This window comes from Arachis hypogaea, chromosome 19 (genome assembly GCF_003086295.3).
Source record: "Arachis hypogaea cultivar Tifrunner chromosome 19, arahy.Tifrunner.gnm2.J5K5, whole genome shotgun sequence".
In the NCBI taxonomy this organism is placed as follows: domain Eukaryota; kingdom Viridiplantae; phylum Streptophyta; class Magnoliopsida; order Fabales; family Fabaceae; genus Arachis; species Arachis hypogaea.
In genome coordinates this window covers 134,648,978-134,720,263 of record NC_092054.1, presented here as the reverse complement: position 1 = coordinate 134,720,263, position 71,286 = coordinate 134,648,978, and the positions used below count along the sequence as shown (strand labels likewise).

The 71,286-nt window shown below is 33.8% G+C and overlaps 6 protein-coding genes across 10 annotated transcripts; 4 read left to right on the top strand and 2 right to left on the bottom strand.

Annotated features, from left to right (window-relative positions):
• The first annotated feature begins 313 nt into the window (after positions 1–313).
• Positions 314–6,282, top strand: LOC112777288 (uncharacterized). The gene is made up of 9 exons (XM_025821624.2): positions 314–472; positions 651–3,335; positions 3,421–3,720; positions 4,071–4,226; positions 4,470–4,633; positions 4,712–4,859; positions 5,121–5,240; positions 5,371–5,458; positions 5,951–6,282. Exons 2-9 carry the CDS (start codon positions 1,056–1,058, stop codon positions 6,127–6,129), a joined length of 3,435 nt encoding a protein of 1,144 aa, XP_025677409.1. The 5' UTR covers positions 314–472; positions 651–1,055; the 3' UTR covers positions 6,130–6,282.
• Positions 6,283–7,003: 721 nt separating this feature from the next.
• Positions 7,004–9,829, top strand: LOC112779819 (uncharacterized). Of its 2 annotated transcripts, none has more exons than XM_072228930.1 (5): positions 7,004–7,196; positions 7,304–7,442; positions 8,045–8,285; positions 9,235–9,369; positions 9,465–9,829. In XM_072228930.1, the coding sequence occupies exons 1-5, from the start codon at positions 7,102–7,104 to the stop codon at positions 9,587–9,589; spliced, it is 735 nt and encodes a 244-aa protein (XP_072085031.1). In that variant the 5' UTR covers positions 7,004–7,101; the 3' UTR covers positions 9,590–9,829. The 2 variants fall into 2 exon arrangements, with proteins under 2 accessions (XP_072085031.1, XP_025679955.1); XM_025824170.3 differs by having other exon boundaries at positions 7,005–7,196; positions 7,310–7,442.
• Positions 9,830–16,655: 6,826 nt separating this feature from the next.
• LOC112778810 (protein FAR1-RELATED SEQUENCE 5-like) lies at positions 16,656–19,013 on the bottom strand. Its single transcript, XM_025823093.1, has one exon. It carries the CDS (start codon positions 19,011–19,013, stop codon positions 16,656–16,658), a length of 2,358 nt encoding a protein of 785 aa, XP_025678878.1.
• A 5,643-nt stretch (positions 19,014–24,656) lies between these two features.
• Positions 24,657–48,653, top strand: LOC112775750 (uncharacterized). 3 transcript variants are annotated; one of them, XM_072228929.1, is made up of 19 exons: positions 24,657–24,819; positions 40,649–40,753; positions 41,097–41,207; positions 41,352–41,408; positions 41,590–41,666; positions 42,044–42,143; positions 42,233–42,306; positions 42,657–42,766; positions 42,860–42,963; positions 43,211–43,264; positions 43,348–43,403; positions 43,507–43,545; positions 44,833–44,974; positions 45,081–45,265; positions 45,387–45,454; positions 45,648–45,720; positions 46,055–46,116; positions 46,239–47,526; positions 48,067–48,653. In XM_072228929.1, exons 2-19 carry the CDS (start codon positions 40,673–40,675, stop codon positions 48,326–48,328), a joined length of 2,943 nt encoding a protein of 980 aa, XP_072085030.1. In that variant the 5' UTR covers positions 24,657–24,819; positions 40,649–40,672; the 3' UTR covers positions 48,329–48,653. The 3 variants fall into 3 exon arrangements, with proteins under 3 accessions (XP_072085030.1, XP_072085029.1, XP_029151429.1); XM_072228928.1 differs by lacking the exon at positions 24,657–24,819 and adding an exon at positions 40,089–40,495; XM_029295596.2 differs by lacking the exon at positions 24,657–24,819 and adding an exon at positions 40,110–40,231.
• A 2,689-nt stretch (positions 48,654–51,342) lies between these two features.
• LOC112775749 (glutathione reductase, cytosolic) lies at positions 51,343–58,728 on the top strand. Its single transcript, XM_025819582.3, has 17 exons — positions 51,343–51,848; positions 52,181–52,358; positions 52,914–52,978; positions 53,234–53,303; positions 53,960–54,031; positions 54,699–54,902; positions 55,290–55,363; positions 55,444–55,527; positions 55,743–55,830; positions 55,950–56,031; positions 56,242–56,315; positions 56,954–57,061; positions 57,195–57,259; positions 57,358–57,471; positions 57,984–58,083; positions 58,217–58,270; positions 58,449–58,728. Exons 2-17 carry the CDS (start codon positions 52,215–52,217, stop codon positions 58,542–58,544), a joined length of 1,494 nt encoding a protein of 497 aa, XP_025675367.1. The 5' UTR covers positions 51,343–51,848; positions 52,181–52,214; the 3' UTR covers positions 58,545–58,728.
• Positions 58,729–62,511: 3,783 nt separating this feature from the next.
• Positions 62,512–66,175, bottom strand: LOC112777106 (protein disulfide isomerase pTAC5, chloroplastic). Of its 2 annotated transcripts, none has more exons than XM_072228927.1 (7): positions 65,393–66,175; positions 65,153–65,248; positions 64,657–64,785; positions 64,216–64,456; positions 63,566–63,603; positions 63,376–63,471; positions 62,512–62,726 (listed from the first exon to the last, which is right to left on the bottom strand). In XM_072228927.1, the coding sequence occupies exons 1-6, from the start codon at positions 65,996–65,998 to the stop codon at positions 63,376–63,378; spliced, it is 1,206 nt and encodes a 401-aa protein (XP_072085028.1). In that variant the 5' UTR covers positions 65,999–66,175; the 3' UTR covers positions 62,512–62,726. The 2 variants fall into 2 exon arrangements, with proteins under 2 accessions (XP_072085028.1, XP_025677174.1); XM_025821389.2 differs by lacking the exon at positions 62,512–62,726 and adding an exon at positions 62,749–63,281.
• Between the last annotated feature and the right edge of the window lie 5,111 nt (positions 66,176–71,286).

Genomic DNA, 71,286 nt, shown 5'->3' with positions numbered 1-71,286 from the left:
CTTATACACTGTATAGTATAAATAATTTACCTGGTCTCACTCTAGTAACAATTAAAATTGACAAAGGTATAAATAATTTATCCATACAAAATAGGTAAATTGTGTGTGTGTACTAAATTTGTAAATGCAATAGATGATGTGGATTGTGGAGTTAAGATTAATAGTAATTAGAAATGGGTTATTTAGAGTTATTCCTCGTTTTTCTGTGTGTAACTCTCTCTCTCTTTCCATACTACAGTGTGCCATTTTAAGCAAATGCTGCGTCCTCCAACATATCCCTTTGAAATTCCGACCCTCATGGAACAACCCTTTCAACCATTGCCTCACAAACCAATCTCTTTCTTCCCAACAAAAACCCACTTTCAACTCCTTTTATCTCTTTTCATTTTTCTCCAATCCTCAAAAACCTTCCATTTTCCCCCATTGCACCAATCTTCCGAGCTCCAATTTCACTTTTTCGGTACATCAACGGGTACATTGTTAACATACATTCTTGCTTTTATTTGTAGATTTGGACACTAGCTTCCTTTTTTCTTTAAAAAAGAAGAATTGTGATTCTATATTGGTTTGATGTTCATGCATTTGCGATTTATAAAAAAAAAAGGTTTATTTTTTATTCCTATTTGTGTTGTGTAATCATGTTGTTGCAGAGGTGAAGGGGCAAAGTTGCAGGTTCATTTTAAGCGTAGAGTGCCTTGGGAATTTGTTGGTTCTTTGTCTTGAATTAATCGTGGGCGAATGCAATTATCTATGTGTCAATGGTGAATTTAATTTTTTTAAGAAGGACTTTTGTGGTTGTATCACCTTATGAATTTGCGTATTAAGACGGTAAATGATGTGTGAGAAATTGCTTTTGGTTCAAGGTTTGAAATTCCTTGTATAGGATAAGTTGCTATCCAAGGATTTTGCTTTGGGGTGACAAGAGCATAAGGATTTATCCGTGTGAATATGTGACTTGGCGATGAATAACTTTGTTTAATGTGAAGAAGGCGTTGAGGGCTCAATGCACTGCTGTAACTGGTGGTTTTGTGGAGTTTATTATTGGATCTTCCACCATGAGTAATGAGGCTCATGGCAATTCAGGTGCAGGACACAAAGAAACGGTATTTGTTGGTTCAGGTGAAAGAATCCCTTCTGATATTGATGTGGATAATGTGTGTATACTAACTGGTGAAGAATTTTCTGCTGACTTCTTGCGCGATCGGGTTGGTTTTAGGAGACTTCCTATCATAACAGATGCAGACCAGCGCCTTCCGAATAGAACAGATTTCAATATCAATAATAATTATCAGATGGTTCATGAGGATCTAAATCATGGTTTTGGATTAATAAGATCAGAGTCTGATTGTAACTCAGATATGTCAGAGTATTATGTACCAAGGGGATATGTTGCTGAGGTTGACAACAGGACTTATCCGAATAATTTTAACGTGCTCCATTTTGACCCTGGCGGTAGCAGACAAGTATCAGGTCAACTTTCCAGACAAGGTTCTGGTCACTTTTCTAGGCAAGGATCTGGTCATTTTTCTCGACAAGTCTCAGGCAAATTTACAAGACAACTCTCAGGTAAAGTTTTGGAGGGAGGTTGTTGTGATCGAGTTTATGTTGTAGATTCTCCTCAGTCAAGCCATGCATATGGAACAGCATTCTCAGAAGGTTTTTTCAATAAGATAAAATTTCTCTGTAGTTTCGGGGGAAGAATTCTTCCAAGGCCAAATGATGGGAAGCTCAGATATATGGGCGGTGAGACACGGATCATATCCATCAGGAAGAACATTACTTGGGAGGAACTTATGAGCAAGACTTCTGCAATTTGCAATCAAACTCACACTATCAGGTACCAGCTTCCTGGAGAGGACCTTGATGCTCTCATTTCCGTTTGTTCTGATGAGGATCTTCATCATATGATTGAGGAGTATGAAGAGTTAGAAAGAGCTGGAGGCTCTAACCGACTACGGATCTTTCTCATACCATTAACAGAAGCTGAGACTCCAGGCTCTAATGAAGCAAGGGTCAATCAGGCAAGTGATACTGATTATCATTATGTTGTTGCTGTAAATGGTATGCACAATCCAAGTCCACGAAGGAACCCTAGCGGGCAGAATTTGGCAAGCCCATTTGGAAACAACTCTGATTACAATAGTCCAGGTTTCCATAGGGACTCACACCCAGCTGCATTTACTTTAGAGGCCAAGGATTGCAACCCAACCACCACAAATATGCCAGGCCAGTCCCCAAAGCCTTCTCAGTTTCTAACTGCAATGCAGGTAGCAAGCAAATTTAATCAAATGCCTTCTTTATCTCCCAGCTTCCTACAACCTAAAGATCCCAAAATTTCTGATGTTCAGCATTTTATGGATCATCCATGTATTGCTGTTAATGAAAGCATTCTCCCCTTTGTCATGGAAAAAGCTCCACATGACAATTCTTTGTATACCGAAAATACCAATTATGTTGATCCAATTGCATACTATAACAATCATGGTCAAGGGCCTCCGTATGTGAATTACCATCCCATTAATCAATACACAGTGGATGCTGACCAATTCAGGAAGCCTAGTGATAATTTTCATTTTCACAGACGAACTCACAGTAATGAGTTGTTATATTCTGCAATAAGTGGTCAAAATGATATGATATTCGAGAGACCTTCGGTTACCAATGAAGGTTCATATCATTTTGACAAGATTGTCTCCCATCCGCATAAGTCAAGTTTATTGCCTGTGTGTGATGATAGAGCGGGACCTCATTATAGAATGTTACATGTTAATTCTGAATCATCACTTCTGGAAAGTGAAGAGAACCTTAAAGTCCACTTGCAGTTCCCACCCAGTGTAGAGAGAGATAAATTGATATCACCAGAAACTTCAAGTCATTTGGAAGAATGTCCATCACAGCCACGAGTTGATTGGCAGGAACATGAACCTAAGTATCATAATTTACCCATTTCAGGAATGAGTCATTGTAGAAAAGGCTTGACACATATTGGTAAAGAGAACCTGCAACATGTCGGTAAAAACAATGCTCAGTTTGATGAACAGTGCATCAACTACCAACATGGATTTTGCTCATCTTCGCCCGATCTGCAAAGCAGTGAATGCAATGTATCTGTGGCACCATTTAGCTCTTTAGAATCTCCACGCAACTGGAGGGATCAACCACATGGTGCACCATTAGACAGAACTGCTTCTGAGTTTTCCATTAGGAGCCAAGATTCGTCATTGCACAACCAATATGCAACACCAGAGGCAGACAATCGACCACTTTCCCTTGTCTCTTTTGAGTTACAGCCAATTGACTCCCATGCTAGCCAAGAGTCTGTACTGCCTATCTCTGTAAGTATCTATCTCTGTTGAAACTTTGAACTCTTAACAATAGCATGCAGATAAGAATTGTATCATTTACAAAATTGTAATTCAGTATCCGGTCATGAGTGCTTCTTCCATGAAAGAGGTTGCTATACCTCACGAGGATCCTGACTACAAAGAAGGAAGCACAGACATTAACAAAGAATCTTCCAGAAGCATCAATGATTGTAGTTCTACAGGTTTTCGGTCATGCACCCAAGTTGCTTCAAATTTAGACAAAGAGGATGAAGTTGCATCAGCATCTCCTACACAGGAAAGGGTAGATGGCCTTGTAAATACTGACAGCGAAAACATCAATAAGCCTCCTGGTGATACAACTCCTGAAACAGAAGCTGAACAGTTTGGTTTACAGGTATGGAGCTACTTATTGATGCTTGCTGTCTTTCCATCTTCAATACTATCATGATTTCATGAGTATTCAAACTTCATCTAACATAATTAGGTAAAGTATTATTTCAAATAAAAAATAAAAATATAAGTTCTTGCTTCTATTTTTGATGAAATGGTATATTGAATTTGCTTACAAATTCTTTTAGCATGAGCTTGACAATTATAAGTAGGGACTTGTTCCACCCTTAATCCAATAGTTGTCACAATTTGTTTTATCCTAATTTTCTTACTTTTACCAGCTTCAGTTGTTATTGGTGGATTAGAGCCAACTTCTTTCTTTGTGTAACCTATTTTTCAGTTGCAAAAATGCAGATTATTGAGAATATTGATCTTGAAGAATTGCAAGAGCTAGGATCTGGAACCTTTGGAACTGTTTATCTTGGAAAGTGGAGGGGAACTGATGTTGCAATTAAGAGGATTAAAAAAAGTAGTTGTTTCTCTGGTAGATTATCCGAGCAAGAACGGATGGTAAGTCTCTATAAATTATAAGAAAGTTGAATTTTTCTGGTATCCTTTCTTCATGCTACTCTTCTTATGCTTATCTTTTGAATAGTTACTTGCAAAAGTTATGGAAGGAAATATGCTGCCAAGTTTAATGAAGAATTAGATTTCATTAGCTTGAAAAATATCCATCTTACTGGCCATTAAGCTATTCACATAACCTCTTTTTTCTGATATTTATATGTTTATTGCTTTTTTTTCTCCCTGCAGACAAAAGATTTCTGGAGAGAGGCACAGATTCTATCTACTCTTCATCATCCAAACGTGGTAGCATTTTATGGGGTAGTTCCAAATGGCCCAGATGGAACATTGGCAACAGTAACAGAATACATGGTGCATGGATCGCTAAGAAATGTTCTCGTGAAGAAGGAGAGGTAAGCTAACACACATATCTGTGTCGTAAAACACTTCACACGAATTTAGAGCTTATCACTCATATATGCTTCTTGCAGAGTGCTTGATCGTCGCAAAAGGATCATGATTGCAATGGATGCAGCCTTTGGCATGGAATATTTGCATTTGAAAAATATTGTTCATTTTGACTTGAAGTGTGATAATCTACTTGTTAATCTGGGGGATCCTGAGCGACCAGTATGTAAGGTATTTTGTAACAGAAACAAGAATCTGTTTATTTATTTATTTTTGACTCCGTGGCTTTGAATGGAAAGATGTCCAAAACATTTGGTTTGTAACTGCACGTTTTATTTATAATTTTCGAAGACATTATTAGGCTTTCTTATTCTTTTTTCATTTTCATCTGTTTTGTAGTTTACGTTTTCCTAGATATACGTTCTTCATTTTCATATAGGAACAAATGTGTTCTGTTGAACTGAACTCCTTGGTGGTTTTTCCAATCAATAGGTTTCAGATTTTGGCCTATCAAGAATTAAACGCAACACACTTATTTCGGGTGGTGTCAGAGGAACCCTTCCTTGGATGGCACCGGAATTGCTAGATGGTAACAATCGGGTATCTGAAAAGGTTTGAAACTTCGTCTTGGTGTTTCTATCTCCTTTTTTGGTTGACAAAAATATGACCAATCACATACTGGTGAAGAGATTGCTTGTAAGTGCACTCTTGAAGATTACTTTTCCCTTCTTGCTTTCTGCAGGTTGATGTTTTCTCATTTGGCATTGCAATGTGGGAGATCTTAACTGGGGAAGAGCCATATGCTAACATGCACTGTGGTGCTATAATTGGTAAGAATTTCATGTTTAACTTGAGATCCATCTTTCGTTGGAGTTTTTATTACCGAATTCCTCTGGAGTCTGGAGCCTTGTCTATTTTGTCACACCTATCAAATTATCATTGTTAGCAATGTTTGAAGTAGAAATGCCAATATAATCTGCCAAAATTAGCCAATAGCACAATACTATTCTTATTTTAGATGTCACCACATCATTCTCTTTCTAGCGTAAACCATTAGTATACAAAATCTATTTTATCTACCAGTGTTGGATTAGTGGAGTAGTAGACATACTTCCCCCTCCCAGTAGTTTCAAGTTCAAGTTATATATACACCTATGTGCATGTTACATGTGATTTTCTAGCTGCATGTGGTGTGATCAATCAGCATGTTGCTTCATCATTGAACCATTCTGTCACTTAGAAAATAAATAAAAAAAAAGTTTTGCAAAGCCTTGTTTGAATTCTGATGGAGAGTTTTGTTTATTACAAATCATTTAATGAAGGAGGAATTGTCAATAATACGCTCAGGCCTTCTATTCCGAAACGCTGCGATTCCGAGTGGAAGAAGCTTATGGAAGAGTGCTGGAATCCTGACCCTGAAGTCAGGCCATCCTTTACAGAAATAAAAAATAGGCTTCGAAGCATGTCAGTTGCACTTCAAAATAAGCGGCATATCCGATGAAAACTCGAATTTCGTTCTTGATGATGATTGTAGCTGTGACAGAAAAGATGGGAAAAAAAAAAAAAACTGTTTATATCAGTTAGCATTGTTTGTATAGCAATCATAGTGTATATATTTAATATGAAAATGAGCAAAAAAAGACCATTTACATGGCAAGCATTTTTGTGATAAATAGCTTCACGTTATGCAATCAAAGCTTTTGTTAAAAAAAAAAAAAGAGTGAGTGTAGATATTGAACAGACACATTTAGTGTCAGCGGCCAATATCATGCAAAGTGGCTGGAATTTCTATATGACAAAATTTGATGGATATGTATAGTATTACATTGGTTCCTATATCAACAGTGACAATCTCATCATTTAAAAAAATTAAATAAATCACAATCTCATTCATTTTATGAAATAACGTTCTTATTGCATACTCTTTTCCTTTTTTTTTTTCCTTTCTTAGTAATAACTTGGAGTTGTGAGAATATTAGTAATACTATTTGACTATTTGTCTTTAATTGTATATCATTTTTTCAAAATAAAATATTATAGGTAAAATTCAGATATAGTTAACTTCATGATGATTGAGAGTCGTTAAATAATAATTTAGTCAAATCTGTCAAATCATTTAATGACTTTCAACTATTAACTTCGTATAAAGTTAACTGTATTTGAGTTTTCACCATTTTTATATCTTGTCAATTTCATTTGTTTACAAGTTTAAAAGTTTTACTTAATTAATTTTGTCAAAATATACTTTTCTTTTCCCGCGAAGAAAGAAACGAAGGGTAGCATAGTAAAACCACTTCATATTTTTTTTTTGGCGCGAAATAAAATTTTCGAATCATAGAAAACGATATATCCATTCCTTTCCCCGGGAAAAAAAATTTCACCACTTCCACAGTAAACAAAAGGTCAAAAAACAAATTCCGTTGATGCATTTCACATATTCACTGATTCAAATTCTGAAGCTGCGAAAGAAAGAATGAACTCGAAGTCGAAGAAACCCGCATCCACATCGATTAGGGTTTTCGGACAGCGATCCATAGATTCAACTTTCCATTCTCTCCCATCCAATCCGTAAGTTACATAATGACATTTTCTTCTTCTTGTTGATGATATTCTTAGGTGTGAGAAGGAACTTGATGAATTCACGGTGAAATTAATTAATTAATTGTTGGTGAAAGAACCAGCTTTAATGATTCTGAAAGAAATGCGAGGAATGAATTAGGTTCACGAAAGAGCCAGAACGCGCATGTTTCTCTCTCCAACTTCCTAGACCGGAAGCTGCCAAAATCTTCTTCCATTCTTTCCCAAACAGTTCAGGTCATTTTCTATCATCATCGTTTTCTTTTTTTTTTTTTTTCCTTTTTCCTTCCAGTTTTAATTTTATGGATAGTCCTTTGATAGCTTCATTTTTATTTTCTTTTATTTGATTTTATTTTTGTTTTTTTGGCATGAGTACTAGTATCCAAAGTTTAGCTTTGATTAACAGTTTACCAGCCACCAAAATAAAAAGACAAAAAAGAGAATCACCAACTGAGTTGACCTCAGAAACTCACTTATTTTTAATTGCTTATTTAGTGTGTCCGTTGAAATTGGGAGTTTCATGTTTAAATAGTAGGGATTTGAAGTGGACTTTAACTGATAGTGTTATCAATTACAGTCTCGCCAGTTCTCCAACCATAAACTTGAAATTCTACTTATTTAGACACAAAGTTTCCAATGTCTGTAGACATGGTATATAAATAAGTACAAATAACTCAACTCTTTCCGTAACAAGTGTTCTTCCTAAAATTGCATAATACAGGTTTGTCAAAGAAAGTTAAAGCATGGCAGTTGATTTATTCATTTTTTAAATCGTAAACCATGTTTGTTTTTCTGATGCTATTCTCTTATCTTATCTTATTATTATTTTGAAAAATAAGGGCAAGTCAACACCTTTTCTGTCACCTCTGGGTCTAAGAATACCCACGGTGGAGCAGACGATTCCTGTAGTTGAAGAAAAGAGGTGTGGTAATGCCAATGACCAAAGGGTTTTTGAAAGGTTCAAGCAAACTGAAGAAAAGGAAGACTTTGTGGGTTTTCTTTGTGCTGATGAATTAGAAAATTCAGTTTCAGTGGCAGATGAAAGTCAGGAGTCAAGGAAAAGGAAAAATCCATTTGAAGGTTTGTCTTCCTAAACATCCTAATAAATATGAGCATAGCACTCTTATTGACTGGCTTGAAGTTTCAAACCATCATTAAGGCAAACAATTCAATTCCGTAATGTTATTCCACTTTCTTAACTTGTTATTGACTTATTGCCCACCAGCTTCTTTTGCATAAAGTAGTGATTAATGTCTTAATAAGATGTGATGTTCTGTATTTGGTTGCTTGAAATTTTGTATAAATAATTTATTGTGACAATCTCTTTGAATTCATATGGAACACAAATAGCATAATTTCATTTTTCATGGGCTTCCTTTGATTTTGTTGAGGGCCTTATCCTGGTTTTAGTTTCATGTTTCTTGATAAGAACTTTGTTAGTTGGCAACCAATTCTGACTAACAAATTAGAGGACAAAAATGTCTCTTTCACGGGTCAGATGTACAGTAATTTGGTCTTATTTAAGGAAGGCTGTCTATTACCAGTACACCTTTTCTTAGTGGCTAGCATGACATTATCTTATGGTAAAACCCTAAACATGACATTAATATGACATCTAAATCACCTAATTAACTGCGTTTGGTTATATGCACATATTTTTAAACCAGTTTTACCCATATGATTTCAGTGTTCTAGGTTAATTGAATGGTCAGAAATTAGAAATATGAAGAGAAATATATGCCACCTTGCTCTGTTTGCTTTTATTAGAAGCACTGCCATGAAAAGATGACTAAGCCACTATAAAGTATCCAAGTGAAAAGTCAAATATTTGTAGAACTCTTGATCAAATAAGGACATGCTAAACTGCTAGTACTTTTTCTTTCCTCCTAAGGAAATGTTTGGTTGGACGGAATAAATAGATCCGAGATTTTCGTGGATGCGTTTATGTAATTTTAAAGTTTTCCTGTTTTAATAATTAATAGCAATTTTGTTTGCTCTCAATACTTTACTTAGCTCTGTATGTTAACAGGTGGAATTCAGAGCCAAACTGTTCGAAATAATGTAGTGGTTCTTGGAGGTGAATCAAAGTTCAAGCAGAAGGGACAGAAAGCACAAATTGAAATTAATTCTAGCAACAAAAAGCCAAAACCTCTCTATAATCACTGTATGATTTTCACAAGTGCATGTTAATATATTGAATTTAGAAAAATATGTTTGAAATATATTGTATTCATACTATTCACATTTTTTTATGAGCAGATGCAAATGGTCGCGGCTGGTGGGACTATGACATGGAAGGTGTTGACAATGAGGAATTAGGTTTCAGTGAAGTATGGGAAGGAGTTGGATCCACCACACTTGGAGGTATAGTAGATTGGCATTAATTTTATGTATGTGTATGTAAGTTTATGTCCACTATCCCTAGCTTAACTTTACATTTGACATTATCTGTAGAGTGAAAAAAAAAATACCTTTGACATCAATGCATTGATTCAAGTTATACTTCATTGAAATGACTATGTAACTCAAAGTGGAGCAATATTTGTACGCTCTTAGAATGTATTTAATGTGATATATGAACATTTATAATTATTTATTACTTATTATATATATAATTTTTAAATATTATAATTGAAAGTAAATCATTATAATGTTTGTAGAACATGTATACTTTTTTTTTTGGTAGAAGTATCTGTTGTTTAAGGCTGAGTTTGTTAAAGCTTTTTCAGGAGGTTATTTTGCGTTTGGTAAATTAAAAAGCCCAAATGCTTGTGCTTAAGGCTTTTAAAAGTTAGGGGTGCTTTTGAAAGCACCTAGGAGGGAGCTTTTCAAAGCTGGCTTATGCTTACCAAATTTTTTTCATTTTCCCGCACATATTTCTTGCTATTATATTGCCATTGAAATTCTCATATATTTCTAACTTTTCGTCCTAACCTTCACAAATTCTAACACAATCTTCATATATTTTTTATTTTTCAACCTAATCTTCATATATTTTTTTATTTTTTATTTTTAGTGATAATATTTAGGATAAAATAAATTTTTTCAACTTTTAAAAACTGTTTTACCAAACATAATTGTGGTGCTTGTACTTATTAAAAGTCATTTTTAATTTGATTTTACCAAACGCAAGTGCTGTAGCTTTTAAAAAGTTATCTTTTAAAAGACAGCTTTTATAAGCTACTTTTAAAAAGTAAAAGTTTTACCAAACCAAACTTAAATAAGATAAATAAAGTTACTTTTAGTTGTTAATACTTACAGTATACTGATATAATTGTATAATTTTGTTCAAATTGTTTCAAAATATGTTTTGTTGCATGAAAAAGGTTCGAAAACAAAAATAAACGTGTAGATTGTACAATCTTATTTTCATTCCTAACTGCAAAGCCAGATGGGCATAAAAATAAAAAGTAAACAAGTTTAGCAAACTTTACTTGGATTAAGGAAATTTGCAATATATTGAGTTGTTAGCCATCTCTTTCCAGTCCAAAAACAAAAGCATCTTTTTATCTCTTTAAGATAAAGTAGATTATAAAGGATCTATCAAGAAAATAAAGGATCCATCAAAGTTCAAAAGTTGAGATCCCTAATTCTATATGCAAGGTAGTTTTGGACATAAGGCTTTAACTAACCTTCCCCTAGTTTATTTCGAGATTCCTAATTTGTCTCCAATTGCTAAACCCTAATTCCTAATGTTTCCTTTTTAAGTAGTTTTAATTATCAAAATTTTTTGTATTCACTCGAGAAAAGAAACATTTACAATAGTTAGGGGTGTTTGCATATATGATTAGATATGACTAAAATTTTGATTTGATCCGCATTAAACTCATCAAATTGGATTAAATATTTGCACTTTTTATGTTTGAACCGATTTGGTCTGCACATTTGCGAAAATGTGTGGATCAGATATATCTACAAAATAAAAAATATCAAAAAAACTTATTTTTATGAAAAAGGTCAACAAAATCTATTGTTTCACTCTAATGAAATTCTTTTTTTTAACACTTTTAAACATGTTTATTTCTAAAATATTAATAAATTAATTTTTTTAAATAATAAAAATAAAATAATACAACATATATGAATAATAATTATTAATTAAAATAAATTATAAAAAATATATTATTTGATGCAGATATGTGGATATACGGATTGGATTTGTGAATATAGATGTGATATCTATTATCTGATTCGATTAGAGTGCAGAATCAATTGGATCTAATCATGTGGATCTAATTATTGCGAATCGGATATGGATAAATATTACGAATTTGCATATATAATCCGATCTCATTTATGAATACTCCTAATTTCTTTGGTAGATGACTACTATTTTATATATTTCATTTAAAACATTAGTGGACTAATTTAGCTTATAGCTAATTTTCTATTTCATGATTACTACATAGTAAATACTGAAAGATTAATAGGTAGTTATGTGTTTAATTGTTTATTAATATTTTTTATTAAGGGCATAGCTAATATACATGTGATAAGTTTTTTATTAGTGAAAAATTTTAAATATTTTTATTTAATAAATATAAAATAAATATATTGAAAACTTAAATTTTTTATATTTCTAATAAAAATTTCTTATTTTATAATTTTAACATGTGTTCTAACTTCTAAGAGGCTCAGGATTCGGTGGTCCAGGAACCTTTGGACCACTTAGTGGTCCAAGTAAAAAAACATGTTTCTTAACTTTTTTTAACAACTGTTACATAGGCCTTTAACTAATTTTAATTATAAATTGACCCTATATATTTTATATAATTATAAAAACGATTTTTTATTTTATAAATAATTAATTTATCATAAATTTATCATGTTCATTAACAATCAAATACAAAAACAACAACAATTATATCCTCCATGGATCCCAATTTTCTTAAAATATTACATTCGATCCGAGACATTCTTGAGCATTCATGAAATCGTGTTTCGCTGAAATCCAATCGATTGGAATATCAAACCAATCGATTGAAATTTAACCCAATCGATTGGATTTCAGTTTATCACTAAACAATCGATTGTATATTGCTGGTAAGCATGGTTTTGCATAAATCAATCGATTGGTGAAAGTAACCAATCGATTGAACAATGAATTAAATGTTAAATTTATGTAATTCAATCGATTGGTCTCAATATTCAATCGATTGGTTACGGCTAAAAATCGATTGAACTTTGCACGTAACTTCTAATTCAATCGATTGGTTTGAAACTCCAATCGATTGGAAAGTGTCCTAAATGTGTTTTTTTCAGCTTTCAATCGATTGGTATTGTAATCCAATCGATTGAAATTTCAAAATCGCTATATATTAAACCCAAACCATGCGTATTGAATTAGAAGTTACGTTGTTTATTATTATTATTATTATTATGATTTTGAATTTCATTTGAGTATTTAGCTAATTAAAGATAATTATAGATAAGATATAATTAGATAAATTGATCAAATTTAATTTCTTAAATTGAAAATATGTTCTTAAGTTGAAATTGAAAAGTATTTGGTTTTAATTAAAAGATAAGATATCTTAAACAGTTTTAAGATTATTCGGCTGTTTCGCAAATTTTTTAAAAGATAGAATTTAAATTTTGTTATCTTTTTTGGGTATATATACGTGTTCAATCCGACTAATTTTGTATACGTTCACAAACTATTTTAACTATTTGCCTTTCAACCAAGTCTACCCCTAATATATTCTTCCGTTGATAATAATCATGGATATTCCTTCTAACGAAGATATAGTGGGGGTCTCAAATGATGCTACCAACACACAGAATATGTCACTGGACTGTGATTTTATCAAAGTTGATTTTGGTGATCAACTTGGAACTACAATTCCTAGTGCAAAGGTAATCCTTAATGGGTATTTAATATCTAGTATAACGTATTACGAGTAATTTAAACTTTAATTTTTTCTTGTTTTCTACAGGATGACCAAGTTATTAATGACGATGTTATTCAAAGCGAGGATCTAAATAAAGTTCAAGAATTGTCTAGTAAAGTGGATAAGGTCCTCTCTAACATGGAGGTAATTTGATGTGACAAACAGTAACTAATATATATTACGTAAAATAATTTAGATATTATAACCTTTTTACCATTCTTTTTTGCAGTTAATGAAAATTGTAAACATGGCTCGGGACGAAATAATTGATAAAATCTTTGAATCTGTAAGTCGCATTGAGACAATGATATCACAACTCAGTCTGAACAATGATTCAGTAACTCCGACCAAGTTCTCTGTACAAAACAGACATCCAATCTCAAGATTGAAGGCTAAGTGTTCGGCTATTGATATTGATACGGCTATATCAGACGATGATGATGATCTTACTGTACTGGATCATACGTCTTTCACCTACGATGATCCGTTCCACATCAAGCTCAATATGGACAAACCAGTATCTCCAACTATAAGATCCGCATCAAAAAAGAAAAATATGTCAAAGGTATAGATATGTGTAGTAAAATTTCATAACTCTTATTATTTGATATTCTTAACATGATAATATTAATATACTGTCTCTATTTTTTTCCTTAGGGTAAGAGCATTATGGGGACGCAGAAAAAATTACCGTTCACTCACCCAGGCGGAATTAGAAAGCCAAAGATTGAGCCCAAATCAGTCAATAAATCGAAGGCGTCTTATGCACTGAGCCAACCCACAAAAGACTATAGAAGACCTGTTTATTTCTTTTCCATTACCAACGTAATTACCACTTAAATTATCTAGTTACTTATGGGCACGGCTAATTATTACGTTTAGTGATGAATTGCTAATACTTTTGTATTAAAATTTGTAGTCAATGCAGTGTCAATTTAAGCCAACTCCAACCATGCGTCTCTTGGAAGATCAGATAAAGGCCTGTGCATATATATTTTCAGCATCGCTAGATCCATCGTAAGTTAACTCAATATTATCTTTGTTGTCGATGAATGAGGGCCAGTCTAATGAGTTTCGGTTTTTATTTGATACAGTGAAGAGCTTGTCGTAACAGATACAATCAGAGCAACTAGATCAGACTTTGAACATTTCATACCTGGCAGACCCATTACTGATAAGGTACACAAGTAATCTACTAGTTAATCTACGTTTGGTTCTGGGCATAATCTCGTAATATATTTGGATTGTGATCCAGATTTTTGAATTAGCGGCATTGAACTGCACTGATAATCAATCTGATGTAAGTTTCAAGACAACATGGCAACTTCCACCGAGATTTGCGGTATGTTCTATAACCCCTGAAAAGATAAGTTCATTTATCTTTCGTAACAAATGTAATGCTAATATAGAACTATACTTCTTTATCATGTACTAAAGACTATATTGGTTTGCATTAATGAACTAGGTGGATGTCTTCAACAAGAAAGATTTAAAGAAGAAGATGGAAGACTACATTTATAAATTTATGCAAGCTGATTTAAAATTTGTAAGAATTTTTTCGTAAGATTCATTGTTGGATACAGTTTTTCATTATCAGCATACATAACCGAGGGGCAAATTTTTATGGTTTAGATATATGTTCCTATTCAAGAGGATGACCACTGGTATCTAATGGTAATATCGGTTTGCGAGCATACAATCTATCACATGGACACCCATTTTAATGATGACAGAATTCGTCATCGTGAACGTGTTATGAAGACACTAGTAAGTCCGTGGAAAATTTTATATAAGCTTATTAGATCTTATTTTGTTTTTTATAATTTAACCAGTGAATTGAAATCAGGCACACGTACTGGAGCAAGTCATCACGTCGTACTTTTACAAGGATGATGGCATTCAAGAGTATAATAAACAATTTCATGACTACAGAATTGAAAGACCAGAAGATATACCTCAATGTTCTTCAAGCTTGAACTCTGCAACTTGGGTGATGAAGTGGATGGATATGACTTATGAATTTAAGCTATATGGTAACAATAAGGTGAGCATTTATAAAATAAATCTCTAAATCTTAATCCCTATTTTTTTGTACTAATTCATAATGTATAAAATGTAGCTTGATGATCACGATATTCGCATGATAACCGCGGTGCATATACTCCGGAGTCGGATCAACCATAAGAAGCCACAGATTATAGCATCGGTCGAGGAGTTTTGGAATATGCACAGTTCTTATAATTAATGTAGATAGACTGTAATACTTTGGTTAGTGCGTATTTATTTGTTAGAGTTAGTGGATGTACTTCTTTATATATTTCTTTAAATGACTTCTTAAATAGAAATGTATTGCTTCGTTATCTTTCGCAATTTTACTTTATTTCTATGCACCGTATGGAGTTTTAGTTTAATTTATTTTAAAAACACATATTTTTATCATGAAGTAATGTCATTTCCATTGATTATTTCAACCACCAGCTCATACAAACATTATTTCAACCACCAGCTCATACAAACATTAGATCAACCACCATCCCATACAAATATTATTTCAAACTATAAGTGATAAATCTGTAAATAAATAAAGCAAAATAAAACCATGACGATTTTCTCTTACTTATTAAGAAAATAATATTTGTATGTTACAACTTGTTTCTAAAATTATGAAAAGAAATTAAAGTAGAAAAAATGAAAACACATTTTTTTTCTACTCAAACGTTAAATTTATCCATCTTAATCGTGTTTATGAAAATAAACTCTTGTAATCGTTATTTATATTTGTAACTACTTAATTTTAAAACCCGAATCTTAGTTCGTTACAACCGAATTATAACCGAATTAGTTTCATACTTAGCTACTTCAATTTAATGAACATTAGTGGATTACAATTGAAATGGAAAAACTAAAGAAGCTAACTACATACTAACAGCTAGGAGTCTAGGATTATTACCTAGCTAGATTGTCATTAATTGTAAGCAACCAATTGCTAATCCCACCAAGAAAGCAAATTCATCTTGTCATATAAGTAGAATGATTAATTCAAGTATATTATTATTGTGAAATATTGTGGAACATGTATGTACAATATTAAAAATATATCATCAGCCGTTTTTCTACCCTTCTTATTATTCATCGAAGATCAACTTACACATAGTATTATTTATTCGAAGGAATTAATGATATAGTATTCTAAAATAATTATTTCTACACATGGCAGTGAAAAAATAATCATTAGTTCCATATATATAAAAAAGACAAAGAAATAAACATATTATAATCTAACGTATTAGGTATATGAATGTATTATGAGCAAGGTTCAGAAAACCGAACCGGTCATCGAACCGACATAATTACTGGTTCACTGGTTGAACCGGTCCAATCGTGGTCTAACCAAAAAAACCATTTTAGAATAAAATAATATATAAAATCTCATTACACATAGAAAGCATAAGCACGAATATTGGAAGAATGTATAAAATCTCATTAATATAGTGAAAAAGAAAAAATACAAATACGGAACTGATTTTCTGCCCAAAAACATTAAAGATTATGGAGGTTGCTAACTATCACTATCTAACTCAGCCGTTGCTTCGGTACACATGTCGCCATCGTCCGAACCGATTGCTTCATTTTCTAAAACGTTGTTGTCAATGTCCTTTTGCCAAGGACATGTTGTCTTCTTATGTCCTTCCATTTGACAAACACTACAACGTTGCCGCTTCTTCCTCTTAGATGGCTGTCCTGAGCCTCCAGTGGTTGGATGCACATACGGATTGATACTTCTAGCAACACCTGAGTGAGGTTGATTATCTCCTTCGTATGCAGCCTTGTAAGATGAGTACAATTCCATAATTAAATCACGTGTCTCTTCATATCTCTCTGGTATTTTAGCAGCAACAGCAGCCAGTTGTTTAGAAAATTCCACCAAAGCACTTTGACGACTAATAACAACAGCATCCCTGGTGAACCCATTTGGATCATTGAGTGCTGATTTAACCTTTTTTGTCCATCTATCCAATACCAATGACCGGGGAATCTCACGGATGTCTCTGTCAACCAGAACTTTCACAATATGTTCGCACGGAATACCAAATGACTCCATTCGTAAACAGGTACACATGAAGATCATTTCTTCTTGACGAAAATCAACGGTCCACGTAAAATCGGGCCTCCCATGCTTACACACAATGTATTTTATGCAATCATCGTTATTATCTATGTTCAGAACTCGCATTGATCCAGCTCTGGAGAGAAATGGCCGAAAGAAAAGAAATATCTCATGAGTGTATAACTCAGCAGCATATCTCTCTAGCAGCTCTATACAAGTTTGCATGACGGGCACCCCACGTGTAGATTCATAATCAGCACTAAATTCGTTAAAGCGCATGTGTGCTACACACCTTTGAAAATGCTCTACAAAACTTGTCAAATCATACCGCGACCCCACATACCTTCCCACAACTGAGTGTAAACCTTCACATCTTGATGTAGTTCTAAAGCCAGCAAAGAATTTTCCTCTTAGATATGCAGTAGCCCACATATGCTTCTCTTCGTACATCTTGATCACCCACGGCTTATCCTCAATGCCAAATTCTTCAATAAGCTGAACCCACTTACGCTTAAACACGGGAATCTCGTAGTCTCCTGTCATGATTTTTCTAAATTTAGATGTAAACGATGGATTTCCAACATTGCTAGTTGCATTTCGAATAAGGTGCCAAGCGCATAATCTATGTCTGACTTCGGGAAATACATCTCTCACTGCATTCCTAATCGCCATGGCCCCATCAGTTATGATTGAGGTCGGGGTCTTGCCCCTCATTGCAAACATGAGCTGACGCAGGAGCCAAACATATGTATCAGTAGTTTCGTCTGCGATTAACGCAGCAGTAAAAACAGTTGTTTGGTTGTGGTGGTTAACCCCGCTGAATATTACTAACGGACAACTATACTTGTTCTTCTTGTACGTAGCATCAAAAGCAATAACATCCCCGAAGAGTCGGTAGTCTAGTTGGCTAATCCCATCAGACCAGAACAAATTACGTAACAGACCTCTTGAATCGTGACATGCCTTGAAATATAATTGTGGATCCTTCAACCGCATATCCTCCAACTTCTTCAACACTCGTGCTGCATCACCAGGAATTTGACGCCTCTCCCGAGCAATCTTATTGTACATATCTCGGGGACCATAGCCAACAAATTCGTATCCGCCTGCTTGGCTAGCTAGAAGACTAAATATCTGCGAGGTGCTGATCCCTGACTTTAGCATGTTCATCATTTGCATAATATCTGCCTCTGACATTTTTCTGTGGGCAGGCAACATAGCACTGAATTGTGTATCCAATAGATCATGGTTGTGTTCGTCAGAGAAATAAAAGATATGCCACCTTCCACTTTCTGGTACAAATTTAACATCCATTCGGGCTTCACATCCAGTTCTTGTTTCCAACCTAGGCTCCTTCTTCCTTTTTTCCATCGTGTAATATTTCTCCATCCTGAATCCTTGCCTGTGGCATACAAACAGTTGTCTGTAAATATCGCCACTACTATTCTTGAAGGTCTTGCTCTTCCTTGCACTAAAGCCCTTCGACTTTGAGTACTTCATATAAAAATCAAATGCAAGCTGCAAAGTAGAAAAGTGGTATTTGCCAATGTCCTCCGCAAAATTCTCACTAAATTTCACAGATGTAATGTCTTGCACGGAGTCAACCGCATAAGCGGCTTCAACGATATAATCTAACGTATCAGATTCAGAAAAAAACGCTCCCTCGGTTATGATATCTCTGAAATCTTGTTCGAATTCACTCTGTTCATCCATCATATCTTGGTCAGTTACTAGCTCTTCTTGTTGGTTAAAGTCATCGTCCTCCTGGTATTGCTCATTCATCTCAGTGTCCGTAAATATACCTGACATCTTAAAATGTCCAATGAAAAAAAAAAAATCAATACACTCCATCTTATAACATTATATACAATAGATAGATTCGTATATTGCTAGTAGGGACGGATCCAGAGATTTTAATATTGAGGTGCCAATTTTTATATAATTTTTTTTAACCTATAAAAATAATAAACATATAGTTATTGGAGTTAGTTTTTTAATGGATTTATTAAGATACATATAATTATAACTTTTTCCAACAAATTTATTTTTAATATGATAATTACATAAATAAAATATAACTTTAACAATTGTACATTACAAATTTATAAAATACCATATAATTTATAACGGGGTTTGTTAAAAATGATCACATACCTTATTAACTAAAATTCATTCTTTCAAAAGTTTTAAAAAAATTTGAAAATAAATTATAAATTATTAATTAATTGAAAGACACGGTACCATTGTAGAATACAATATATAAGATATCTTTATAAAATTTTCTTTTACCAATGTGAATTTAGAAGAAGAATTAATATTTTTTACAAGAAAATAATATCTACAGTACATAATGTGATTACCAAAACATAACTACTTAAGTTGTTATTAATATAAAAAATATGAATGTTAAATATATTAATATAAAAAACAAATGATTTTAAAAAAATAAATATAGAAATTATTATATAAAAAACTAATTTGAAAGGTACAAAGACTTGAGGGTATGATATTAAATTAGTTAGGTAAAGATATTAGTGAATTAACAATTAAGACATAAATCTATTACATAGTGAAAAATAATACATATAAAACTATTAAATTACCTAATATTTGTTTTTATTTTTTAAACACAAATTTTATATATAAGTATAATTTCTTAAAATTTTGGGGGGTTCAGGCCACTACTCGCCCCCTCTAGGTCCGTCTCTGATTGCTAGCCAATTAGTAATAAAAAATAATAACATCTATTTACTTTTTAGTAATTCTCAATGTCTTGTCAGTTAATAAAAGATAAAAAAATATTTTTTCATTACACAATCAATTTTACGAATAAAGTATCGAAACGAATAATAGGAAAATTAGATATTCTATCCACTTACCTCGATTTTGTAATCAAAACGATGGATTGTTTTCTGAACACTACAATGAAAAAAATTGATTGGATCTTTGCTGATTGGTGCAACGGTGATTGATTGGTGCAACGGTGATTGTCGATTAACGATGAACAAAAGGTGGATATTAAATAGACTGATAAAAAATAAAAAAAATTGGATATTTAGTAGATGGATGGATGTTCGAAAGAAAAACAATGAGATTTTTTATAAAGAGAGTGATACACGATTTTAATGGTGGGATTGAATAATTGGTGATGGATTATTCACCAATTTATAATTTTAATATTAAGGAAAAGATAAGATTAGAGTATCTAAATCAAAATAAAACTTTACAAAAACAAGATAGAATTTTAAAGATAGATGATAATTATCATTAATTAGCTAAATACTCAAATGAAATTCAAAATAATAATAATAATAACAATAATAATAATAATAATAATAATAATAATAGCAGGAAAAAACAAATTAACAAAAGTCCGTCAATTTGGCAACTAATAGTAATAATAATCTTAGACGGATCATATTTAAAGAAGAAGTTTCAAAATTGGTAGATAGATTAAACGAAATCAAGCCCCCACCAATCGATTGAAGTATACTTAAACACAATGTTTCAATCGATTGTTTTGTTATTTTAATCGATTGGAGTACATATAATTACAGTATCAATCGATTGGTTTTATATGCAATCGATTGAAATTGAAATTGATGATAATTCAATCGATTGTACTTAGAAAACAATCGATTGATACAGTAATTAAGTGCACTCCAATCGATTAAAATAACAAAACAATCGATTGGAACAGTGTTTAGGTGTACTTCAATCGATTGCAATAAGAAAACAATCGATTGAATCCATAATTACACCTGATTGCACCCATTCTTCAATCGATTGCCCACAAAACCAATCGATTAAAGAACTAACTAAGTGTAATCCAATCGATTGCTAGAACAAAACAATCGATTGGAACAATGTTTAGGTGTACTTCAATCGATTGCGATAAAAAAACAATCGATTGAATCCATCCATACACCTGATTGCACCCATTCTTCAATCGATTGCATTCAAAACCAATCGATTAAAGAAGTAACTAAGTGTAATCCAATCGATTGCTAGAACAAATGAATCGATTGGAACAGTGTTTAAGTGTACTTCAATCGATTGCGATAAAAAAACAATCGATTGAATCTATCCAAACACATTGTTTTCAGGACCTGATTGCATCTTAAGAAAATAGATCAACTTAAAAAAGCGTTAGCTAAATTCATTCCATCATCCAAGAAGGTCTTACAATTCAAACAAACCTAGTACCTTTAAGAACTCTATACATGAATTGTAAAAATCAAAGCAAGGCATGCTTGTACAAGAATATTGCTATAAAACAATTTCTTCATGGTCCAGGCCTTGGGATGATGCCCCTTGGGTTTGTGATGCCAAGATTAGTGCATAGACTATCAATTGCTTCTCCTTGACGATTGATAGCTTCCGTTTGCCTGTCTTGACGCTGCCTCATATCAGCAAATTGCTCCTCCATATATACTCTCATGCTTCGCAATTCATCCATCAAATCTTGCATTGTTGGCGAAGGAGGGGGTGGTGGTGGGGGTGGCTCTGTTTGTGCTTGCACCTGGTCTTGTGGTTGCCCTTGAGCCTGAGGTTGTTGGGCATCCGGATCTCTTCCCATCTGTCTTAGAGTGCTGTCATCAATCTTGGCTACATTAGTCAAGACAACACTCTTCTCTTCAGTCAAGTCAATTTGAAGCCATTTGAAAATCTTGGTCCAATGGCAAGCATATCCTAAACCAACACTTGATTTTCCTTTCTTCATCTCAAGCATATGATGAACCATAAAATAAGGCCAGTTTATCTCCTTTCCAGTCACCATAGCCCAAAGCACTAAAATATCTTCGTTAAACAAGATTCCATGATTATGTTTTCTTGGAATCAATATGTATGAAAACAAATACATCAATATACGCTGCTCAATCCCCAACCCACTGCAACTTATGTTACCTCTAGCATCCATGTGTGGATTCTCATATTGTAAACTCTGCAAACCAACTAATCTGTTGTATTCTCCCCATTCCTCATCTGCCGCAATACCTCCAATAAATTTTGCCCCATGATAACCTAGACTCCATTGTTCAGCTAGTTCTTGCAAAGTAACTCTATAATGCTGTTTCCCTAAATCAAACTCAATCAGCGGCATTACCTCGCCCTCTTCGTCAGGTTCAGGAACAACATAATTCAAAGTACTATAAACAGCCCTAACCAAGTGCGGGTAATACTCATCCCTAGTTTGTACAAAATCAACTAAGTGCTGTGTTTGCAATGCATTCAACACCACATTAAAATGTCTATCCTGAAGGAACTGGCCGGTTATGTACCTGGGAGGAACAATTGGCCTTGACTCGAACTTCTCCACATAGTTTTTCAGTGCCCTTTGAGACGGCAGCCACCTTGCCATGTAATGTGATGAAGCAACCAGTCTGGCGGGAGCAGAGCTTTCTCCCTCAACCCTGGCTCTTTTGGTGTTCTTAGTTCTGGCCATTTTGGGGAAATTGATTTGGTGGGTTTTGTAAGGAATTGGTTGAGGTTTAATAATCTGTAGGTAGGGGGAGTGGATGTTGGAATTGATTGGAGAAGAAGAGAGAAGAAGATGAAGCTTTCTGGTTCGATGAGGGAAGAGAGCGGTGCAGAAATGGGGGTAATGGGGGTAATGGGGGTTGGAATCAATAAAAAACGTAACTTCTAATTTTAATATATAGCGATTTTGAAATTTCAATCGATTGGATTACAATACCAATCGATTGAAAGCTGAAAAAAACACATTTAGGACACTTTCCAATCGATTGGAGTTTCAAACCAATCGATTGAATTAGAAGTTACGTGCAAAGTTCAATCGATTTTTAGCCGTAACCAATCGATTGAATATTGAGACCAATCGATTGAATTACATAAATTTAACATTTAATTCATTGTTCAATCGATTGGTTACTTTCACCAATCGATTGATTTATGCAAAACCATGCTTACCAGCAATATACAATCGATTGTTTAGTGATAAACTGAAATCCAATCGATTGGGTTAAATTTCAATCGATTGGTTTGATATTCCAATCGATTGGATTTCAGCGAAACACGATTTCATGAATGCTCAAGAATGTCTCGGATCGAATGTAATATTTTAAGAAAATTGGGATCCATGGAAGATATAATTGTTGTTGTTTTTGTATTTGATTGTTAATGAACATGATAAATTTATGATAAATTAATTATTTATAAAATAAAAAATCGTTTTTATAATTATATAAAATATATAGGGTCAATTTATAATTAAAATTAGTTAAAGGCCTATGTAACAGTTGTTAAAAAAAGTTAAGAAACATGTTTTTTTACTTGGACCACTAAGTGGTCCAAAGGTTCTTGGACCACCGAATCCTGAGCCCTTCTAAGACAACAAAATAAATAAACCTTTTTATTAAACATGTATAAGTAATAAATGTGACATTGATTAGAGTAAGTAGTTTCGTCCCTTAATGAGTAATTTTGCATTCAACTCTTAAGAATGAAAAATGTTTGTGTGTTTTAATGAATAAAGGTATTTGAAATTCACAAAAATAAAAAGAATTAAACATCAATTTTTTTTTAATATCTTTTTTATATAATAACTATTGATATAAATAATATTAGTTTACTTAATGCTTTTAGAAGTAATTTGTGGAGTAAAACTAAGGCCAGTTTGGCTAAACTTCTTAAATAAGTTCTTTTAAAAAATGAGCTTAAAATATAAGGACTTTTATTAATATTAACTTTTAAATAAGTTATTTTGTGTTTGGAAAGTTATTATGGAAGTCATTGTTTTAAAGTTGTGCATTAAATAAGAGTGATAAAATAGCTTTTGAAAATAGGAGAAGTCACATTTTTTAACTTCTTTAAAAGCTCTTAAATAACTTTTTGAAAAGTTAAAAATTTATCTAAAAATTTGTACCAAACCCATTAATGTAACTTTCTATAAGTTAAAAGTAAAAAAAAAAAGTAACTTTTTGGTGTTTGCCCTAAATAGATACTAATTTTAGCTTCTGTTTTCCTAAGCAACAAATGTGAGCGAAGTCATGATGATAATTCTAATGTTAGTATTCACGTTTAAGTTTTTCCAAACTTTTTTATTTTAACCGAGTCAAATTACAAATAATGGATCTGATAGAAAGTTAGACATTATGATAGGAGACCCCCCTCAACACACACACACACCCCTCTGAATTTTACCTTAATACTCTTGTTTCCTTAACTGGAAAGGGACTCAAGTACCCTTCTTCCTCCCTTAACTGGAAAGGGAAGTAATATCATTTCGGGGAGAAAAAAATTACAAAGATAAGTGTCTCTTTCAAGGGACTAAAACAAATAAAATAAAGTAACATAAGTAAATAATTATGCCTTTCTTTAAGGGTTTGTAAACATCGTCCAAAATTTCATAAGTAATATAATTCAATTTTTATCCACGGTTAAACAATCAAATTTATGTTTTATATATATTTGCAACATCTATTAGATAGAGGGACAACACCATTGAGTTAAACACCCCTCCAGTTCTAAAGTTTCTTTAGTTCTACAATTTTCTTTCATCAAATTCTTGATAGTAAAGGATTGGTCTGCTGAGAACACAATAGCTTTGTACAATTAAGCAAAAAAGTTTTGCCGATAAGTAAAGTTCTTCGAGGTATTTATATTATTTATATCTAATACATATTTTGTAATTTTTTTGCACATTTCCTTTTCTTGGTTTGTCTTTAAGCTTCTGTTGAAGTATTAGAAGTTTCTGTCACCGAAAAGCAATGGAAGCCACTGGTCCACAAATACGCATTCTAATTATTTTTTCAATTGTTAGGAAAATTACCAAATATTTTGATACAAATTTAAAGGTGGATTTTGGGGGGAAAATAGAAGTTTTCACTTTTCAGCCTTTCATACAGTCATAGATAACGATATTAGGATGTCTCCAAAAACGTAATACAAAATAGACACGCCGATTGATACGGGTACATTCGAAACAAACAACATGGTTGAAACTTGAAAGGTCTTTAAAGTATTTCTCTAAAGGATACATGATAGGATTGTTGTAGTTCGGGATTAGAGGGGGAAAATGGGAGGGAAAAAACACCTAATCAATCAATTTTGATTGGTTCTGATAATTTGGTATCGGATTATATTGATTTTATATTTTTAATAATTCAAAATTAAAAAAATAAAATAAATAAAAATTTCACAAAACACAAATTAATTAAGGAACCAAAACAAAAAACTAATATTTATAATCTCTATTTGAATAGAGTATAACTACAATTAAATAAATACTTGAATATTTTTCTTTTAAAGAATATGTGTCTAATCGAGTTATCAAGTTGGGTATTGAGGAGGACTGGCAATGGGTAGGGTAGGGTAGAGTTTAGATTCTACCCTAATTCTACTCGCGGGTTAAAAACTTTCTTAAAATTCTACCCTACTCTAACCGTGGGTTGAAAATCTCTCAACCCTAACCCTACCCAATTACCCGCACCCTAAAGTTCTAAACTCTACCTTACTCGACCATACTCACAGAAACAAAAAAATATTAAATAAATATAAAATTCAACCATTTCAAATTTCATACGTATTAATAAAATAGAAAATTAAAAACTAAGTTCAAATTAAAATTAAAAACAATAAAATTTTAAAGAATTTCAACATAAAATTACAAATAATATAATCATCAATTAGCCTAGTGATTATTTCAAATTTTTAGAAGAAGAAGATTGTGAGTACAAAACTCACTTTTTTCACTATACATATATATAACTTTTACATATATATTATATAATATATTAAGGATGCGAGTAGGATAGGATAGAGTATACCCTAAATTCGTATCCTACCCTATCCGCAGACAAATTTGCACCTTATCCTACCCTACTCACAGCAGATAAAATAGACAACTCTACTCAAACGGGTTGATTCAAGTTAGATATCCACGAATAGAGTATATATTGCCGGCCTAGTATTGAGTCATTGAAATTCCATTATCTTATCAAAGTCCATTAAATCTGGCTATGATTAGAGTCTTAATATTTGATTGTATCCAATAGCCCAAAATGAATCGAACCAATTTACTATGTCACTCAAGTAAGTACGCATAACAATCAAAGATGCGAATTTTACATATTTTGTGTAAGTTCCACGTTCTTATATCTCTCAACTCATGTCTTTATTGCTTAAACAGTTAAACCCATATTTATCGAACACCTTTAAATTTTTAACCTAGCATTTCTCTACATTTAATACTCTAAAAAAACATGCGAATCTTTCTTTTATTTTGAACACGGGAAATCTATCTATCTATCTATCCATTTATCTATCTAATTTTATTATATAAAATTTGATATGAAATTATTGTAAAATAAACTTATACCATTTAATTTCTTTCTATCGTATCTATCAACTATTTTGTATAAATGACAATTATTAAGAAAGCTCTCTTGTCATTAGGCTATGTCATCTATTTTAAATAGGTGATAAACCGATAATCATTAAAAAAAAAATTCTCTTGTATGTATTTTTTTACAATAAAAAAATATATTCACTTAATCAATACCCTTAATTAATTAAATTTACTACGTGTCATTAATAATTTTAATTATAAAATAACGATTAAATACAATTATCATCTATTATAATAATAATAATAATAATAATAATAATAATAACAATAATAATAATAATAATTTTAAATTATAAATATTCAAATTACATAGTGTTATAATCTACTTATATATATATATATATATATATATATATATATATATATATATATAACAACACTCTTATTACTGTTACTTTATCAATCTCATAATCTTTCACATAAATTATTAAAAATCTCTCCAATCTTTTCAACTTTGGTACAATATATAACATCAAAATTGCACCATAGAATATTATTAAGCAAACAGACCAATATTTGTATTTACTTTGTACATTTGTTTAGTGTTAAATGTACAAATAATCAAATATAATAATACTAAAAAATAGCTACAAAAAATTACATATGAACAACTTTGATTATTCATTTTTAATTATGATTCGATAACAATTTAAGAATTATTTTCAGAAAAATACAATTTACAAATTTAAATATTTACTAAAATAAATATTTTAATATATAAAAATATAAATTAATAAATTAATTTTTATTATAATTAATAGATTTAATTATTTTGTTGGTTCCTATAGTTTTGCGAAATTTTCAATTAGGTTTCTATACTTTTTTTCCTTTTAATTGGGTCCCTGCAACAATTTTTTTTTTCAATTAGGTCCCTCTTAACAATAATTGGCTTAATTTTATAGGGATCCAACTAAAAAAAATTAGTGCAGGAACTCAAATAAAAGAAAAAAAAGTGTAGAGAGTCAATTAAACAAAAATTTTGGTGTAAGGACTCAAAAAGAAAAAAAAGTACAAGAACCTAATTAAAAATTTTGCGAAACTATAGAGACCAACAGAGTAATTAAATTTAATTAATATTTCAAAATTTATTATGATATATTTTTTTATTTTAAGAGTTATATAAATTATTTTATAATTAATTATAAAATAAAAATTCATCTATTATTTTTTATTATCTAAAAAATTATGTACAAAAATTTTATAATATTAATTTTCTGCGCTTTGCGCTCGGCTAAATTTGATATAACGGAGTATGTATGAATGAGATGCCCATCCATTTTACTAAAGAAGCTATTGGTTGCTACTTGCTATGTAAAAATTGACTTTTTTCTCTCCAATTTGGCATTCCATACTTTACAGCTGCAACTTCCATTTCCCACGCGCTTCTTATAAATAAAACATTCACATTTATATTATTTTTAATAAAACTTATTAAACATATGCTTATCTATATTATGTTTTGACAATTTTCGTTTTTAAGTTAATCCTTTTTGACTATTTCTTAGTGATGTGGACTGAGACAATAGCTTGAAATTTGAACTATTGGTCCAGATTTACCCTAAATCATTAGAGCATATAAGAGCTTTTTGTCACGGAAAATTTTAGAAGGTTAGATCTAACAGTGTTTGAATAGTTTTCTGGAGTGTTTGAGAATACTCTAGATGGTTCCGGAACGTTCTAGAATGTCCTAGAAGGTCCCGGAATACCCTAGAAGGTTCTAGAAGATTCTGGAAGGTCATAGAGTATTCTAGAAGAGTGTAGATGTATATAGAAGTATAAAGGGTGATATGGAATAATCTAGAAACATTTAGAGAGTTGTGGTAGGATAGATATTTGTAAAGAAGGTTCTGGATGATTAATCTGGACCGTTGATTAGATTTAATCCTAACCATCCATTGAGGAGGTGGATGGCTATAAATAGGGATGAGAGTTAGAGTTTGGGTGTGTAAATCATTTGTAACCAACACTTGAGTAATAAAGTGTTCTTTCCACCAAAGCTTCCTTTCTCTTGTGTTCTCTTGTGTTCTTAACTTTCTTGCTAAATATTGAGGGTTAGGCTGACTTGGTCTTAGCTCAAGAGGTTGAGTAAGTCCGAGTGCCGGCACGGTAGCGTTGGAGTGTGTCCAAGGCCGTGACAATTTGGTATCCGAGCAAGGTTCGAGAGGGAGCACAAGTCGCTTGTGGGAATGGCTTCTAGTATCACCATGGAGCATGTTGAGTCTCAAAGGGGAAGGGATACTATTCTTTCTCAATGGGGAGGCAAGAAGGTCCGTTCTTCAAGTGAGCCTAGAGGTAAGGACTCTAACTTCTTAAAAGAAAGAGTTTCTATGTTGGAAAATGTTCTATCCTCTATGGATGAGCGCTTCCAAAGGATAGAACATGACAAGGAGACCCTCGAGGCTCACGTATTAGGAGAACTAGATGCTTTCAAAGAAAGCATGCTCCAAATTGAAGAGAAGCTTGAGAATTCCTTAAAGCTATTTGAGGAAGTTCGAGTTTGGTTCGAGGAGGCGAAATCTCGACCAACCATTATAAGGGAGACGACAAAGATTGATCTCCCCAAGCCAAAGGAGTTCAAGGGCGTAAGGGACGCTCGCGAGGTGGAGAACTTCCTATGGCAAATGGAGAGGTACTTCGAAGGCCAAGGGGTGGTCGAAGAAGCAATAAAGGTACGCACTGCAGCTCTCTACCTTTCTGATAATGCTACTTTGTGGTGGAGGAGAAAGTGCGTAGATATGGAAAAGGGCTCTTGCAACATAGCCACATGGGAAGATTTCAAAAGGGAATTGAAAAGACAATTCTTCCCTGAGAATGTGGTTTATGAAGCAAGGAAGAAGTTGAGGGAGTTGAAGTACAAGAGTACGATTAGCGACTACGTAAAGGAGTTTACTACTCTCACGCTTCAAATCCCCAACTTAGCATCAGAGGATGCATTGTTCTTCTTCATTGATGGACTCCAACCTTGGGCAAAGCAAGAATTACAAAGAAGGAATGTTAAGGATGTCGATGAGGCCATCGTGGTGGCCGAATCACTCACTGAGTATCATAGGGGAGACTCTAAACCTAAGTCTTCCTCCAAGCCTAGTTCTGCTAAAGGTGGGGGAGACAAGGGGAAGAGCTTCTCAACCAAGAAGGAAGGAAAATACTCTTCAAAGAAAGAGTACGAAGAAAAAAAGAAGGCTTTCGTGCCCAAAGGAGGATGCTTCGTGTGCAAGGGACCGCACCAAATGAAGGATTGTCCCAAGCTAGGGACTTTGGCATCTATCGCTGAGGAACGAGAAGCTCAAACTCAAGTAACTGAGTGTGTTGGATCTATCCAACACATGAATGCTGTGAAGGGCAAAGAGGCAAGCACTGCAGAAAAGAAAGGCGTGATGTATGTCAAAGCCTTTATCAATGAAAAACCCGTCATGGCTATGATCGACACTGGTGCTACACACAACTTCATCACGCCTGATGAAGCAAAGAGGCTTGGGTTGAAGATCACCGAAAAGAATGGCTGGTTCAAACCCGTGAATACCAAGGGTGAACCCCTTAAGGGAGTAGCAAAAGGGATTGAGATGACTCTTGGTTCTTGGAAGGGCCTTGTGGATTTCTCAGTAGCACCCATGGACGATTTTAAAATAGTCATCGGGCTCGATTTGCAAAGGAAGGCAAATATAATACCTATGCCATACTACAATATAGTATGCGTCATGGAGAAAGGGTCTCCATGCATGGTCCCTACAATCTCAAAGGCTGGAGGAATTCCGATGCTCTCGACCATGCAACTCAAGAAAGGTTTCAAGAAGGAGGAGATGATGTCTTTGGCTTTACTACAAGAGGAGTCAACAGCCAAAGGAGAAGATGTTCCCCCTAAAATCAAGGAAGTCCTTGAAGAAAATAAGGATGTGATACCTCTCGAGTTGTCAAAGCAGTTACCACCTAGAAGAAAGAGGGATGACAACATTGAATTGGAGTTAGGAGCGAAACCACCTATCTCAAAACCATACAGGATGTCGGCCATTTCTATGGTTGAAGGAGATATTGTGCATACCATCAAGGAAGGGTTGCATCACGACCCACTAGCCAAGAAGTTGGTGGAGTTGGCTAGAGAAGGTAAGACCAAAAGATTTTGGTTAGAAAATGACCTTCTCTACACTAAAGGGAGAAGACTATACGTCCCTAAATGGAAAAATCTAAGAAGAAAATTAGTGAGGGAATGCCACGACACCAAGTGGGCTGGTCACCAAGGTCAGCGAAGGACCTTAGCACTCATTGAATCTTCTTATTATTGGCCTCAAATGAGAGATGAAGTGGAGATCTATGTGAAGACCTGTCTTATGTGCCAACAAGATAAGATTGAAAACAAGACACCAAGTGGGTTGTTGGAACCTCTGCCTCCATCAGAGCGACCGTGGGAAAGTGTCTCTCTAGATTTCATCTCTGCCTTACCGAAGTCCGAGGGGTTTGGATCTATTCTCGTGGTAGTGGATCGATTTTCGAAGTATGCTACCTTTATACCTGCCCCTACTGACTGCACTGCAGAGGAAGCAGCACGACTATTCTTCAAGAATGTGGTGAAGTACTGGGGATTGCCTAAGAGCATCATTAGTGATCGAGATCCACGCTTCACAGGACGACTATGGACAGAGTTGTTCAAACTCCTTGGGTCGGAGCTTCATTTCTCAACAAGCTTCCATCCTCAAACCGATGGGCAGACTGAGAGAGTGAATGCCTTACTCGAGTGTTACTTAAGGCATTTTGTGAGCGCTAATCAGAAGGATTGGACAAAACTCCTCGACATTGCTCAGTTCTCATACAATTTGCAAAGGAGTGAGTCTACAGGGAAGAGTCCGTTCAAGATTGTGACTGGACAACAGCCGCTTACGCCTCACTCTCTTTCTTCCTCTTACTCAGGAAAGAGCCCTGGAGCTTATCATATGATTAAGTCATGGGAAGAACAAGCAGATGTCACTCGTTCTTACCTCGACAAAGCTGCCAAGAGGATGAAGAAATGGGCAGATAAGAAGAGGAGGCATGCAAGCTATCAAGTGGGAGACAAGGTAATGATCAAACTTCTTCCACAACAATTCAAAGCCTTTCGCAAGGTTCATAAGGGTTTAATCCGTAAATACGAAGGACCATTTGAGATCATTGGACGTGTTGGGGAGGTTGCTTATAAAGTACAACTCCCTCCCTCTATGAAGATCCACCCGGTCTTCCATGTGAGTATGCTTAAACCATATCATGCGGACCAAGACGAACCGAGTAGAGGTAACTCGAGTCGTGCTCCGCCTGTGGTGATTAGATCTTTTGACAAAGAAATCGAAGAGATCCTAGCTAATCGCGTCGTGCGACGAAGAGGAGTACCACCAAGTATCCAATACTTGATCAAGTGGAAAGGGCTCCCGATAACTGAAGCTAGCTGGGAAACTCGCGAAGATCTGTGGCAATTTCAAGAACACCTAGAGCGCTATCATGAACAGAACGCGACGAGGACGTCTGCGCATTAGGTGGGGGAGAATGTCACGGAAAATTTTAGAAGGTTAGATCTAACAGTGTTTGAATAGTTTTCTGGAGTGTTTGAGAATACTCTAGATGGTTCCGGAACGTTCTAGAATGTCCTAGAAGGTCCCGGAATACCCTAGAAGGTTCTAGAAGATTCTGGAAGGTCATAGAGTATTCTAGAAGAGTGTAGATGTATATAGAAGTATAAAGGGTGATATGGAATAATCTAGAAACATTTAGAGAGTTGTGGTAGGATAGATATTTGTAAAGAAGGTTCTGGATGATTAATCTGGACCGTTGATTAGATTTAATCCTAACCATCCATTGAGGAGGTGGATGGCTATAAATAGGGATGAGAGTTAGAGTTTGGGTGTGTAAATCATTTGTAACCAACACTTGAGTAATAAAGTGTTCTTTCCACCAAAGCTTCCTTTCTCTTGTGTTCTCTTGTGTTCTTAACTTTCTTGCTAAATATTGAGGGTTAGGCTGACTTGGTCTTAGCTCAAGAGGTTGAGTAAGTCCGAGTGCCGGCACGGTAGCGTTGGAGTGTGTCCAAGGCCGTGACAATTTGGTATCCGAGCAAGGTTCGAGAGGGAGCACAAGTCGCTTGTGGGAATGGCTTCTAGTATCACCATGGAGCATGTTGAGTCTCAAAGGGGAAGGGATACTATTCTTTCTCAATGGGGAGGCAAGAAGGTCCGTTCTTCAAGTGAGCCTAGAGGTAAGGACTCTAACTTCTTAAAAGAAAGAGTTTCTATGTTGGAAAATGTTCTATCCTCTATGGATGAGCGCTTCCAAAGGATAGAACATGACAAGGAGACCCTCGAGGCTCACGTATTAGGAGAACTAGATGCTTTCAAAGAAAGCATGCTCCAAATTGAAGAGAAGCTTGAGAATTCCTTAAAGCTATTTGAGGAAGTTCGAGTTTGGTTCGAGGAGGCGAAATCTCGACCAACCATTATAAGGGAGACGACAAAGATTGATCTCCCCAAGCCAAAGGAGTTCAAGGGCGTAAGGGACGCTCGCGAGGTGGAGAACTTCCTATGGCAAATGGAGAGGTACTTCGAAGGCCAAGGGGTGGTCGAAGAAGCAATAAAGGTACGCACTGCAGCTCTCTACCTTTCTGATAATGCTACTTTGTGGTGGAGGAGAAAGTGCGTAGATATGGAAAAGGGCTCTTGCAACATAGCCACATGGGAAGATTTCAAAAGGGAATTGAAAAGACAATTCTTCCCTGAGAATGTGGTTTATGAAGCAAGGAAGAAGTTGAGGGAGTTGAAGCACAAGAGTACGATTAGCGACTACGTAAAGGAGTTTACTACTCTCACGCTTCAAATCCCCAACTTAGCATCAGAGGATGCATTGTTCTTCTTCATTGATGGACTCCAACCTTGGGCAAAGCAAGAATTACAAAGAAGGAATGTTAAGGATGTCGATGAGGCCATCGTGGTGGCCGAATCACTCACTGAGTATCATAGGGGAGACTCTAAACCTAAGTCTTCCTCCAAGCCTAGTTCTGCTAAAGGTGGGGGAGACAAGGGGAAGAGCTTCTCAACCAAGAAGGAAGGAAAATACTCTTCAAAGAAAGAGTACGAAGAAAAAAAGAAGGCTTTCGTGCCCAAAGGAGGATGCTTCGTGTGCAAGGGACCGCACCAAATGAAGGATTGTCCCAAGCTAGGGACTTTGGCATCTATCGCTGAGGAACGAGAAGCTCAAACTCAAGTAACTGAGTGTGTTGGATCTATCCAACACATGAATGCTGTGAAGGGCAAAGAGGCAAGCACTGCAGAAAAGAAAGGCGTGATGTATGTCAAAGCCTTTATCAATGAAAAACCCGTCATGGCTATGATCGACACTGGTGCTACACACAACTTCATCACGCCTGATGAAGCAAAGAGGCTTGGGTTGAAGATCACCGAAAAGAATGGCTGGTTCAAACCCGTGAATACCAAGGGTGAACCCCTTAAGGGAGTAGCAAAAGGGATTGAGATGACTCTTGGTTCTTGGAAGGGCCTTGTGGATTTCTCAGTAGCACCCATGGACGATTTTAAAATAGTCATCGGGCTCGATTTGCAAAGGAAGGCAAATATAATACCTATGCCATACTACAATATAGTATGCGTCATGGAGAAAGGGTCTCCATGCATGGTCCCTACAATCTCAAAGGCTGGAGGAATTCCGATGCTCTCGACCATGCAACTCAAGAAAGGTTTCAAGAAGGAGGAGATGATGTCTTTGGCTTTACTACAAGAGGAGTCAACAGCCAAAGGAGAAGATGTTCCCCCTAAAATCAAGGAAGTCCTTGAAGAAAATAAGGATGTGATACCTCTCGAGTTGTCAAAGCAGTTACCACCTAGAAGAAAGAGGGATGACAACATTGAATTGGAGTTAGGAGCGAAACCACCTATCTCAAAACCATACAGGATGTCGGCCATTTCTATGGTTGAAGGAGATATTGTGCATACCATCAAGGAAGGGTTGCATCACGACCCACTAGCCAAGAAGTTGGTGGAGTTGGCTAGAGAAGGTAAGACCAAAAGATTTTGGTTAGAAAATGACCTTCTCTACACTAAAGGGAAAAGACTATACGTCCCTAAATGGAAAAATCTAAGAAGAAAATTAGTGAGGGAATGCCACGACACCAAGTGGGCTGGTCACCAAGGTCAGCGAAGGACCTTAGCACTCATTGAATCTTCTTATTATTGGCCTCAAATGAGAGATGAAGTGGAGAGCTATGTGAAGACCTGTCTTATGTGCCAACAAGATAAGATTGAAAACAAGACACCAAGTGGGTTGTTGGAACCTCTGCCTCCATCAGAGCGACCGTGGGAAAGTGTCTCTCTAGATTTCATCTCTGCCTTACCGAAGTCCGAGGGGTTTGGATCTATTCTCGTGGTAGTGGATCGATTTTCGAAGTATGCTACCTTTATACCTGCCCCTACTGACTGCACTGCAGAGGAAGCAGCACGACTATTCTTCAAGAATGTGGTGAAGTACTGGGGATTGCCTAAGAGCATCATTAGTGATCGAGATCCACGCTTCACAGGACGACTATGGACAGAGTTGTTCAAACTCCTTGGGTCGGAGCTTCATTTCTCAACAAGCTTCCATCCTCAAACCGATGGGCAGACTGAGAGAGTGAATGCCTTACTCGAGTGTTACTTAAGGCATTTTGTGAGCGCTAATCAGAAGGATTGGACAAAACTCCTCGACATTGCTCAGTTCTCATACAATTTGCAAAGGAGTGAGTCTACAGGGAAGAGTCCGTTCAAGATTGTGACTGGACAACAGCCGCTTACGCCTCACTCTCTTTCTTCCTCTTACTCAGGGAAGAGCCCTGGAGCTTATCATATGATTAAGTCATGGGAAGAACAAGCAGATGTCACTCGTTCTTACCTCGACAAAGCTGCCAAGAGGATGAAGAAATGGGCAGATAAGAAGAGGAGGCATGCAAGCTATCAAGTGGGAGACAAGGTAATGATCAAACTTCTTCCACAACAATTCAAAGCCTTTCGCAAGGTTCATAAGGGTTTAATCCGTAAATACGAAGGACCATTTGAGATCATTGGACGTGTTGGGGAGGTTGCTTATAAAGTACAACTCCCTCCCTCTATGAAGATCCACCCGGTCTTCCATGTGAGTATGCTTAAACCATATCATGCGGACCAAGACGAACCGAGTAGAGGTAACTCGAGTCGTGCTCCGCCTGTGGTGATTAGATCTTTTGACAAAGAAATCGAAGAGATCCTAGCTAATCGCGTCGTGCGACGAAGAGGAGTACCACCAAGTATCCAATACTTGATCAAGTGGAAAGGGCTCCCGATAACTGAAGCTAGCTGGGAAACTCGCGAAGATCTGTGGCAATTTCAAGAACACCTAGAGCGCTATCATGAACAGAACGCGACGAGGACGTCTGCGCATTAGGTGGGGGAGAATGTCACGGAAAATTTTAGAAGGTTAGATCTAACAGTGTTTGAATAGTTTTCTGGAGTGTTTGAGAATACTCTAGATGGTTCCGGAACGTTCTAGAATGTCCTAGAAGGTCCCGGAATACCCTAGAAGGTTCTAGAAGATTCTGGAAGGTCATAGAGTATTCTAGAAGAGTGTAGATGTATATAGAAGTATAAAGGGTGATATGGAATAATCTAGAAACATTTAGAGAGTTGTGGTAGGATAGATATTTGTAAAGAAGGTTCTGGATGATTAATCTGGACCGTTGATTAGATTTAATCCTAACCATCCATTGAGGAGGTGGATGGCTATAAATAGGGATGAGAGTTAGAGTTTGGGTGTGTAAATCATTTGTAACCAACACTTGAGTAATAAAGTGTTCTTTCCACCAAAGCTTCCTTTCTCTTGTGTTCTCTTGTGTTCTTAACTTTCTTGCTAAATATTGAGGGTTAGGCTGACTTGGTCTTAGCTCAAGAGGTTGAGTAAGTCCGAGTGCCGGCACGGTAGCGTTGGAGTGTGTCCAAGGCCGTGACATTTTGCAGTGTTAATAATTGACATTATATTAACATTCAATTCACAGTTATATATAAAAAAATTATTTTAATTATGTAGATAATATAAAATATTTTTGACATCATTATTTAATTATTATATCTTATCAGACCATATAAAAGAATTGCGTCTTATTAACACTTTTAATTTCTATATAATAAAAAGTTAAAAAAACTTATATAGAGAGAAAAATCCACAACAAATAACAAAATACACTATGTTACACAAAAAATTATCTATCAAAATCATTATTTTGTGTATAAATACATTATATATGTGTTATTTAATTTATTTTAATATATATTTATAAATTTTATATATATTTGATGGTTATTAGTGGTTAAGAGAAGGGGGTTGAATCTTAGCCCCTTTTTATTGAGTAAATCTTACTGTTCTTTTAAAACGTTTAAGGAGATAGTTTTGCTTTTTGTTTCGTCACTAGTCAAGAGACTTTTTCTTTTTGTCTCGTAACCAATGAGGAGATATTTTTTAATTTTGTCTCCTTCGAACAGAATCAAAATTTGAGTAGAGTAGAGAGAGAGAATCACATCCAGAAGTATCCTGGTTCAGCTGCTAAATGCAGTGCAGCCTACCAGTCTCCATCACAACAATGATGGAATTGGAATTTCACTATCCGGGACAAGTCCAGAATCTATCCCCAATCATGAACTTGACTTGGTCACCTACCAAACTTTCAACTGCTAAGTGTTAACCCAACTTTTAAGGGGATTTCCACAGAATCATGAAACACAACACAGATATACAAAGGACCTCTAGAACATCTATGACTTTTTCTTTTAATTTTGTATACTCTGCCTTTTTCCGCTCTATGGCTTTTTTCATACAAACCTCACTGTTTATCTTTTTCCACCATGAGACTCAAGACAGACAAAACTAAACAGAAAAGTACAACATGAAACATATTGAAGGAGAATAACTTCTGTTAGTTTGGATAGCTATAAGAACTCTATGCTTTTGCTCTTTTTCTCCTTGCTTCAAGCCTTAGCTGTTTACCCTTATTATAGAAGGGGAAGCCTCCAAGGTTGAAACGGTTGAACCGAGCTAATCTTCTTCTTCTTCAACACAAAACCGATTCGGCCAGAGAGAGAAGAGAGATAACCGAATGTAAAATCCAACATGCAATTACCTTTGCTTCATCCCTTCTCACCAAATTTCATCAATTCGGGCCTTCCATCTTGACTTGCTTCCCAAGAAGAATTCCTGACCCTTGATGAGTCCTTGATGCTTGACAGTTCCATCTGCTCTATCTTCTGCCTCTTCCTCCACGTAGCTACAGTAGCTACCTTCTGTGATTATTGATCAAAAGTAGAGACGAGCCATACCCCAAGGGATATTCTTCTCTGACCGAGTTTGATCTTCTTCCATTTTCGGGTATGGAGAGCTTGAGCTTTCCTCACCACTTCTTATCATAAGTGGCAACGATCTCAACCACACCCTACTGTAGATCTTCTTTTTGCTAATGCCATCATCACAATGGCTTCTTGCTTGTACATAGCTTTTCTGCTTCTACCTCTGATGGCTTGCTTCTTCATCCTTCTTCCTAACAAAGAAGTGACCGAAACTTTGAGAGAGAAGAGAGAGAAAATTGAAAAACTTTCAATGGAACCAAGAAAGAGAATTAAAATGAATTAAGTTTCCACCTTTGCTTAGTAGCGCGTGATAGAATTGATGGCTATCAAATCAATTTTCACTTTCTCTTTCATGTTTCCAATGCTATTAATGCAAATTAATTTAATTTTGAAATCCATCAAAAGAGGGGGCGGCACTGGTATCCGTGTAAGCAAGAAACTTTGCTTTCTTCCAATATTAGTTTCGGACCTATCTTTGATCTTGCAACAAAGATTTTATTTTTGGGCTTATTTACCAAAATTTCTGGTCCAACTAACAAAATAACTCAACCACGCATTTTTAAACAATTTTGTATAAGGCTGAACTTTAGCTTCACGTTAGGTTTGTTATTTTTTGGCCCAGACCACAATTTACAAGTAACAAAATTATCAATTAACAAGTGCGAATTGAAATTCAAATTAATAATTTTGTAATTAATTATTTTAATAATATTTAATCATCATCAAATTAATTTAAAGTTTTCTAAACTCATTAATATCCTATATAAATAATTGATAGTTTATTTTTCATATAAGCATAATGTGGTTGTCCAATAAATTTCGTGTTTCTAAATTAAAAAAAAGGAAAAACAACCAAAATTTGTTCCTAAATTTATGAAAATAAAAATCAGAATTTGTTCCTAAACAACCAGAATTTGTTCCAATAAATTTATGAAAATAAAAATCAAACAAATTGAGTTTGTTCCTAAATTTATGAAAATAAAAATCAAAAGGTGAGGTTACGGATTCAAAAAACAGTAGAATTAGATATTTTTTAAATATTATTTTTATTGAATTTAAAAAAAAAAAGAAAATAAAAAATAAATAATTTTTTAACTTTTTGAATAACTAATACGTAAAAGTTGATATTCAAATTAATTAAATAATAATAAATTTTTAAAAAATTAACTAAAAATTAAATTTTAAAAGACAAGTAACATTTTTGTTCAAAAAATTTAAAACATCAAAAAGTCAGTTAATCACGGAGAATTGTGTGTTCAAAATTTGCAGCCAGAAATTTTTTTAGACTCCTCTATATTCTAAAAAATCATATACAGAATCTATTTTTCAAAATTTTACAAATTATCAACTATATAAAAAATTCTTACCCTATCCTAATCACAGGCTAAAAATCACCTATTATATAATTTTATTTATCATTTCATGATTAATATTTATATTTATGTGTATTATATATATATGTACAAAAATACTTAATATTTAGTGTTTGTTTATGCATCATTAAATTGATAATTTTTTAATAAAAAATATTTTGTTTTTTGTTTTTTAGTATGATAAATTTTTAATAATAAAAATAAAAATATTAAAAAAATAAAAAATATTTTTATTAAAAAATTATAATTTATATTTATTTAAATTAAAAAAAGATATTTTTCACATAATAAATAAATAAAATTTTTTTTATCTTATTTTATCTAAACATAATTAATAGATATTTTATTTTATTTGAACATAATTAATAAATAAAAAAATCTTTTTATATGAAATATTTAAACATAAAATTATTTTTATTTTTGTAAAAAATCTTTTAAAAAAATATTAAAAAAGATATTTTCTAAAAATAATGTCTAACAAATCCTTAGTGAGAAATTAAAAAAATTGATAAAAAAATTGATAGAAAAAAATTGAGAAATTAATAATGAGAGAAAAATAAAGAAAAGAATTGTTTAGTGGTATCATTAACACCAAAAAAAATTAACACCGACGCGATGAAGAGGAATTAAAAAAATTGATAGAGAGAGAAAGTGACCGACGCATTACCTCATTCACACTTCAAATTAAAACTCAAAAATTGTGTCGCCACCAATTTATTCACAAAATAATTAGCAATAATTAAATAAATAAAAAGGGGTGGCTCTCGTCTCACTCTTCTCTCTACTCTTTCCTTTTCTTTCTTTTCCTTTCTATTCTATTCCAATTCCAATTCCAATTCCAAATCTATTCAATTGGTTTTTTGTGGATCCGAGTTAGAGTGTGTGCGACTCAGCGAGTTGGTTGGAATTGAATTGAATTCAGTGAGTCTTCTTTCTGACTCGGTGGTACATGCGGCTGTTCCTGCTATTGCCACGCATCATTCTCTCTCAGAATTCGAATCTCCTGTTTCCGGAAAAAAAAACTTGGAATCCATTTTTAGTTTTAATCAATATATCCCGATAAATTCGAATAACCTTATTATTATTATTATTATCCAGCTTCTTCTTCTTCTTCTTCTTCTTCTTCAACTCCAAGCACAACTCACAACAACTCAGAACAGTGTTTTTTTTTTTTTGGTTTTTAGGGTGAGATCAATAGTTTTTCTGTGGCTTTAAGTCAGTTTTGATTGTTGGTTTGGATTCAATTGAGGAAAAGAACTTGTGCCTGGGTTTTGAATTTCCATGAGGATCTGTTGCAAGTGATTACTTTTTTTTTGTGATTTTTTTTTTTGGCCAAAGAGGGTTCTTTGATTTCGGTTGATCATGGTTAGCGGCAACATTTTTCACTGTAGAAAGAATTCATGGCCGCCTGAAGAGTATATCAATAAAGCCACTTTACAGCTGGTAAGCTTCTAAACTTTTTAATTTTTTTCTGTGTCTTGCAGCTTTTGATTTTTTCCAATAATTTTCGTTCCTGGTGAATTGGCATCTTAGTATTCTGATGGTTTAGCATGAGTTTGCCTGAAAATTTGAATTCTGGACTTGATGTGAAGCTCTATGTTTTTTTATTTTTTATTTTCCCTGTGGAATGATTGAGTTGCATATTACCATTTAATGATTAAGGAAAAAAGTGAATTGAATGAATGTATTTGCTAAGGCAACTGTTTATGGTGCTACATGCGTTTTTGATTTGTTAATCATATCATAGCTGAATAAAATTGAAGTGTTCTTTGCACCCTTTTTGCAGTTTGATTTTGATAGTGCTGCACCACCTGAGCAAGCTTGGAGAAGGAGATTAAACAGCCATGCCAATCTTCTTAAAGAATTTAGTGTCACTTTTATGGAAGCTATTAAGATGGCAAGTGTTATCTCTCTGACTGGAATTGATTAATTTAGTACATGGAATCTTTGCATATAGTTATTCAAGTTTGTTTTTAATTATTATTTTTGTTCCTCTTGGATATATTCCTGTGTCTTATTTTATTAAACTTCAAAATTCCAGGTTCGATTAGGCATACGCATATGGTCATACGTAAGGGAAGAGGCTTCTCATGGAAGGGTAAATTTTCAAATTATCCTTCATTTTCTCTAGCCATTCATTGCTCTCTCTTTTTATTTATTTTTTATTATTGTTAATATTCCCTGATATTATGATAAAAGAGTTGATTAACTTTATAGACTATAGAAAGTTAAAGATTCCAGACATGAGAAGTGACTTTTTGTTTCTCTGGTGTCTGCAGAAAGCCCCTATTGATCCTTTCACTCGAGAAAGTTGTAAGCCATCTGCAACTCAAGGAGTTCCACTTGGAGGGATGGGGTATGTTCGATTCCAACTGAAATAGGATCATTAATCAACTGAATGGATAGTCCTGTATGTTACTTTACACAAAAATGTTATTTGGACGCCAAAAAAGGACATTCGCTCTATTACCATTAGATTTGATTTTGGACCTTACTCATGTCTCGAACATGTGCATTCTCCACCCCTTGGATTTAAAAGGTGTCTAAGTGGATACCAACTTTTGGTGTGTAAAAACATTATTTTTCATAATAGGATTAACCATTCCGCTGGTTAATGGGGCACTCTTTCTTTATTCAATTGGTCACTTGTTCAACTTTGGTAGCAAGTCTCTGTAATAAATAGGTCTTTCTTCTTCTGTTACTGATTTGTACAATGTTCATATGCCTCCACAGGAGTGGCAGCATATCAAGGGGATTTAGAGGTGAGTTCCGACAATGGCAAATTATCCCTGGTTTATGTGAAGCTTCACCTGTCATGGCCAACCAGTTTTCCGTACGTTCATTTTTTCTTTCTGCTTAATATTGACCTTTTGAACTGCTTCTTATGTTTGTATTATCTTATTTATTTACTCTAAATGGCAGATTTTTGTTAGTAGAGATGGAGGAAACAAAAGCTTTGCATCAGTTTTGGCGCCTGGACAGCATGAAGGCTTAGGGTAAGGAGTAATTTATGAAATTTTAGAAACCAATGTTCATAAATATAACATCTGTAATGTAAGATTAAAAGAAAGGGTGGGGGAGGGGGATAGGCGTTTTTTTCAAACTTCAAAATGTTTTTATTTATTATTGTTTATTATAAGCTTTCGTTGACATCTGTTTTTCAGTGATGGGATTTTTCATTTGGTTTTATGGTTTTTCTAGCAGTGCGTGTTTATCCATCAGTCTGGTTTTTGTTTAAACCTAAAGAGGGTTTCTAATTATTGTGTGCTTTACTCTCATTAGTTGCTTTTCATATATCTCAATACATACATCAACTCAAATTTTCTTGTTACTTTTCTTTTTTCAGGTCCCACAAGAAAGCTGACGATCAGGGTATATCATCATGGGGGTGGAATCTTAATGGCCAGCACTCAACGTACCATGCTTTATTTCCAAGAGCTTGGACAGTTTATGATGGTATCTTCATTTGTTTTAATTATTTTTCAACTGTTCTCTAGATACGTATGGTCCTTGTGAATTATGGCGTAATAGCGGTGTTCTAATTCTTAGGTGAGCCAGACCCAGAACTTAAAGTGTCTTGCCGGCAGATATCACCTTTCATACCGCATAATTATAGAGAAAGCAGTCTACCAGCTGCTGTTTTTGTTTATACAGTATGTATTTCTCCAGCTATTGTCATTTTCTCTGATTATATTTCCACAGTACAGAATAGTTGGTGTGTTTTTGTTTTCTTAGTTGAAAACATTTATTTTAATTCATGTTACCTTTTTTTCAAAGTGAGTGAAGGAATTGATATTCTGCATTGCACCTTTGTTCAATATTATCTATTGCATCCATATTACATTCATCTAGCTGGGTAATATATAGCTTATTAGAGAGTCATACTTGTTTCTTTTGCAGTTGGTAAACACTGGTAAGGAGAGAGCTAAAGTCAGCCTTCTATTTACTTGGGCGGTAAGATTTTTTTCATTATAATTATTTTGCACAAAAAAGCACACAACTCGATTAAATTAACCATCAATATCAATTTTCTGCAGAATTCCATTGGTGGAAACTCACACTTAACAGGAGGTCATGTAAATGAGCCGTTTATGTAAGTTCTTCTATCTTGATATATCTTTGCTTATCTATAACACAAGCTCAAAACATTATCTTGACTCTTTTCTTTATTTTCAAAAACCTTTTCTCATTCACAGAGCTGAAGATGGAGTCTCCGGAGTACTTCTACATCACAAGCAAGTTATCAAACCTTATAGCTATATATGACGGTTGGTTTGCATATTTCTCTGTAGTTTGTACCTAAATCCATAATAGGACAATGACATGAAGTTCTGACTATTCCAAAGGGGGTATTGCTGCTTAGGTTTGATTTTCCCTATATCCCTATTAACTAGCTGTGCTTAAGATGCACCGAGAAGGATGCTTTTCCTTGATCATTAAGTTTAGGTGTGAGAGCTTATGCTTTGAGTAAGGCTGTGTTATAAGATTAAAGGGGAAACAATTGGTCAAGAATTATCAGGGTGTCGAGATGTCGTGGAGACCTGTGATATGTTTTGATGGTCTTAGATCTCTTGGAAGGAAAAGGTGATATAAGAACTAGTTGTGAGGGGATTTGTTTTCTGGTTTGGATACTTTAATGTAAGCTGTTATTTTACTAAAATTTTGTTCTGTTAAGATAGTATTCTGTGCAGTAGTTGACTCATAAGTCAGGTGATCTCAGTAGCTGTTCTGTATTAATTAGAATAGATTGATATGGATTTACTGCATGGGTAGAAGTAGGAGCATGTAACTTTAGGTTTTTACAGTCCTCTATAATAAATGGAATACTCAGAAGCTGTAAAACAAAGATCATCTACGAAACCGTTTTAGGAAACTAAGTCCTCAATTTATGTTTGGATATGTTAATTCAGAAGGGAAAAGGGATTGTAGAGACTTTATATTATGGATAAAATTTTTCTAAAAGGTGCTTTAAGTAGTATTTCACTGAAAGGGGTAAGCATGATTTAAAAGGTGATTTGCTGGATGGTAAAGGGTATATTTTCATGAGAAATGATTTTTAGGCCAAATATCTGAGAGAGAGAAAAAAGGCTATCCAGAACAGAATACTAGTCCAACAACCATCTTCTGTATATATATTATGTTTCTAGACCAGTAGAGCATCAGGTTAAAAGAGTTGACCACAACAGACATGATACATGATAGCGTACAATGGCGTCGTTTGATTCATATAGCCGACCCAATCTAGTGAGATAAGACTCTGTTATTGTTGTAACTGAAGTTGAAAACTTAGATATGCAAAAATCGAAGTGATTTAGCTTTTGAGGAAGTGTAGATGATGATGATGATTATTATTGTTGTTATTATTATTATTATTGTTATTGCTATTCAAGTAATGTCGTGTAGTTCCTACGATGACATTTAATCCTTTCACAAACAAATTACCAATGAAAGATCCATCTATGTACGATTTGCACCTGACTGCTATATAACTGATGATTTTACTGGAAATTATTCCAATGCAGGACAGGAAAAGGTAACCCTCCTGTAACCTTTGCAATAGCTGCATGTGAGACACAGAATGTTAGTGTTTCTGTTTTACCGAAGTTTGGGCTCTCTGAAAAAAGTAGCACAACAGCAAAAGGCATGTGGTGTAAAATGGTGCAGGTACAGATTACCTCTATTTTGGGGATTCTAAATGATATTTATATCACCATTACCTTCATGGCAAAATATATGTGGTTGATTCTAAGTTAAATTGTTGCATATTAAGGATGGACAATTTGACCGGGAGAATTTCTCTTCTGGAGCTAGTATGCCCTCATCACCTGGAGAGACTCTATGTGCTGCTGTTTCAGCTTCGACGTGGGTGGAACCCCATGGAAAATGCACTGTGGCATTTAGTCTTGCATGGTCATCTCCAAAAGTAAAGTTCTCAAAAGGCAGCACTTTTCATAGGTAATCAGAATTATGTAAGAATATTGTATATAGTAAATGTCTAGTAAGACGTAGTATGCCGACCATTTTTTTTTTTGTGGTGCGCTTTTGTTTGAATAATTTCAATTCTTTTACTCTGCAGGAGATACACAAAATTTTATGGGACTTCTGAGAGAGCTGCAAAGGACTTGGCCCATGATGCATTAACTCGTATGTTGTCTGATTGGATTGAAGTTGATATTCTTCCTTACTGTGGTTTATCTGCATTAGTATTATATGTTATGATCTTCACACACCGAAAAAGGGATAAAAGATATGAATGCTTCTAAAGTAATGTTTCTAAGTGGTTTTAGATTCTGTCAGTAATATTTACAAACCTTGTTATGTTTTAAATTCCAAACAGAATACAAACGATGGGAAGAAGACATTGAGAAATGGCAAAATCCTATTCTTCAGGATGAGTCACTACCAGAATGGTAATTCTCTGTTTAAGCATGAAGACATTTTAATTTTTAAGCATCAACTTGTGTATTTGTTTGTTATGGATAATTGCCAGGTAAATATTAGCTTAGAGCCTCTCAGTATGTGCAAAAAACATAAAACAGAACTTTTCTTTTTTTTTTCTTTGCTAGTTCATGACTAGCTCTTCTGTCTGTAAATTTTTGTTATTTATTTTAATTAAGAAAGGTTTCTCTCAATCTTTCCTAGATCATCCTCCCCCCATATTTATCAGATTGTTCTCCATTTGATCAACTCTTACTTTTGAAGCTTCTGTTGGTTTAAATAATATAACTAAATTTTCATTTACAGGTACAAGTTCACATTGTTTAATGAACTCTACTTTCTTGTTGCTGGAGGAACAATTTGGATTGGTATGTATTCATTTAAGTATATTGTTTTGTGATTGAGTAACCTGCATAAAATCTGCTTTTTGGTGGATCTTGCTATTGTCAGATTAGTCTAATAAATGAAGACTCTTTGATCTGTCTTCCAGACTCGCCTTTGCCATCTTCAAATATGAGGAATAAAAGCCGGGATCAGGTAAAAGAATTGGAAAATACAGAAGTCAAAGTGACTGAAGCCAAAGTGAGTCGTAGACAAGGTGCAGATGCTGGGCGTACAACAGATAGCACCTATGATGTTGAGTATACAACAGATAGTGCCAGTGACGTTGATTGCATGGTAGATGGTGTGGATGAAAAACATCGTGGTGATCTCTCCCACGAAAGTGATGCTAGTGTTACTCTGGCAATGATGGACCAGCAATATGACAGAGATGATGTCGGAAGGTTTCTGTACTTGGAAGGTGTTGAATATATCATGTGGTGCACATATGATGTGCACTTCTATGCTTCGTTTGCCCTTCTTGAGCTCTTTCCAAGGATTGAATTAAATATACAGCGTGACTTCGCTAAAGCTGTATTGTGTGAAGATGGAAGAAAAGTGAAGTTTCTGGCAGAGGGCAACTGCGGAATTCGTAAGGTTAGAGGGGCTGTGCCTCATGATCTTGGGACACACGATCCATGGCGTGAAATGAATGCTTATAACATTCATGATACTAGCAAGTGGAAGGACCTGAACCCCAAATTCGTACTTCAGGTGTATCGAGATTTTGCTGCAACAGGGGACATGTCCTTTGGAGTTGATGTGTGGCCTGCTGTACGAGCTGCAATGGAGTATATGGAACAATTTGATAGAGATGGCGATGGTCTTATTGAGAATGATGGGTTCCCTGATCAAACATATGATACATGGACAGTGCATGGTGTGAGTGCTTATTGTGGTTGCCTTTGGCTTGCTGCCCTTCAAGCCGCAGCTGCAATGGCCCTTCAACTAGGTGACAGAGATTTTGCAGAAACATGCAAAAGGAAGTTTTTGAAGGCTAAACCAGCATTTGAACAGAAATTGTGGAATGGTTCTTATTTCAACTATGACAGTGGATCAAGTAGTAACAGTAAATCAATTCAAGCTGATCAATTGGCTGGGCAATGGTATACGGCATCATCGGGGCTTCCTCCACTTTTTGATGAGTCCAAGATCAAAAGTGCTCTCCGGAAGGTGTATGATTTCAATGTAATGAAAGTTAAAGGAGGCAAGATGGGGGCCGTGAATGGCATGCATCCCAATGGCAAGGTGGATGAGACCTGCATGCAGTCTCGTGAAATTTGGACAGGTGTGACCTACGGTGTTGCTTCTACGATGATCCTTGCAGGAATGGAAGAGGAGGCATTCGCAACTGCCGAGGGTATATTTCAAGCAGGCTGGTCAGAAGATGGATACGGGTAAACTTTCTTGTCATCTATCCTCCATAATTGTGTGTGGTTTTCCAGCATTCTCATTTTTTCTTGCATCTCGTTTACCGTAATAGGGTTAGGATTATTGGATGCGTAGTTAGAAATTACTCCCTTGAACTAATTTTATCCCAAACTCAGATCTACAAAGACGTGATTAATGTATCCAATTTTAAAATATCTATAGCACAACAAATAAGCGAATCCTTTCTTGTTTTTTCTCTCATCATTGTTAATAATAGTATTTTGGTAAATACGTCTATCATCAAGTATTGAATTTGAGTTCTTAACTTTATGTCACAACATCTACTAGAGGTTGAAAGTGTGATGGTGTTTGTCATACATCTTGTGTGCAAAAAGTTCCCGCCAAACTTACAATTCTGTGGCTTCATTCTTGCTGTTTAAATTGATAATTAGTTGAATTCATCAAATCATACATTTGATTAGTCTCTCAATTTGGGGTGAAGCAACTTCTTGTCTTTTGTCTAAAGAAATGAAATGAACTAATTCACCAGGTTTGGCATAATGCAGGTACTGGTTTCAGACACCAGAGGCATGGACAATGGATGGACACTACAGGTCTCTCATCTACATGAGGCCACTTTCAATTTGGGGTATGCAATATGCATTAACATTGCCCAAGGCAATTCTTGATGCCCCTAAAATTAACATCATGGACAGAATCCACCTATCTCCTCTTAATGGAGGATTCCCCCATAATGAAACAGGTGTAAGAAAAATTGCAAATAAAGCAAAATGCTTCGGAAATTCTGTGTTTCATTGTGCGTGCTGATGATTGTTATTAATATTGCCAAAAAGCACAATTTTTGTATAGGTTTAAAAAAAAAAAAACCTTTATCACATTGTTCCTTACCCCCCAATCTTCTACAAAAGATGTTAAGTAATGGTGAAGCGTCTTTCAGGGTTGGGGTTAGTGTCTTGGAAGAAGAAATAAGGACATTTTACTTGTAATCTTATAGCATGTTAGTTTTGACTTTTGAACAATGTAGGTCACCTTTGCATAATTGCATGTAACATGAACATTCTTATTTATTTTCCCAAGATATAATCTGATTTTACCACAATTAAATTTATAAAATATCAATAATTGTTTAGCCTGTCTACCATCTACCATCAAGTGGCGATTTGAATTTCCATTTTTTTTTAAATCAATCTAAGGTATACTGGTAATCAATTATTTAGTTAAAAAAATTGTATAAATTAATATATATAAAAAATGTATAAATTAATATATATAAATATATAGTAGTCGAGTGAATAATTAATTTTTTTGTATTAGTAGTATTTTTGTATAATTAATTATAAAGAAATTAGTTTCTTTTTTTATTAATATAAAGATAATTTAATTTTGATGCAGTAAAATAGTTTTATATATATATTAATATTATATTAGTAAAAGTAACTCATATTAATTACGTAAAGAGTATTTCAAAATAAAAGATGTGATTAGATAATTATATAAAATATTTTATATTGTAAATATATTAAAATTAAATTTTATAAAAAAAGCTATAAGTGATTATTTTTTTACTTAAATTTAATATATATATATATATATATATATATATATATATATATATATATATATATATTGTTTTTAATAAATTAACTTTATTAAATATATGTTTATCCCAAACAAGTTCACATTTTATTTTTCACTAAATTAAAAGTTTTAAAATTTGAATCCATCTATTTTATCAGTCTCATCAAAAGCACAGCCCAATAAGCTCACCTATCCCACGTTTTTGTACACCTTAATTACTGGTCATAGTAGCTGTTCCACCTCTTATTACACCGTATCAGTTGGGGCATTTTCCAATTTATTCATTATAATTTGATCAACTTAAAAACCATCTATGCAATATTAAAAAATTGTGTACAGAAATAATCACAACCACAAAAACTGTATGTTTTTTTCCTGATCCTTAAAAAACCCGGTTATTCTTTCTCTCGATAGACAAATCAATGGAGTGGAAGTAAGGATTTGACGCTAAGAGAAGCGTTAACAGACATACAGTAGTGATGTGATTAATTAAACTTTACTTTTAAGTTATAATAAGACAAGACTACTATTTAAATAAGAGTCGTGTAGGCAATTTGAATTATAAAACTAATGGTATAATGATAATGAGGAGTGTTTTTTCAAAAAAAAAAGAAAAAAATAATGAGGAGTGGGGATAGATAGAAAAGAGTACTACACTGCTACTAACCCCCACTAAGATTCGTGAATTAAGTAGTGCATTGGTTGGAGCTTGATTTAGAGCTTTGTTTTAGAGAAACTTTTCAGAAGTGGTGCTTTTTTCCTTCGGAGTCTGAAAATTTAATACATTGGCACAACTCACAACTAAAAAGGAGTGTTGCGGATAAGGGTGTATATGATCCTGTCTGATTCGAAGAGTTGGATAAAGGTCTCAAAAACATATTCGATTAGTATTTAGGGTTGAGTTCGGATCAATACGAATCCAATTTTACTCGGCTTCATATACATTTTAAAGAAACTAAAAAATGTATATATATTTTAAATTAATTCTAATGTTATGTTATATTAATTAATTATAAATTTATTATTTTATTTTTAATCACACTTGTTGAATTAAAAAATAAATTAAAGAAATATAAAATTAAAATTTATAAATAAATTCTAATTCAAATATGGATATCAATTTTTCGGTAAAAATATATTTTTTTCTTCTTTATAAATAAATGCATCATAATTTTTAACATAAAATTTATCAAAACTCGAATTTTAACAGTTTAGACTCGATTTTAGTGTGACCTGAAAATAATGTAATTTCACTAAATTTAGAGTTGGATAAAAATTTCAAAAATCAACTCGGTCATTATTATTTAAGATTGGATCCGAATCAAAACCAACCTAATTTCATCCCCGTATACATCCCTAGTTGCTAGCCCCAATTATACATGAATTAAGTAATGCACTGATTAGAGCTTAGCGCAGAGCAACCTTTTTTTTAAGTGATGAATTCCCCCAAACCCTCCCTCCTTTTTGGAGCTAAAGTTTGACACATTGAGTGAAACCGTTGTAATTACGTCGTAATACAACATTAAGTGCAAATATTTTACCATAAAAAAAGGTTTTTCTAGGCTAAAAACATTAATAAAAATGAAGAAGTAATAATTTCATTATTATTAAATTTATCATTTTTATTATATATAAATTTAATTATCTTGATTAAAAAAATCATTAATTCTTATTTTTTATTTTACTAACCTCTTCATTTAAAAAAAAAAAATTAATTCTACAATAATATCATAAGTTATGAATATATTTTTTATTTACTTTTAATTTGTTATTTATGAAAAATATAAACAAGAATATCCAATTATGTATTATTATATTATTAAAATTTATTAATTTTTATATTTTATTATTTTAATAATCATTCAAAAGAATATTTTATTGTTGATAATATTTTTAATACATTGAATTTATATATAGGAAAAGTCTACGTTACCAACAGCATATCTGCCAACTTCTCCCAACTCTTATTTATAATTGTGTTTCATGGAAGTGTGTTCGTAGATGTGTCTAATAATTAATATATTTTAAATACATATATAAAGAGACACATCCAGAAAATATATCTATAAAGACACTTCTATTAAACACAGCTATAAAAAAGACATTTTTATTAAACATATCCACGAACACACTTTTATGAAACACAATTATAAATAAGAATTGGCAGAAGTTGGCAGATATGTTGTTGGTAACGTAGCGGAACCGATATATATATATATATTCTTAATAATTTTTAGTAAGATTTTTATGGTGTTTATATTAACAAGAGCAGAGGAAAACAGCAAACTGAAGGGAAGATCCGGAGGCCGAAGCAAATTTTGATTGCAAATGATTCCATGTTTTAAGTTTTGACATTCACAATAGAGACGTGATTGACCAACCATTCTCATGCATCTGAACGTGAATATGCCAATTGTTAATAAACCTTCTTTTTTTCTTTTTTTCTTTTTCCCATTTTCCTTGTTTTTCGTATTAGAAGTAGAAGTGGAACTCTTTTGACCATTCGCGCCAACCTCGTCCTTTTTTCTTATTTATAAAATTATTTATATTTATTTTATAGTTAGCAATCGGCATTCGGCAATATCATCACCTCCGTCATCGCATTTAATTCAATTCAATTCAATTTCATATATCTCTCTCTCTCTGATTGGATCTATATTCATTTTTTATTTTCTTCTCTTTTCTCTTTCTCTTTCTCTTTCTCTTCCTCTTCTGAGCTACGTTCTGTACTGAACTAAACAAAACACAGGTAACAGAATCTTCCATTCCAGTTCACGCTTCAATCACTCTCTTATTTCGATTTCTCGTGTTTTCCTCTGATGAATTCTCACACACATACACATATCGCAATAACTTCTTTTCTCTTTTCCTGATGAATTAGTTATGAACTTATGGTGTTTATATATGCGATGAACTTTGCTGTTATTTGATCGTGTCGAAGTTTGAATTTTCGTTCCATATCACTCTGTGCAACCGATTATCAGTGTTTGATTGTTAGTTGCTTTAATTTATATATATTTTTGTGTGCGAATGAATGAATTGATGATGATGAGGGAGATATACCTGTATGTGTTTATGTAGATTCAGTTTCCGACTTTGTACCTAAGCGATTGAGATGGAAAGTAGGAAGATGCTTAGCGAGGCTGAGACTAATAAATCTGCGGATCAAGTGGCCAGTTTTGACTTTGACTTGTTCGTTATTGGTGGTGGAAGTGGTGGCGTTCGTGCCGCTAGGTTCTCAGCTAATTTTGGAGCTAAGGTATCAAATTTACTGACATAACACCGTTTTTATACTGAAACAATTTGTAATTAAGTGACAAATACCTGTATGCTCTCAAATAATATTTAATCTGTATTCTAAAATCGTTTACTCTTTTTTTATTATTATTATTATTATTCAACTTTTAACTATTTGTACATGAAACTTAGTAATCGTGAAGTTATTAGGTGATAGTAGATTATCAATTTGGAGATGTGTAAAATCACGTTTCGTTGTGAGTCAACACTAAAATAGGGAATGCAATTTTGTAAGTGGTCGAGAAGCATATCCGAAGTGCTGCTCTCATGAGTTATGACCACTCAAGAATTTATCTTTTGATGAATGTAATATAGTGTATGAGAGTCTTGACATTAACAACAGATTTTAAGTTGTGAAGTTTTTCAGCTTGGAACATGGATGTATTTAGTAACAGGGAATAGTAAAATTGGAGGCATATAATGCTAGTAGAATTCTAGTTTATCCTCCCCTTCGACCTCCATATTATTCTTCTTTTATTGGATCATCTAATAATATTCTAAAACTTGCTTTAAAAAGGTTGGAATTTGTGAGCTTCCGTATCATCCAATTAGCTCGGACAAGCATGGAGGCTTTGGTGGAACGTAAGTTCATTATAAGCTTGTACATTCTGTGCTACCATCTACATTAGCTCCAAGCAGTTACTTTTACGGTTATTTTTTGTTTTGCGACTTCTTTAAGCTGCATTCGTAGATATACATTAATTTGGCTTTATGCTTCTGTTGTGTTATTGTCCCTCATTCTCCTTGCTGCTCAATAATATCACTTCAAGTACTGAGCAGTTCTTCAAAAATCTTATAATTTTTAAGTAATTAATTATTTTATTTTTCATTTCAAAGGTGTGTGATTCGTGGTTGTGTTCCCAAAAAGATTTTAGTCTATGGAGGAACTTTTGGAGGTGATCTTGAGGTAAGTATTCGATAATCAATATAAAGCTTATAATGCCAGCCATTATATTGAGTTTCTCAGTTTACATGATGCATTATTTTGCTCAGCTGTATATGTAGACCGATTGACATACTTTGCTCAATTGGTGTGTCTTTTCTTGCTGATTAAAGTTGATCTTTTGGAACTAAATGGAAAACAGTACAATTTGGTGGACAGAAGAGTATTTGATAATCAAATTAGAAAACAAATCATATTTTATAATTAGTATAACTATTAATTTGATAGCAGCAAGCAACCAAAATTATTCAGTTATTAACAAATAAACAGAAGGTTTTCTGTTACCTATGAATAACTCTAGGAAGTCTAGGTTTAAGTACAGCCCTATATATTCTTCTAAGCTTTTGCAGGACTTCTTACACTAGGTTCATAAGATTAGATAAGATCTGTTGCTGTTCTGTACGATTGGTTCAATTTCTCATGAAGTATGCGATGCAAATGGAATCCATATTTGATTTTCTCTAGTTGATCTATCAGAGTGTGTGTGTATGTGTGTGTGTGTGTACACCGGTATACTCAAATCATCAGTAGATAATTGTTATTTCAGACTTTCAGTACTTCCTGTATCTTCATTTTTTTGTTCACCTGTTATAATGATTTAAGAAAATTGACTGTGGTAGGATGCCAGAAATTTTGGTTGGGAATTGAGTGAGAAAATTGATTTCAACTGGAAGAAGCTCTTGCAAAAGAAGGTATTTCAAGTATCTTATGATTTTATTTGAGTAGAATTTTTAATCTTCTATTCATGTTATTTGTAGTTACTTCTACCAAGATTAGAAATATATTAATTGTTTTCTGTGAAGATGTTATTATCAAATCAAAATACGAAAGTGAAATTTCACAAAAAGATTAAAAATTATAAGGAGGGATAATAACTTAACATCGGTATAGCATTCCACCTTATTCCCGTAATTGTATTATCTACAAAATAGTGCCAGTAAAGTGTTGAACAAGGAAACTATTTCAAGATATTATATCATCCAGGTTCTGACTGGCCTTTTTCTGATTATATGTATAAACTTGTCAACTTACATTTATTTTAACTTCCGATGAAATGTAATTGGAAAATTTGGTTCTTCTATTGACTTTTATGAGACTGGCCAATTGAGATGAGAGATTAGCATATCTCTTTTATGTTATGTATTGCTTGATATCGCTGTACCTAAGAACCTTCATGAGGTGAACCTTTTATTATCTTTGCTTTTCTGGATGCTGATTCGTTTATAAAATCTTAATGTTTGTCCTCTTAACTATGCTTATATGCGGAAGCATAAAGGAATCTACTAATTACTGGAGAAATTAGGAAACTGTTTATCTATATGTCACTCAATATTAAAAAATTGTGTTGCAAAACTGCAGACAGACGAAATAAGCAGATTAAATGGAGTATACAAGCGGTTGTTATCCAGTGCTGGAGTTAAAACATTTGAAGGCCAGGGAAAGATAACGGGTCCAAATGAAGTTGAGGTGACCCAAATTGATGGCACAAAGTTGTCCTATACAGCGAAGCACATACTGATTGCAACTGGTAGCAGGGCCCAATTCCCAAATATTCCTGGACAGGTGAGTTTTTCTCTTTCAGAATACCACTGCAAAATGGTGCAACCAAGGTGCAGTTGTTTACCAATCTATCTGATTATCATAGGCATATACCTTTGATCTTGTGATACCTATATTATGAAGTATTACTTAATAAGCTACTTACTTTAAAACGTGATACTTGTGAATTTCTACGTGCAAATCTGTTTTAGCTAAGTTTGAATATTTAAATTTCCTTATTGAAGGAAAGTATCTCTCTGTGAAAATTTTTTTTGTCTTGTTTTATCATTCCAAAACTGAAAGATGGAAATGACAAAAAACTTGTCAGGTTTGTTTTGTTTAGAGGGATGCATAATGTTTAATGTGGAATGCGCCAACTAATATGAATGTCGTGACTTTTTGTATATACAGGAGCTCGGTATAACATCTGATGAGGCATTAAGTTTGGAGGAAATTCCAAAGCGGGTGGTAGTTCATGGCGCTGGGTCTGTGTCTCTATCTTCTTAAGATGTAAATATCGGTTAACCTGCATACCTATGATTAATTTGTGCTATGTTGTTTTCAGTTATATTGCAGTTGAGTTTGCATCCATATGGCGTGGGATGGGTTCTGAAGTCCATCTAGTCTACAGGAAGGAACTTCCATTGAGGTTGGACTATAAGGCTCTTATTTTATTAAACTTCATTATTGTGAAATCTTCTAGACAGAGTGGGAAAAAAATGGAAAGACAAGCTATGGGTATACACCAAGTGAAAATAAGACCAAACATACATTTTAAGCTGCATAGCTTCCAAATTGTGTTAGCTTGAATTCTTGCTCTGTATGTTTTTGCATACTCGCATTCTGAATAATGTTTTTTCGCAGAGGTTTTGATGATGAAATGAGAGCAGTGGTTGCAAAAAATCTTGAAGGCAGGGGGATTGTTTTACACCCGTCGACAAATTTGGCTCAGGTATTCCCTTTTGGGAATTTGCAACTCATGTTGAAGTAACTTCTAAGAAGTATAAATTATTTTTTCATCCCTGTCTTTAAGACTTCCCTGATTGCAAATTCGATACACTTATTTTCTAGTTGATCAAAACGGAGGATGGTATTAAAGTCATCACAGACCATGGTGAGGAGCTGATGGCCGATACTGTACTATTTGCCACTGGTAAGGATACATACTAATTCTCAAATGATGAAGAGCCGGACAAGTTAGTATATACATATTGTGCAACAACAAATGCCATAGGGCTCAAATCAGTTATTCTGTCTTTAAGTTAGTCACTCGGTTCAGCAATATACTAATTTAAGTGATAAATAATGCTTTCTGCAAGCAATTTTTTCTGGTGGTATTTAAGTGTTCTTTTGTTGGCTACAGGTAGGGCTCCTAATTCCAAGAGGTTAAATTTAGAAGCTGTAGGTGTGCAAGTTGACAAGATTGGAGCCATCAAGGTTTGCAGCTTTATCTTTCTATGTTTTGTTAATATCTTGAAAGTTGAACTTCAACTATGTTTTTCAGGTTGAAATGAGCTGAGAATGAGTGCCATCCATATGTTATGTCAGTATCTGTAATATGTTAATTCATTTCTTTTTATTTTAGGTTAAAAAAAATATGAATCCAGTTTGATTATGTATTACTAATGTCATGATCTCCAAACTTAAGTATGATATTTTCTATTGGAATTGTGTTTTGCAACAAGGAAATACAGTGAATAAAGCTAAAAATCCCGTAAGATTATTATAACGTTGATTAGATGCTGCTCTAGTTTGTCGTTAACTCCGGATAAATTATATTTATAAGGAATTTGTAAATCTAGTCTACATACATATGAAGTATAAGACAGACCCATGTCTGCTCTATCTTATATTGTTATACATACAGAACATACACATTACAGAGAAGTTAAGGTCCAAATTATCTAGTATTTTGCTTTGTATGTTCTAGTATTTATTTTCTTCCTTCACCCCCATCAATTCCATGATCTTCATGTTATGCAATGCTTTTGTGAGTGGATGATTAGTAAATAGGTAAATAATGATTGCGATATTCATATAACATACATTTTCTGTGTTTTTAATTTTTTTTCCAGGTTGATGAATACTCACGCACTAATGTACCTAGCATATGGGCAATTGGTGACGTGACGAATCGAATGAATCTTACTCCGGTGGCCTTGATGGAAGGCACATACTTTGCAGTAAGTGTTCCTCTTGCTGAAGTAATATCCCCTTTCATTTGTTTTTTCGTTTTAAATTTGGTGTTTGTCTGTGTCACCAATTACACCAACATAGTGAGGTATAGTATATCAATTTACTTGCTACTCTATGCAGAATACGGTATTTGGTAACAGACCATCGAAGCCGGACTACAGTAATATCCCCTGTGCAGTGTTCTGGTATGATTTTCTCTCTCCTTACTTCTCAGTGTTACTCTTTTTTCATTTTCAATTATTCTATCGGCTGAATATTTCACTAACACATTTTTCTTCTGCAGTAATCCACCACTTTCTTGTGTTGGTCTCAGCGAGGAGCAGGCAATAAAGCAAGCAAATGGAGATGTGTTGGTTTTCACATCATCCTTTAATCCTATGAAAAACACCATCTCCGGGTATGCGTAGACTGTGAATGTGTAGTGATTATAGAGTTTTCAGCCATTTGTCATTTATTGAAGAGCAATGACTTACAGAATTCATGATAGCCCGATCCTTGGAACTCTTTTTTTCATATAGTGTTTTCCTTAATAGTTACAAAATATGTTATTTTGTGTCTTATTTTCAAAGCTTTGTGAAGGAAATGGTAAAAACAATTTTACCTTGATTCAAGTATTTATATATCAATACATTGAATAGGAGCCTGAATGAAAATTAACATGAAGTCAGAATGAAATTCGAAGATTATATCAGACACCCCATGTTGATTTACATAGAACCACCACATTTGGAAATCGGTATCAATCTATTTTAAATGGAAAAAAAAAAAAAAAAAAAAAAGAAAAAGCCCTGGCTAGTCGTGAGCTTTTTTCTGAGTTCGAGCTCTTCAATATCGGATATTTTTCCTACATCCTTTGTCTATGTGTGCCCTTTTCATAATCATCTCAAAATGCTTAAAATTTTGAAATAGGCGACAAGAAAAAACTGTTATGAAGCTTGTTGTGGATGCTGCGACAGATAAGGTCCTTGGAGCATCCATGTGTGGACCAGATGCACCTGAAATCATGCAGGTATCTATCTATCCATCTTAATGCCCTCACACAGGCTGTTAGTTATGAAGGAATCCTTGGCTATCTGATAAATTTCATTTCCTCATGATGGTTTATAGTTATGATTCCTGATATGCATTTTGATGATCAATAGGGTATTGCTATTGCCCTGAAATGCGGTGCTACAAAGGCTCAATTTGACACCACAGTAAGTTCACATCTTCATGAATCTTGTATTATTTTTGTTAATATTTTCTTAGGTACTAGTGGCTTTAATGATATTGCCACTCCTAAACGCATTTACTAACACATTTCAAATAGTTGTGCAAGTTCCATTTATAAATATATATTTCTCTAATTGCATGACTTGACTTTTTTTTCTCTAGGTGGGAATACACCCATCTTCTGCAGAAGAATTCGTTACCATGAGGTCCGTGACAAGGCGCATCCCTGTTGGTACCACACCTAAGACAAACCTATGAACTATGCCAAGTTTGAACTTTAACTTATTCCCCCCCCCCCCCCCCCCCAAAGGATTACTTGTATTATTTTATATATTAAATATCTATCTTAAATGTACCAATATGGAGGTTCTTTGTTATTATTTAGTATTTGTAAAATGCATTTCATTAAAAGTTTCACATGAGAGCTGCTCAATTCACTGCCTTTTCGTCTTTGATGCGTTCTCTTAGTCATTTTTTCACTATGGTCCTGCTAAATTTGCAGAGTCCCCTTCCTTATGAGTGGCTATGACAAATATTGTTTGTTTGACGATAACTGACATTAAGAGTATATGAAATAAGGCATTATATTATAGGAAAGTTTTCAAATGGTCCAAAGTACTTTTTTGGAACTCTCATGGTCCATGTAAAGTGTCCATTGGATTTAATAATTAATTAAACAAATGGTTGTGATTTTCTATGTAACATGTGTTTATAATGGAAAACATTGTGAGGTGTGTATCAAATTTTACGTTCCACGAGGTATGATTTATGGAAATTACATCCTGCTGCCTCTTGACACAAGCTTCTCTTGTTGGTGGCGTGGCTTGGTGGCTTAGTCGTTGGTTTTTTGGATGGCTTATCTTATATTTTTTATTTTTTTTTTGTCATGACCTTTTGTTTTGGTTTGGCTGATTTCTTTATTGAACGGTTAATAGACCTTTTTGGTACATGATTTTTCTTATATTAATTTAAGGATAATGAATAATTTTTAAGTGCATCATTTTTGTATGATTTTTGGCTAGCATTATTTTATGAGATTACAAACTCTGAAACCATAATTGTTAAATTTACAGTCTTTTTTATTTTTTTGGTTTATTATTTAGGCTGAGAAATCCGACCCACAGATAACAAATGGAACTAAGTCTTATACATCTATTTAGTATTAATATAATATAGTAAAAAAATGTGCCACACTCTCTTTTCTTTATAAAGTAGTATTTTTGATTTTTTATATTTGGAACAAATTTTAATTTAGTCTTTAACATTTTAAATACTATTTTCATTCCAAAAAATTTTAAACAAATTTAATATAGTCTTACTATTAAATTTAACACTAATAGTTAATAAAATGACTGATATAGACGTTAATAATATTACTAATTAAGTCATATCTTCTTCTATATATTAAAAAAATATATATAGTCAAAATCTTTTTATAACATTTTTCTCATTGTTTTGGTACAAAATTTTAAATCTTAATAATTAATTATGAACGCTTCAAAATCAAAAGAAAAAAGTTTTATATTAGTGACAGTTGGTGGATCGATATTACTTATATACTGAAATCGAATGTTATTGGCTATTCAATATGCGAATTGCTTGTGTCAAATTTAATGGTAGGACAACATTAAACCTGCTTAAATATTTTTTGGGATTGAAATAGGAGATTTAAATTTTTTTTTATTGAAGTATGACGTTTGAAATGTTAAGGACTAAATTAGGATTTGGCCAAAACATTGAGAACCAAAATAATATTTTATCCCATGAAATAAACTAAATAAGGTTCTCTTGGAGAAAATAATATTTGATCCCATTAATAACTTTTTCATGTTTATTTGTATTGAACAATTCAAAATAAATGATTTCAAATTACAATAGAGATAAACATCAATTTTAAATTATTAGTGTACACGTAAAAAATTACTAATTTTTAGAAAAATATATGAATTTACGTAAAATTAGTGAATTAAAATTGTCCATTTAAAACCACCAACTCATTATATTTATATAAACCAACACATTTAAATTTTTAATTATATATGTTCAAATAAAATTTATTAAAATTTTTAATTTTTTATTCTTTTTTAATACTAATTTTTTTTTGCTTGAATACTAATTTAAATGTGTTGGTTTTTATAAAAATAATGTGTTAATTTCAAATGAATAATTTTAAATTACATCAATTTTTTTAGAAATTAATAATTTTTTGTTCGTGTATGTTACTAATCTAAAATAATGTTTAAAATTTTAAACTTAACTAAAACAAAAAAAAAAAGATACGAAAATTTAGTGCAACTATAAATATAGAGAATCGAAGAAGGTAGAAACCGTATGTGAATAGTATAAAGTTATTAATAATTATTTAAATTATCAAATGAATAAAAAAATATGGTTATTAAAAAATGTTATATGAATCTCCTCAATCACTTCTCTAAATAAATCGAATGACCTAGACTAGATTTAGCTCTCTATATAAATCTAATCACCCTGTTTTGATTTATGCATGTGTAAATCTAATCACTATGTTTATATTTACTAGGATAGCATGCACGCATGCATAAATCGAAACAACCTGATTAGATTTACTAGGATAACATGCAAATATGTATAAATCGAACCAGACTGTTTTGATTTATATAGAAAGCTAAATCTAGTCTGACTCATTTAATTTACATAGAGATGTGATTAGGGTGATTCACGTTGCATTTATGTAATTATATTTCTGCAATAGTCCGACTTGTATATAATTTTAATACTTATTATACTTTTTTTAATTTAAAAAAAATAAAAAAGTTAATATCTCTATGTGTTATATACTTATATATAATATTTTAGATAAATTATTTTTTAAAATATTTTGATAAAAAAATATATTATTGTTACGTTGGGTAACCGAAAATTGATGGGCTAGACTCACAAGGTTGGCCCAATCGGGTGAATGAGGAGGCTTTTGATCCGACTCCCGATCAAGAGTCCTCGTCCGACTTATGTATGTGCAAGGGAACGGGGGTGGTACCTGGAAAGACACTCCGATGCCTAAGTCAGCAAGGGTCTAAGCAAGTTTAAGAGTATGGGACTTCTAATTACCTGAGGATTGTCAGTGTACTTATAATGGTAAACCCATAGCTACCGTTGGGATGGTTCCACCTTTTAAGGAGGATAACCGTCCATTTATCTTAGGAAGGTTGAGATTTGACTTGGGGAGTGGGTTAAAAGATTTTAGAGGCAGTTACTTATTTGAATGAGTGTTATCTGCCAGTTAACACTCTTTACCGACTTCCTAGCGTTGGAACCGACCTCCTATGCGGATGTCAGTTGCGGGGGAAGGCCAACCTTACTGATGGGGCCTTCTTAAGGTGTTTGGGTCTGGGCCTGGACATTGGACTAGGGTATGAACAATTATATAATAATATTTTTAACAAAAGTAATTAGTTAATAAATTTTGAATATACGTAAGTGTCTTTTTTCTTTCTTTTTTTTCATCCTCTTTCTCTAGTCTTTCTCTCTTTCTCTGTTTTTACCTCCTTTTTAAAATTTGTACAATTTAAAATAATTTGTATGATTTTCAAATAAATTTATGTATTTTATTGTATTATTTTTTATTATATCTTTATATAATTTAACTTCAAAACTAATTTGTTTGAATGAAATTTACTATTTTTAAGAGAAATATATGAAGACACATAAATTATTTTATGTCAATAATAAAACATATAAAAGAGAAGAAGAAAAAAGATATAAAAAAGTCTTTGCACTATTTAAAATAATTTTTTGTGTTATGAAACTCAATTTTTGTATTCTTTTATTGTTATTCAACAAAAAAATTACACAATTTAAAATAAATTTATTTTATATAACTAAAATTCTTGGGTTTTTTTATTAAAAAAAACTTTGTACTTTTCTATTTTATTTCCTTTTCTTGTTTTATATTTCTTAGCACTTTTTATATGGTAATATTTAATATAGGTTCATTTTTTACATGTTTTGAAATGTCACTTACTTATTTTTTTATAATTAAATTAATAATACACTCTAAATAATTTTAGTTTTTTTTTACTTAATATTATTTATATTTTTTAATAAAAATATAAAATTTTAAAATTAAATTAAGTTTGTTTTCCTGTACATATTATAACTTTTTAAAAATATATTGGTATTTAAAATTTTTTCTATTTTATAAATATGATTTGGAATAAATTAATTTAGCATAATTCTACTATGTATACATAATGACTGGAAAATTTTATTAAAAATAATAGTATGTATAATTTTAATATTTAATAATATTTATTAATTACTATTAATGTTAAAAAATACACACATATAACGAATTAAAGTTATGGAGCTTCATAGCATGATTGGATTAGCACTAGACTTAGTCTCGTTGCACTAGACATGGCTTCAAGCCTTCAACTTTGCGCTCATTGTTTTCAGCAGCGACTGCAACATGACCAATTTGGTCTTTTAAGCAAAACTTGAGGGATGTTTATGGTAATTCATGGCACACAACATGACAAAATTTTTAACTTTTACCGGACCGTACTTGACATACTAGTGTTACAATAAAGTAAATGGCACACTTGAAAGTTTTCCTATATTATATAGTCCTCTACAAAACTATGAAACATTTAATTCTATTATCCACGTCGCGTCTTACCTGTCTCGTATCATTTCTTCATAGACTTGAAAATAAATTCAACAAGTCTCCTTGTGAAAAATCTTCAAATTAACAGAGCGTTACGCAATTTTGTTTTTGTGATAAAAAATATATTAAGTCTGTAGCAAACGCAGTTCGTACATGGGAGGAAGAGGAATTGTAGGCTTCCGACAGCAATAAAATTGTTGGCCTCTGTAAAGCTTCAGTAAGCTCCAAAGCACCTAATCTTTTTTTTATATTCAACTTATTTTTGCTCAATGGATCATTAACATTCTCAACTCTTTGATAGTTGCTTTTAACTTTTCACTCCAAGGTTGTTTTGTATCAAATAGTTTTATCTGTTGAAGAAAATCTCAGAAACACAAAATTCGGAATGCACTGATATTGATAATCATATACATGTTTGAAATCATAAGGAAATGTATGGCATACCTATACCCTAGCTTTCCCTCCACAAATATCACATACAGTATACCCTAGGCCTTCACAATATGGACATTTTGCATCCTCATCTACCCATTCCAAAAACTGCATTGAGGAATTCATTGGCGAGTTCAAAAATTTGTTCAACACAAGAAAATTACAAAATAAAGCTTTCTTGGAAATAAATAATATTACTTACTTGAGGTTCAACATTTGGCTCACCACTTCCATCACACTCTGCCAAAAAGGAAATGGAAAACTGAGTGGAGATAAGTAGGATATTTTCAGAGTTGATCATGAATAGTAATTTAAGTAGACAGTGTTATCATAACTCATAAGCAAGTCAAAAAGCAATGATTTTCCTTGTAATGGTTATTATAAGAGACCTGAATGAAGTTTAATAGTATCAGTTAAACTAACATGAAATAGAATATTTTCTCACCAAAATTATTTATAATAAGAGTATTAATCAAAGAAGTTAAATAAACAAACATTAGTATGAACAGGGCAAAAATAAAATATCTTCTCACTTCAAAGCAAAACAAAAATCTCAATATTAATTACTCCCATTATTATTGTCTTTTTAACAATCTCAATAATTTTTTTTCAAGTAATCTAGGCACAATAGCAAGTGATAGCTCTAAGGAATATTTTCTACTTGATACTAGAAATGAAACTATCCATCATGTATCCTGCAAAATCAGGCAGCTAAGAAATGGAATAGTGTTTTATAGAAGTTACTTGTGTACTTCTTCTATTCCAAATGAATTATGAAAGCTCTTGAAACAAATTTCGTTGGAATTAAGAGTTCCGGAAGAGACTAATCAGTAGTCACTGGACCGTACATACCTGTACATAACAAACGGCCTTCCCCACGACATTGAAGGCATTTGGTTATTCCATCCTTCTTCTTGCTCTTATCAAGTCCATCACTTGAGGTGAGTCTTGAGGGTTCTTCCCACCGATTCTCTCCAAGAAGAAAAACTCCCCGACGGGTGGCTTCTATTTCTGTGTCACCTTTCTTCACAACTTTCTGCTGAACTTCTGAAATTTCTGTCACAGAAGCAACCACAGCTCCATTTTCCCCTTCCTAGAACACATGGAGAATAGAAATTCAATTCAAAACCATTCTTATATTTTCTCTCATCATTGTTTTATACATATATAACCAATCATAGGAGTGAAGAGCATTTAAGCACTATCAGAAACCAAGTTTTCAGACAGAAATTTAATAAAAGCAACATAGAAGATTAACGTAAACAAGAAGCTATAAATTAATAACCAGCATACATGCGATGAAACACTAGTGGATTTTCTGCTTTCATTGGCATTGCCTGAATCCTTGGTTCGTATCTCCAAATAAAGCCTTTCAAGAAGTTCAGATGTCATAACACCATCCTCAGAGGCACCTAATGCAGCCTGTCAATAAAATGTCATTACCCTTATATGAAAAAAACCGATGAAAAACAAGTCAACAGGGCGTGATATACAGAAAAACATTTTTTGAAAGTGAGCTTTGAAACAATAGTTGAGTTGTCCACGAGACCACAAGGTCACTGAGTTCAAATCAGGTTTAGAGGCCTACGTTCCTACATAACATATAATGCTGGATGCTTTGCACCAAGCTGTCTTTTAACTCTTTTAGTACAATAAGTTTATAACAAAAATACAATAATCTTCTTTTAACAATTTAACATAAAAAAAACTTTATGCAAAATAATATCAATAACAAGTTAACAACACCATTAACGATTTTTTTTTTTAAATAGAAAAATGGGGGACTAACTTGCCAAGTCTTGACAGCTCGTTCAGTGCCACTGGAGAAGCTGGAAAACTCCATGTCCTCCTCGCCTGAGTAAAATCCTAATTTCAGCAACGCTTCCTATCATTATTTCATTCCCCACAAAATAAATAAATAAATAAATAATCACAAAAACACCGATTCCCAGCAAAACCAAGTAAGGAGGGAATTAATAACAATAATTGTAATAACTAATAATGACAATAATAGAAAATTGCAACAAACCTGCATCTCTCGAACTTGTTCTCCTTCAGAACCCATCCGCAGAGTGATCCTCTTCTCAACCTTAGCAGCAGCGTCCTCAATAAGCACAACCTCCTTTTCAAGCTCAAGAACCTCTTCTTCTTCTTCTTTTTCTGCATCGAGTTCCTCCTTCTTCTTCTCGACCAGTACTAGCCTCTGCTGCTGCGAATTCGATCCACTCTCCAAAACAAGGTTCTTATCCTTCAAAGCTTGCAACAGCGCTGCCACATTCGGAACCGCCTCCGAAGAAGAAACCTCCTGCGCCAGCAGCCGTCGCTCCAGGGCCTGAACCTGCATCCTGAGCTCGGCAATCTCCCGGAGCAGAGCGTCCCGCTCACGCGCCCAACGCTGCTCCTCCCGGAGCCAGCGCTGCTCTTCGCGGATCCAACGCTGCTCCTCGCGGAGCCAGCGCTGCTCCTCGCGGTCGGAACTGGAAGGAGAAGAGGTGGAGCAGCGGCATGTGAGGGATGAGAAGTTGTTGGAGGGAAGAAGGAGGAGTAGAGTGGGGGATTTAGGAGAGAAGAGCGGGGAGTGGCATTTGGTGGTTAGGGAGAGAGATGGAAGAGGTAGGGAGGCAGAAGAAGACATTGATGAGAAAGAGTGTGTGCTTTGAGTGAGGTGGCCATGGATGCTCCCGTAATAGTGATGGATGGGTAAGTGGAACTCAGGAACGAAGATATTTTCGTTGCTAATTGCGATTAATCGATTATCTCTAGCACAAGGCGCTTTTCTTTTTTTTTTTTTTTCTAACTTAAATTTTTTCAATCACATAACACTAAAATTAATTATTTGTGTACAATATATATTAAAGTATAAAATATATATTAAAATAAATTAAATTAAATATATATTAATACAAAAATATAGTAGTTAATTTTAATATATAAATAATATTTTTAAAATTTTTAATCTAGAGGTAATAGATATTTGTAATTTGTTGGATATAGGCTGATAAACTCAGTATAGGCTGACAAAAATATAGTAGATAAACTCAGTACATAAGCTTGTGAATTGAATTTTAGTTCGAATTCAAATTCATATATTAAATAGGTTAAACTTAAACTTGATAATTTCATTTCGTTAATTCGTGTGCGTATACATATATATTTTATAAAAAAAATGGTAAATTATGATTTTTTATCTAACTTTTATAAACTTTTTTAAAAATATTTTTAAAACTTTATTTTATTTAATTCTATTCACAACGGTTTCGATTTATTTTAAAATGTTAACTTCATCTAATAAGTTAAGTAATAAAATAAATTCAAAAATGATTTTGACACAAATAAAAAATATTAAAAATAAAAATTAAAATATTTTAAAAAATTACAAACAATAACAAAAAATATATTTTATTCTAATAAAAAAATATTAGTAAAAAAAATTGTCTTTAAAAATTATTTAAAATCCTGCAAATTTCTAGAAAATAATAAAAATATATAATATTTTATGTAAAAAATAGTTCATAAATTAAAATAATATTTTAAAATTTATAATTATAACCAAAAAGTGATTATTTTGGTATGGTAATAATTTTATAATTTTTTTTGTGACTAATAATTTTATGAATTTAATCTGAGAATTAACTATTAAATAATACAAACAATCAAAGAAGGTAATAGTATGGTTCGAGAAGGGTTCCAAGACCCAATTTGTATGGTAATGGAGGCAAATCAATTGGCATTAGGATGGGGAAGCGAGAAAAACATGAAATTGCGCCATCTCCATCGCGTAGAACTCCTGCACGTTGTGGAATTTCTCTACGGAAGCGTCCGTGGCCTTTCTCCCTGCAGAACTCGCCAGTTGATAAAAATGGTGGCGTAACGGAGGAAACCTTAGTAGATGGAAGCATGGCAGGTGCAGCATTAGGGGGCTTCTAATAAGTTAGCCCGAGTGCATTGTAAGGAACTAGTTAGAAAATTTAGACCTATTTTCTTTATTGTGGTTGAAACTCACTCTCCTTTTTAGCATTTAAAATTGTTTTGGAAAAGTTGGGTATCACTCTGTTGGTATAGTGGAAGCAGAGGGCATAAGGGGTATTTAGTTTCTATCCTCTATGAAGGGTGTTTATTGTAAGTTCATTGATGCTTTTGATCAGGGTGTTACTATTGAGGTTCAATCTGATAATTTAGCTTGGAGGTGTAGTGGTATTTATGGTAGTCTTTAATTTAATAAAAAGGGTTCTCCTTTGGGATTATCTTGTTGCACAATCCATGGTATTTCAAGGACCTTGGATTGTTCTTGGTGATTTTAATGAAGTCAATTTTTCTCGTGAATTTAAGGGCTGTCAATTTTCTCATCAAAGAGCAGACATGTTTGCTACTTCATTAGGAGATAGTGGTTTGTTTGATCTGAAGACTATTGGGAGGCGGTTTTCTTGGTACAAGAGGGTGAAAAATTATGTTGACGTGACAAAAAAGCTTGACCGAGTCTGTATAAATAGTAGTTGGTTATCTATCTTTCCTGAGGCTTATGCAGAAGTTTTAAATAGGCTTCAGTCTGATCATTGCCCTATTCTGGTGCATTGTAAAGGTCGTCCTCAGCCTAAAGGGAATCAACCTTTCCGTTTTGTTGCTGCTTGGGCTACTCATCCAGGGTATAGGGATATTGTGAATCAGTCATGGTGGTCTGGTAATAGAGGGATTCATGGCAAGCTTTCGGAAGTACAGAAGAATTCACTAGAGTTTAACTCGAAGGTATTTGGTAACATTTTTGTTAAGAAATGTGAATTAGAGCAGCAGATTAATTATTTACAAAAGTTTTTGGAAGTGGTGGATAGCATTTATTTGCATCAGAAAGAGTAACAGTTGCTTGATGATTATAATAATACTCTACTGCAAGAAGAGCTCCTATGGTTCCAAAAGTCCAGAGAGCAGTGGGTAAGGTTCGGGGATAGGAATACAAGATTCTTTCATATTCAAACTCTTGTGCGAAGGAAGCATAATAAAATTCATGGCCTTTTTCTCAAGGATGGAGTGTGGGAAACTGATCCAGAGATTCTGAGTCAAGAAGCAGAGTCTTTCTATAAAAGCTTATTCTGTCATTTGGATGATGTTGATTTGGGTTGCCTTGGTGATGTGCCTCTTCCTTCTTTGAATGAGGAAGCTTGCAATAATCTTACGACACCAGTTACTATGGAGGAAGTCAAAACAGCTATTTTTCACATGAACTCCTTCAAAGCTCCGGGTCCTGATGGGTTTCAAGCTTTCTTCTTCAAAGAATATTGGGAGATCATTGGTCTTGATGTTTGGAAGATGGTGAAGCAGGCATTCTCTGGTGTTACTCTTGATTCGAGAATGATGGAGACTTTACTGGTTCTTATTCCAAAGGTTGAATCACCGGTATCTATGAAAGATTTCAGGCCAATTAGTCTTTGCAATGTAGTTTACAAGATCATCACGAAGGTCCTTGTTAATAGGCTCCGTCCTCATCTTGCGGAGATTGTTGGCCCGCTTCAAGGAGGATTTATTCCGGGACGAGGAACTCTTGAAAACATTATTATTGCTCAAGAAGTCCTTCACTTTATGAAGAAGAGTAAATCAAAGAAAGGCATACTGGCGTTTAAGATTGATCTAGAGAAAGCTTATGACAGAGTTGACTGGAGGTTTTTAGCTCATACCCTTAAGAGCTTTGGTTTTCCTATTCCTACAATTAATTTGATTATGAATTGTGTCACTGCTTCCTCCTTATCTATTCTTTGGAATGGTAATCGTTTGAATGGCTTTACTCCTAGCCGGGGTCTTAGACAAGGAGACCCTATGTCACCCTATCTTTTTGTGTTGTGTATGGAGCGATTGGCATGCTTTATTAGTCATCAGGTTGATTTGGGCTTGTCGGAGCCGGTTGCTGTTTCTAGAGGGGGACTAAGGATATCCCACTTAATGTTTGCGGATGACTTGCTTCTATTCTGTAAAGCTACAAAGAGACAAGTGCAAAATGTGATGTTGGTTTTAGAGACATTTTGCAAAGCACTTGGGATAAAGATTAATGTGGAGAAGTCTAAAGCGGTTTGCTCAAAGAATGTCTTTGCAACAAGGAAAGAGGTTTTTACTGGGGTATCTTCTATCAGATTTGTCCAGGACTTGGGCAAGTATCTTGGGGTTACCCTTAGCCATTCTAGGGTGACCCGTTCAGCTTTCAATGGTGTCCTGGATAAGATTCGAAGTAGACTAGCAAGCTGGAAAGCTAGTTTACTCAATCGGGCTGGTAGACTTTGCTTGGTTAATTCTGTTGCAGCCGCTATTCCAATGTACCAGATGCAGATCTTCATTTTTCTCAAAGGAATCATTAGTAAATTGGAGTCTATGATGAGGAATTTTCTTTGGAAAGGACAAGTTGATAGAAGAGGATTGAATCTTGTTAGTTGGAAGGTACTGGTTACTCCAAAAAAATATAGAGGGTTGGGGATTAGAGATCCTTATTGTGTGAATATTGCTCTTCTTGGAAAGTTAATTTGGACTTTTTTTCTAGTAGCCAAATAAGTTATGGGTCCAATTGTTGGATGCCAAATACCGATCATCTCTATATAACTGTTTTAGTTGTCCTAAAAATAAGGGCTCTCCCATTTGGAGGAGTCTCTGCAAGGCTTGGGAAGTGTTGAAGGATGGGTTTGCTTGGTGTATTGGGGATTTGAACCAGAATTTTTGGTTTTCTAGCTGGAGGAGAGAAGGACGGTTATCTAACGAGATGGATTATGTTCACATTTCTGATTCGAATCTCCAGATACAGGATATTTGGTCGGTTGGTAGGTGGCATTTGGATACTCTTTATTCTCCTTTATCTCAAAATCTGAAAGGTAATATTCTCTCTTACAATCCAGATGTGCAAGCAGGTCCGGAAGTGGGTTGGTATTAGTTTGGGTCTGCTACAAAAGTCTATTACTCACGCAATGGTTACTTGTGGTTGTGTAAGAAGCTTTTTGGTTGGGAGGAGTGGGAGAATTGGCTTTGGCTTTGGTGTCAGCTTGTTCCGGAAATGCATAAGTTTTTGACTTGGTTGTGTCTTAAGGAGGCTCTTCCTACTGCAAGTTTTTGCTTTAGAAGAGGGATGTCATCATCGGATAGGTGCCCAAGATGTCTTTCTAACCAGGAATCAGTTTTACATTGTATTCGGGATTGCCCAAAAGCTCAGTTTGTATGACACAGGTTGGATATTTCCTGTCATCATTTGGTTTTGAAGATCTGGTTCTTGTATCATAGCAGAGAGCATCCGTTCAAGTTCTTTTCGGGACTTTGGTGGATATGGCGAGCAAGGAATAATGACATCTTTAATCCTCATAAAACTTGGCCTCCGAAAAAAGTGATTTGTCTGGCATTAACTTCAGAAAAGGAGCTTAGGAATATTTTTGAATTACAACGTATGTCCCTTCCCTTTACTCTAAATGATTTTTAGAATCCTCCATCCATTGGTACTTTCAAGATTAATTGTGATGCTAGTTATCTTGGTTCGGGTGATAGTGTTGGTTTTGCTTGTGTTATTAGAGATTGTAATGGGAGTTGGCAAATGGGGTGTTTGGGAATGATTGAGAGTAATAGTATTCTTCAAGGGAGAATTGTTTGCTATTTGGAGAGGATATCTCTTAGCTTGGGATGTGGGTCAACGAGGTGTTATTTGTGAGACGGATTGTGTGGAAGCATTTAATCTTGTTACTAATCACCAAGATGGTTTTGGGTTTATTGATCCATTGGTGCTCAAAATAAGAGATATCATGCATTGGAATTGGCGTGTTGACTTTCGTTTGATTATGAGAGATGCAAACACGGTGGCAGATACTATGGCAAAGATGGCAATGAAGTTACAACTTTCTCATGTGAAACTTCCTTCACCTTGGAAGGAGTTTAAGAGTAGTCTTAAAAAGGATTGTCCCTCTATTTAAG

Coding starts and splice junctions, on each gene's coding strand:
- LOC112777288 (XM_025821624.2), top strand. CDS start 1,056: ATGAGTAATGAGGCTCATGGCAATTCAGGTGCAGGACACAAAGAAACG. Junction 4,634..4,711: donor GTTCTCGTGAAGAAGGAGAG/GTAAGCTAACAC, acceptor TGCTTCTTGCAG/AGTGCTTGATCGTCGCAAAA. Junction 5,459..5,950: donor GCACTGTGGTGCTATAATTG/GTAAGAATTTCA, acceptor CATTTAATGAAG/GAGGAATTGTCAATAATACG.
- LOC112779819 (XM_072228930.1), top strand. CDS start 7,102: ATGAACTCGAAGTCGAAGAAACCCGCATCCACATCGATTAGGGTTTTC. Junction 7,197..7,303: donor CATTCTCTCCCATCCAATCC/GTAAGTTACATA, acceptor TGTTGGTGAAAG/AACCAGCTTTAATGATTCTG. Junction 7,443..8,044: donor TTCTTTCCCAAACAGTTCAG/GTCATTTTCTAT, acceptor TTGAAAAATAAG/GGCAAGTCAACACCTTTTCT.
- LOC112778810 (XM_025823093.1), bottom strand. CDS start 19,013: ATGTCAGGTATATTTACGGACACTGAGATGAATGAGCAATACCAGGAG.
- LOC112775750 (XM_072228929.1), top strand. CDS start 40,673: ATGGTTAGCGGCAACATTTTTCACTGTAGAAAGAATTCATGGCCGCCT. Junction 43,404..43,506: donor CATGTAAATGAGCCGTTTAT/GTAAGTTCTTCT, acceptor TCTCATTCACAG/AGCTGAAGATGGAGTCTCCG. Junction 44,975..45,080: donor TGTGGTGTAAAATGGTGCAG/GTACAGATTACC, acceptor TTGCATATTAAG/GATGGACAATTTGACCGGGA.
- LOC112775749 (XM_025819582.3), top strand. CDS start 52,215: ATGGAAAGTAGGAAGATGCTTAGCGAGGCTGAGACTAATAAATCTGCG. Junction 55,528..55,742: donor AGGAAGGAACTTCCATTGAG/GTTGGACTATAA, acceptor GTTTTTTCGCAG/AGGTTTTGATGATGAAATGA. Junction 58,084..58,216: donor ATGCACCTGAAATCATGCAG/GTATCTATCTAT, acceptor GATGATCAATAG/GGTATTGCTATTGCCCTGAA.
- LOC112777106 (XM_072228927.1), bottom strand. CDS start 65,998: ATGTCTTCTTCTGCCTCCCTACCTCTTCCATCTCTCTCCCTAACCACC. Junction 64,457..64,656: donor CCACTAGTGTTTCATCGCAT/GTATGCTGGTTA, acceptor CATGTGTTCTAG/GAAGGGGAAAATGGAGCTGT. Junction 63,472..63,565: donor AGCCAAATGTTGAACCTCAA/GTAAGTAATATT, acceptor TCCTCAATGCAG/TTTTTGGAATGGGTAGATGA.